The sequence below is a fragment of the Solea senegalensis genome, linkage group LG18 (genome assembly GCF_019176455.1).
Source record: "Solea senegalensis isolate Sse05_10M linkage group LG18, IFAPA_SoseM_1, whole genome shotgun sequence".
Taxonomy (NCBI): Eukaryota; Metazoa; Chordata; class Actinopteri; order Pleuronectiformes; family Soleidae; genus Solea; species Solea senegalensis.
This window is the reverse complement of record NC_058041.1, coordinates 19,653,209-19,718,725: the sequence shown is the minus strand read 5'-3', so window position 1 is coordinate 19,718,725 and position 65,517 is coordinate 19,653,209. Positions and strand designations below refer to the sequence as shown.

Here is a 65,517-nt window from a genome sequence, read left to right as displayed (position 1 = left end):
AAGACATAGAGAAGACAAAGAGAAGACAGATAGAAGAGAGAGAGAGAAGGCAGACAAGACAGAGAGAAGACATAGAAGACAGAGAAGACAGACAAGACAGACAAGACAGAGAGAAGACAGACAAGACAGAGAGAAGGCAGAGAAGACAGAGAAGAAGACAGACAAGACAGAGAAGACAGAGAGAAGACAGACAAGACAGAGAGAAAGAGAGAAGGCAGAGAAAACAGAGAGAAGACAGACAACAGAGAGAAGACAGACAAGACAGAGACAAGGCAGAGAAGACAGAGAAGAAGACAGACAAGACAGAGAAGACAGAGAGAAGACAGACAAGACATAGAAGACAGAGAAGACAGAGAGAAGACAGACAAGACATAGAAGACAGACAAGACACAGAGAAGGCAGAGAAAAGACAAGACAGAGAGAAGACAGAGAGAAGACAGAGAGAAGATATAGAAGACAGACAAGACAGAGAAGAAAGAGAGAAGACAGACAGAGAAGACAGACAAGAGAGAAGACAGACAAGACAGAGAGAAGACAGACAAGACAGAGAGAAGACAGACAAGACAGAGAGAAGACAGACAAGACAGGAGGAGGAAGGGCAGAGAGAAGACAGAGCAGACAGAGAAGACAGATAGAAGACAGAGAGCAGACAGAGAAGACAGATAGAGCAGAGTGACAGAGAAGACAGATAGAAGACAGAGAGAAGAAGAGAGAAGACAGAGAAGACAAACTCTGAGGGAAATAAACTCTCATCATCGTCTGTTTTTTTCAATTGTCATAAATTATTGGAAGTCGCTGTTTAATTAGGTCCATGTTACCCTGGAGACACACACACACACACACACACACACACACACACACACACACACACACAAGAGTTGTTTAATTGCTTCTGTGTAAAATTCTTTTTAACAAACTGCAGATTCAACACATTATTTAATAACAAACACACAGTTCTTCACTGACCCTCCCTCCCTCCCCTTCCTCCTCCTCCTCCTCCTCCTCCTGTTGAGGATCATTCTGCAGCAGAATTCCCTCAGAGGATTTTAATCTGAGGTGTTGGCTTCATCATCTGAACATGTAGATTAACTCCAGAGCCATGGACACACTGTGTGTGTGTGTGTGTGTGTGTGTGTGTGCGTGTGTGTGTGTGTGTGTGAGAGAGATAAACTCACTCTGGTTCAGTTCCAGTTCTCTTTGTTCTTTGTAGTCTGGTTCTGGATCTGGATCTGGATCAAGGACTCTGATCCTGGTCCCCAAGCTCTCGGCTCTTCCAGGAATCTCCAGGAAGATTCCAGGAAGATTCCAGACCCACTCTGATGTGAGTCCAGAGCCCAGACCTGAACCTGGAAGAGAAAATGGTTTAATTATCAACATCAACCTGTGAAATAAATGTTTTATCATTGTTATTATTATTATTATTATTATTATTATTATTATCATTATTATTATTGTTATTATTATTAGTATTGTTATTGTTATTATCATCATTATTATCATCATCATCATCATTATTATCATCATCATTATCATCATCATTATTATCATCATCATCATCATCATCATCATATCATCATCATCATCATCATCATTATTATCATCATCATTATCATCATCATCATCATCATTATTATCATCATCATCATCATCATCATTATTATCATCATCATCATCATTGGATTTCTGACGTATCGATTTATGACATATAGATTATGAAATATAGATTCATGAACCATCCGGGATCCATCACCTTATTGTGGTGGAGAGGTGTGTCACTTTAGATGACATCACCATGGCTTCCAGTTCCACTGTGAGGAACCTTGGAGTTACTTTTGACCAGGAAATGTCTTTTGATTCACACATAAAACTCATTTCCAGAACAGCCTTCTTCCACCTGCGGAACATTATGAAAATTAGAAACATTCTGTCTTTACAGGACGCTGAAAAACTAGTTCATGCTTTTGTTACATCTAGATTAGATTACTGTAACTCCTTATTATCAGGATGTTCTAACAAGTCTGTTAGAATCCTTCAGTTCATTCAAAATGCTGCAGCACGAGTTCTGACAGGAACTAGAAAGAGAGACCAATAACTCCAGTGTTAGCTTCTCTACACTGGCTCCACCCACAGTTTAGAATTCAATTTAAAATCCTCCTCCTCACGTACAAAGCACTTAATGGTCACGCCCCTTCATACCTGAAAGACCTAGTCTTACCTTATCACCCTAATAGACCACTTATATACTTACACTTACTTATACTCACGAGCCGCTGCGTTGGAATTTACCCCGGTGGATGAGAGGGTCGCCTCCCTGCGCCTTAGGGTTGCGGGGGGAAAGCCCTGACTGCGGTTTGTGCCTATGCGCCGAACAGCAACTCAGAGTATCCGGCATTCTTGGAGGCCCTAGACGGAGTCCTGCAAGGGGCTCCGTCGGGGGACTCCATAGTTATGCTGGGAGATTTGAACGTGCAAGTGGTCGTTTGTTGCTGGATTTCTGTGCAAGTCATGGACTATCCATAACAAACACCATGTTCTAACATAAGGACGCTCATAAGTGTACTTGGTACCAGAGTGTCCTTGTAACCGGACGGAGGAACACTTTGAGGAACGACATCTGCGCCCTTTGTGGTGGAGGCAGAGAGGGAAGCTGATGGGGGATCATCGTCAATCTCCCTGAGGTAGGTCACTGAGGTGGTTAAACAACTCCGCAGTGGAAAGGCCCCAGGGGTTGATGAGATCCACCCAGAAATGCTGAAGGCTCTGGGTGTGGAGGGGCTGTCTTCGATGACACGTCTCTTCAACATTGCGTGGAGGTCGGGGTCAGAACCGACAGAGTGGCAGAACTGGGGTGGTGGCCCCCCTTTTCAAAAAAGGTGTGGCCAAAAGGAGAAGCCTCCTACCAGGGAGGCTTCTCAGCCTCCCTGGTAAGGTTTACTCCAAGGTACTGGAAAGGACGGTTCGACTAGGAGTCGAACCTCAGATTCAAGGGGAAAAATGCGAATTCCATCCTGGTCGTGGAACAACGGACCAGCTCTTTACTCTTGCAGGGATCCTGGAGGGGGCCTGGGAGTACCCCATCCGGTCTACATGTGTTTTGTGGACCTGGAGAAGGCGTATAATTGTTTTCCTAGGGAGATACTGTGGGAGGTGCTGAGGGAGTATGGGGTGAGGGGGGCACTACTTAGGGCCATCCAATCCCTATAAGCCCAAAGTATGAGCTGTGTCCGGGTTCTGGACACAATCCTGTTTGTGACTTTCATGGACAGGATATCGAGGCATAGTCGTGGGGGAGAGGGGTTGTGGTTCAGCGGGCTTGAGATCTCGGTGCTGCTTTTTGCAGATGATGTGGTCCTCATGGCTTCGTCGGCCTGCGACCTTCAGCACTCACTGGATCGGTTTGTGGCCGAGTGTGAAGCGGTCAGGATGAAGATCAGCACCTCTAAGTCTGAGGCCATGGCTCTTAGCAGGAAACCAGTGGATTGCCTTCTCCGGGTAGGGAATGACTCCTTGCGCCAGGTGAAGGAGTTCAAGTATCTCGGGGTCTTGTTCACGAGTGAGGGGACGAGGGAGCCGGAGATGGGCCGGAGAATCGGAGCGGCTGATGCGGTACTGCATTCGCTTTACCGCACGGTTGTGACGAAAAGGGAGCTGAGCCGGAAGGCAAAGTTCTCTATCTACCGGTCAGTCTTCGTTCCTATCCTCACCTATGGTCATGAAGGTTGGGTCATGACCGAAAGAACAAGATTGCGGGTACAAGCGGCCGAAATGGGATTCATCAGGAGAGTGGCTGGCTTTTCCCTTAGAGATAGGGTGAGAAGCTCGGTCATCCGGGGGGAGCTCGGAGTAGAACCGCTGCTCCTTCACGTTGAAAGGAGCCAGTTGAGGTGGTTCGGGCATCTGGTGAGGATGCCTCCTGGGCGCCTCCCGAGGGAGGTATATCAGGCACGTCCAGCTGGGAGGAGGCCTCGGGGTAGACCTAGGACAAGGTGGAGAGATTACATCTCCACTCTGGCCTGGGAACGCCTCGGGATCCCTCAGTCGGAGCTGGTCAATGCGGCTCAGGAAAAGGAAGTTTGGGGTCCCTTGCTGAAACTGCTGCCCCCGCGACCCGGCCCCGGATAAGCGGAGGATGATGATGATGATGATGGTGATGATTTATGAAATATAGATTTATGTCATACAGACTTATTACATATAGATTTATGACGTATGGATTTATGACATATAGATTTATGACGTATGGATTTATGACGTATAGATTTATGACGTATAGATTTATGACGTATAGATTTATGAAATATAGATTTATGACGTATAGATTTATGACGTATAGATTTATGACGTATAGATTTATGAAATATAGATTTATGACGTATATATTTATGACATAGATATATGACGTATATATTTATGGCAGATTTATGAAATATCGATTTATGTCGTATAGATTTATGTCGTATAGATTTATGACATCATAGAAGTCATATAGAAATGTTTAAATACACATTTGAGTGAGTGTGTGTGGCCACAGCTCCTCCTGCAGGACGACAGGAGAACTGCAGCTACTGGAGCTCATTTATCACTATCATTTATTCATTCTTCCATTCATTCATTGTCTATCGCTGTGTCGTCCTTATGAAGGTGACAGATGATGTGATGGACTACATATCCCAGAATGCACCGCTGCTCTTCTTCACACTGCTGTGATTCAGTTTCAAACTTGTTTAAATCGAGATTTAAGTTTAAGCTGAAGTCTGTGATGTTAGCAGGGGGCGGAGCTTCAGGCCCAGTGGGCAAATTAATTCACTTTAATTAACTCTATTGAAATGTATTTAACTTCACTCTCCGTTGTTTCTTTGTCTACACACACACACACACACACACACACACACACACACACACACACACACACTCCTCTGGGATGTTATTTGAACATTTTGGCCAAACAGTTTTTCTTTTTTCTCTTGGCTTCAAACTGACAGAAAATCAATGAAAGTCTTCCTCCCTCCTCCTCCTCTTCTCTCCATCTTTCCTATGCCCCTCCTTCCCTTCTCTCCTCTCAGATTCACTCTGATTTCACTAACAAGCGTCACTTGGTTGTTATGACAACCACTGTCTGAGCCTGTAACTGGTCCGGTGCCTTGCTCAGGGGAACTAGGAATAGTTTGTGTGTGTGTGTGTGTGTGTGTGTGTGTGTGTGTGTGTGTGTGTGTGTGTGTATGTGTGTGTGTGTGTGTGTGTGTGTGTGTGTGTGTGTGTGTGTGTGTGTGTGTGTGGCTGGCTGGCAGGAGGTGTGGCCTCTGACCTCGCCCACAACTGCTGATCTCAGACTGTAATAGAGAGTTCACAGTCTGCTGACACACACACACACACACACACACACACTTGGTGGGGAGTAATCAATCACACATCTGTCAGACCTGTCAATCAAACACACACACCTGCCCAGTGAGGCCTCCTACTGGTTGATTAAAAGCTGATGTAGCACATGGAGTTCTGATAATCAATAATGATAATTATCACACACACACACACACACACACACACTTTGACTCCAGTGAAAATAAAAGAGAAACATTTGAATCTTTGTTTCATATTTTCACAACTTTTCTTCTTTTGCTTCATCAACATTTTAACATCACTGCTCAGCAAAATAAAAGCTTTCTTCTGACACTTTCAAAATAAAAGCTTTTATCCGACACTTTTACTTCCTACATGTTTGAATCTGTTACACAGCTTCCTGTCGCCAACGGCAACACACCAACAAGATAAGAGAAGACAGACACACACACACACACACACACACAGCTTCAGGCCCTGGTCCTGTAGTTTCTGGTCTCTAGGTTTGTGTCTCTGGTCCAAGTCTCTGGTCTCTGATCTTGTGGTCTTATGTGATCCAGATCAGAGCAAATGAAACAGTCTCAGAGTTTTGAGTCTTTTGGGACAAAAATTTCACGCTTTGATTCTTTAACATGAAGAGAACATGAGACAAGATGGAGGGATGAGAGAGAGAGACAGGGAGAGAGAAGAGGATGGAGGGGGAGGAGGAGGAGGAGGTGTAGAGCTGCTGCACCAGTGGGAACAGACTTCATCTGAAACAACACGTCGACCTTCACTTTCTCTCGTTTCTCGTTTTCTTTCTTGTTCTTTCGCATCGTTTGGTCGAAACAGTTTCCACTCGTTTAACAGAGTCTCAGGAGAGGAAGCCCCGCCCCCTCCTCCTCCTCCTCCTCCTCTCTGACCTCCACACATCTCAAACTGCAGCTGGGTTTATATACGTGAATAAAGGGTTAATATACAGTTAACAGTATATTATATATATTAGTATATCATATTATATATTTTTATATTATATTATAGTTTAGAACTTTATATACTTTTATTTTATATAATATTATATATTACATTACATTACATGTCATTTAGCAGACGCTTTAATCCAAAGCGACTTACAAGGGAATTGAGTACAATCAGCCAGGGATGGAGTTGAACTTGCAACCATGATGTCTTTTGCACGCAGGGTACCGGTCTTAACCACTGAGCCACATATTTTTTATATATATATGTTCATATATTTTGACATAATATTATATTATATTATATTTTATCACATTATATAATTTTTGTATTTTTGCATAATTGTATTTTATATTATATTATATTTTATCACATTATATAATTTTTGTATAATTGTATTTTATATTATATTATATTATCCCTCATCTACTGCTTTATCCTCCACCAGATGGTCGCAGGGGGCATCTGAGCTGACATAGGGCGATAGGCGGGGTCACACACACCGTGTGACTGTCACAGTGGTTTTACTCATAGACACATTTACGTTGACGTCAGCGCCTCCGCCATATTGGATGTGGCAGATCTGCCCCGTAAACTAATACAAGGAAATGGACTGAACTTCATAAAGCAACTTTCTACAAAGTGCTTTAAGTTAATGCCTCTTATTCACCCATTCACACACACACACACACACTAATATATCTGGGAAACAAGCAGGCACCAAAAACAACTATGTAACTTTTAAAGTGATGATTATAAATGTTTACTCCTTATGTTTAGGATATAAGTAAGCACCAAACCAACGTATGTATTTTTCTGATGCTGAGTGTTTACAGCTACTAATGTGTGTAACACTGTTACTGTGATGATAAATATTGAAATATTTATATTTAACATTTAATCTGTGTCTATAATAACCAGATCCTGAAATGTAGATGTGACATGAGGGTTTTCAGAATAAAGAGCACTAATGTTTACATTGAACTGATTTTGATTCATCGTTTTTATATTCACATTGATGTACATATATGTATATCTATCTATATATATAGATATATATATAGATATATATAGATATATATATATATATGTTCATCAATGTGAATATAAAAACGATGTACATATATACATACATATAAACATATGTATGTATATATGTTTTTGGTGCCTTTTTTCCCCCCAGATATATTAGTGTGTGTGTGTGTGTGTGTGTGTGTGAATGGGTGAATAAGAGGCATTAACTTCAAGCACTTTGTAGAAAGTTTGTTGATGAAGTTCAGTCCATTTCCTTGTGTTAGTTTCCAATATGGCGGCGACGTCGACATACGATTCAGCGCTCAAAGCGGCGTCTACGTCTGTGCTTTTACTAATGTGACTCTGCTGCCACCTGCTGTTCACACACACTTGCAGCCTGGCGGTGTTCTCGGTCTCCTCGCGAGACTTTGTGCCGGCTCTGATTAGCTCGCGGAGCCCTGACGTCACACCATTTGAAATGGAAACAAACGTGGGAAAAAGTGGGAACGTGACGATTCAAACGACGGGAAATGTGATTTCCGGCGAGGCGAGTGGACCTTCAAAGTAAAGGCAACATTATAGACGTTTTTTATGTGTTGAATTTTAAGCAAAAAAAGAAAGAAAACAAAAGCTGTAGAGTTTTTTAACAGTATATTATATATTAGTATATCATATTATATATTTTTTATTATATTATATTATAGTTTATAACTTTATATACTTTTATTTTATATATCATATATTACATTACATTACATGTCATTTAGCAGACACTTTTATCCAAAGCGACTTACAAGGGAATTGAGTACAATCAGCCAGGAATGGAGTTGAACTTGCAACCATGATGATGTCTGTCTCAGAGGAATTAAACTATCTTTAAAATCAAATATAATGTAGCACAGTGGTGCTAGATAATGAGCTAATCCACATGTTCATCATCATGTACCACTTTATCCTCCACCAGAGAGTCGCGGGGGGTGCTGTGCCAATCTCAGCTCCATGGGGCGATAGGCGGGGTACACCCTGGACAGTTCACCAGTCCATCGCAGGGCCACACACACAAAGATAGAGACAAATAACCACTCACTCTATTCACTCTCACACTCACTCCTATGGTCAATTTCGAGTGTCCAATTGACCTTATCCCCACACTGCATGTTTTTGGACTGTGGGAGGAAGCCGGAGAACCCGGAGAGAACCCATGCACACACGGGGGAACATGCAAACTCCATGCAGAAAAGCCCTTGTTCCAACCGGGGCTCGAACCCGGGTCTTGCATGTTCTTCTCGCTCCACCGTGGGTCCCTAATCCACATGTTACTAATGACTATATAATCAATAACTATCCAGGTTTTCATTATATAAGAGTCATAATTAAGCTCTAGTCTATGTGTGTGTGTGTAACGCGCTTGTGTCGTCTCACTGTCTGTCACATCTGTCATATTTGTTCTGTGTGATGTGTTTGAATTGTTTTATGTTGTTTAGGAGATTTTATCACTTGCAATATTTGGGAAATAAAATGTTTTAAAATATATATTGTTCTGGTTTCTGTGCTGCATAAAACAAAGAAATCATTCAAACTGAATCATTTCAGTTTGTGCACAAAAACAAGACATTTGAGCACATCGTCATTTACAGAGTTTGACAAACATTTGTACACATTTTATGAAGCTTTTTATCGTTAGTGATCAGTGTTCAAACATCATCAGTATTCATTAACCTAATAATTCTATGACTTATCAGCAAATACTCATTTGTTTACTTATTTCATGGTTACGCCTTATTTGTCGCTGGTGCCTTTATTGTGAAACGCCGCTCGTGTCTAACCGGAAGTGTCGCTGTGTTTGCTGTGAATTGAAGTCGCGGGTCAACAACAGAACAGAAGGTCGCGCGGCCGCAGCGAACGCAGTCACTGTTAGCTTAGCATCAGTCTGTGGATTCACTGAGCGGGAAATCGTGCGGACACGTTAGCTTCTCTCAGCTAACAGGCTAACCGCCGTGTGTGTGTGTGTGTGTGGTACCGCCGTTAGCATGCAGTGTGCTAACCAACTGAGGAAGAGGAGCGTGGAGGGAGGAGCGTGGAGCTGCAGAGCGGTGAGATCAGAGAGACGACGACGATGATGATGATGACGACGAAGGTGACGATGATGAAGATGTTTATGTTGTGATTGCAGAAGCGGATGTGTTTGGAGGCGGAGCTTCAGACAGTGGAATGTCCAATGGAAACAAATCATTCTTTGATTTTCACCACGAGTCAACAGCAGGTTAGTGACGTCATGACGACGGCTACATCAACAACTAGTTAAGAAAGTGTCACCTCTTATTAATGTGTGTGTCTGTGTGTGTGTGTAGGTGGGTGTGGTCAGACCCAGAGCCCCTCCTCCTCTTTGCTGTCAGCGCTGTCTGGGAGGAGAACCAGTGAGTACATTACATGTCATTTAGCAGACGCTTTTATCCAAAGCGACGTGCAATGGAATTGAGTACAATCAGCCGGGGTACCCGTCTTAACCACTGAGCCACTCCACCCAGTAACTGAGTAACTGTGTGTGTGTGATAAACAGGTCATAAAGTTTCAGGTTTATCACATGACCTTTGACCCCCATGAAAACACAGCAGCTGTAAACCGGGTTTCACAGTCCAGCACCAGATCACCCTGTACTGATACAGTAGAACCCTGAGTGTGATTTATTGTGGATGAACATAAACTGAGACTTTTAATTTGGAAACCACAGGGTTTACATACAGTATACTGGGGACTTTTACTTTGAGCGTGGTTTGAAAGAAAGTCAAGATTTTATTTTGAAAATGCAGGGTTAGATGAATAGAAACTTTGGCTTTTACTTTGAAAACTACTAGGTTGCATGTTGCGAATGAATAGTAATTTAGACTTTTACTTTGAAAACTTCCAGGTTTACTTTTAATATGAAAACTGTTCATTTCAGGGTCACATTAACCACATCCTGGGTCACTGAGCTCAACAACACTCCAACAGGAGGAGGCGTGGCTCTTCCTTGTGACTCCGCCCCAACACCTTCAGCGTCCTGAGACACTCACCATGGCCACGCCCACTTAAGGACCAATCACGTTTGTTTTGTTGTCAAGTCAATAATTGTCCCTTTAGCTCCTCCCCCTCACCACCATTGAACACACCTTCAGGAGTTTTGATTTCACTGAGCTGATGTCTGATTGGCTCACACATGTGGGCGGTGCTTTGTCCCACGCTCAGAGAACTCGGTGTGTTAATAACCGTATGTAGTTATTTTAACTAATGAAAACTAATCAATGATTCTAATTGGTTTATTGTGTTTACAGTAAAGGGCTATTCCACTGTTTTTTAACCCCACCCCCTTTGATCATGTGACTGTTATAAAAGCTGCTGCATTTACAAACTCCTCCACAATAAGATGAAAATGCAATATTGTGACTTGCGTTGTTTGAACGTTTACGTCATGTGTTTACTCTCAACCAATCAGAGCATTTCTATTTTGATGAAGCAGATTTTTTTATTTTTTAATGACTATAGATTCTATTTTTGGTGACATAATTTCCTGTTGGCTGTGACCAATCACTGGGCAGCGTTTGCACTGAAGACTAATTTCAAAATAAAAGTTTTGACTGAAAACGTCTGTTTCGTTTGACCTCAAACAGGAAGTGAGTTGTTGTTGTTGTTCTTAATGTTACAAAGTAAACAAAAATAACCTAATCAGGTAATTCAGAAAAACACATTTTTATCAGAACAGAAACATCAGATCAATAAAGACACAGAGATCCACAAGTCCCGCCCTCCTCAGCTGTCAATCACTCAGTCACAGAAGATTTTTGTTTCTTGGAAGGAGGAGCTTCACCTGTTCAGGGACAACAGAGAGAGCAGGTGAGAACAGGAACTCGCCTCCACTCACACTCCTGTAATCTCTCTGCTTTACGACTGGTTATTATTTGAACTGAACTATAATCAATGAGCTGAAAGAACCTACAGGTCTCAGACTGTGGTGGCGCCTCCTGCTGGTCACTGGCCTCACTGCAGCTCTTCACTGTGTAGATGATGCCACTGGCTGTCTTCCTGGTTTCTGAGAACAAACAAACAAACACAGGTCAACACACTGTAACTAAATAACCTCTGTGGTCATAATACTCATGTGAGTATGAAGTAGTAATAGTAGTAACTAGTTACCTCCGTGCAGTAGAACAGATCGACAGGTGGAGGAAACGGCTTCTTTACAATCTTTGTCTGATAATCCAAACAACAACGACCTGATGGGACAATCAAGGAGACAACAGAGAGAGAGTGTGTGTGTGTGTGTGTGCGCGCGTGCACGCATTAAGAGGATACAGGTTGGTGACATCATAGGGTCCTCTGAGCTCCAGCGCCTGAAACACATTCAGTCCTGATCAATATCTCTGATCAATCTTCACTGACTGACTGATTATTAATGACTGACCTTCTCAGCTGCACTGGACACCATGACACTCTGAAACAACACAGACGTCTGGATCAGACTCATGACATCATCACGACACTGATGACATCATCAGGTGACAGGACGTACCTTCCCTTTACAGCACTCGATCAGACTGATGGCGTTGGCGATGGTGTAGCGTCTCATGGTGGAGTCTCTGATGGCTGCAGAGTACGAGACCTCGAACACAACACCTCTGTCAATGGCCTGGACACACACACACACACACATTACTTCCTGACCATAATAACACAATGATGATGGAGGAGACGACAGCGGTGACCTCACCCCGTTCACTGGCGCTCTCTTAAAGAAGAAGGGAAGTCTCTCTGTGACGGAGACGCAGATGATGTCGATGTCGTAAACCATACACGCCGCCTGTGAACGCACCGGCACATCGACATTCAACACAGGTAAACAACACTCATGTGTACAGGAGTCAGTGAATGCAGCGGCGAGCGCAGCGTCAGTGAACACAACAGCGAAGTGTGTCAGTGTGTCAGTGAGCGTGACAGTGAAACGCAGCAGTGTGATGATGGAGTGTCAGTGAACGCAGCAGTAGTGTGAATGCGCGCCAGTGAGCCAAGCGTCTGAACACAACAGCGGTGTCAGTGAACACAACAGCGGCAGTGTCAGTGAAGCAAGCGGTGAGTGTCGGCTATGTCAAGCGCAGCAGAGAAAGCAGCGACAGCAGAGTCATGAGGCGCAGCAGCGAGTGTCAGTGAAGCAGCGGGCAGTGAAAGCCGCAGCGGTCGCAGTGGCGCGGCCGAAGTGAAACGCAGCGAAGTGTCAGTGAACGCAAGTGTCAGAGAAAGCCAGTGTCAGAGCGAGTGGCGCGGCGGCAGTGTGTCAGTGAACACAACAGCAGCAGTGTCAGTGGCGCGGCGTACAGTGAACACAACAGCAGGGTGTCAGTGTGTCAGTGGCGAGTGTCAAGTGTCAGTGAACAGCAGCGAAGTGTCAGCGCGAGTGTCAGTGAACGCAGAGGCGTCAGTGAACACAACAGCAGCGAGTGTCAGTGAGCGCAGCGGCGAGTGTCAGTGAACACAACAGCAGTGTCAGCGCAGCGGCGAGTGTCAGTGAACACAACAGCGGTGTCAGTGGCAGTGAACACACAGCAGCGGTGTCGGTGGCGCAGGCGAGTGTCAGTGAACACAACAGCAGCGAGTGTCAGTGTGTCAGTGAACACAACAGCAGCGAGTGTCAGTGAGCGCAGCGGCGAGTGTCAGTGAACACAACAGCAGCGAGTGTCAGTGAGCGCAGGCGTGTCAGTGAACACAACAGCGGTAGCGCGGTGTCAGTGAACACAAGCAGTGTCAGTAGCGGCAGCAGCCAGCGGCGGTGTCAGTGAACACAACAGCAGCAGTGTCAGTGGCGCGGTGTCAGTGAACACAACAGCAGCGAGTGTCAGTGGTGGCGGTGTCAGTGAACACAACAGCAGCGGTGTCAGTGGCGCGGCGGGCGGTGTCAGTGAACACAGCAGCAGCGGTGTCACAGGCGAAGTGTCAGTGAGCACAGCAGCAGCGCAGTGGCAGCGGCAGTGTCAGTGAACACAACAGCAGCGAGTGTCAGTAGTGTCAGTGCGGTGTCAGTGTCGGTGTCAGTGCAGTGTCAGTGAACACAGCAGCAGCAGAGTGTCAGTGAACACAACAGCAGCGGCAAGTGAACACAACAGCAGCGGTGTCGGTGTCAGTGAAGCAGCCGAGTGTGTCAGTGAACAGCAGCGAGTGTCAGTGTGTCAGTGAACACAACAGCGGTGTCAGCGCGTGTCAGTGGTGTGTCAGTGAACATCACTGTGGTTGTGGTGGGTAAGACATCAAAACATCTGTGTCAGTGTCACAGACGCCCAAAACACAACAGCACACTGTCAGTGATAAACACAACAGCATGTCAGTTGTCAGTTGTTTGAATTTTCATGCTCAGTCATCTGTCACACATGGAAGAGTTTCTCTGTGGTCGGCTGCACGGCCAAAAGATCAAAGCATCTGTACTCAGGAGCAGTCGACCTCTGAAGACACACACACACACACACACGTAAACAAACAGATACAGTGGTTTGAATGTTTATTTGAGGATCTAATTATTACAATTATCTGTAGATGATTCAATAATGATTAACAATCACTTGCTTTTATTTTGAAGGTATAAGTGTTTCCTGTTGAAAATAAATCAAAATAAAAGTCAACAATACTCACAAAGTGGAAGGAGTCTGACATCACCAACGTCAGTCTGTTCAGCACTCTGATTGGACGAGAGCGACCCTGTCACACAGTGGACAAGTCAAGGTTGTGTTTGAGTGGACACACACTTTAAATAAATTAGACTTTTAATTTGAAAAGTGCTGGGTTGTGTTTTAATATGGATGAATTCACACCCGCACGCGCGCACACACTGACTGTACCTGAACGACTGGTAGCTGATCCATCAGCTCGGTGATCGGGGTGGGGGCGGGGATTTGCTGCACACAGGAAATAAACACATGACATTCAAAAATAAAAGTTGCAATAAACTAGTCACATGTGGAACTGTTCTGGTCCGTGAACGCAGCACAGCAGTGACGCCACTCACCGGTTTCTTTTTAGCCTTTGGTTCAAACATGTAGTTAATGGCGACGGTGGAGAAACCGACTACACACACAGAAAACACACAAACTCAGCGGTTAATCACGACTTAACAGACGCTAATCGATCATTAATCAATAACAGCGTGGTGAGGCGTTCACTGACGCTGTTAGCATCTTTAACTCTGATAAACACGCAGAACAACAGACAGTAAAAGACAGTAAAACCGGATGCTAGCTCTGTTGTTAGCTGCGTTGCTAACGGTGCAGTTAACTCCAGACTCACGCTGAGCCGCGGTCTCTATCATCCTCTGCAGGACACTTTTGTCCTCCGTGAAAGTCAGGTTTAGGTCCATAAACACAGACATGCTGCTGCTGCTGCTGCTACTGCTGCTACTGCTACTGCTGGGAGACACACGTGCTGCCGCACAGCCTGCTGGGAAATGTAGTTTTTCCCCTTAACCCGCTGCCCGAGAAGACGTCCACATAAAATGTTAATATTTATTCAGTCTATGATTTCTACTTTAATGTGTTTACAACATACTGTTTAAGCCCCGCCCCTAACCAAACTAAAGCAAGGTCACTAACTACAACATTAGCCAAAATATAAAGTTATGACTGTCATACAATAGTTAATATTTGGCCCAAAGATAATGATATCATTATTGTTTTTATTATAATAATAACAATATCATGGGGTCACACGGTGGTGTATTGGTTAGCTACTACACCACCGCCTTGAAGACCCGGGTTCGAGCCCCGGTTGGAACAAGGGCCTTTCTGCATGGAGTTTGCATGTTCTCCCGTGTGTGCGTGGGTTCTCTCCAGGTTCTCCGGCTTCCTCCCACAGTCCAAAAACATGCAATGTGGGGATTAGGTGAATTGGACACTCTAAATTTGACCATAGGAGTGAGTGTGAGAGTGAATGGTTGTTTGTCTCTATGTGTGTGTGTGTGTGGCCCTGCGATGGACGGGTGAACTGTCCAGGGTGTACCCCGCCTATCACCCCATGTAGCTGAGATTGGCACAGCACGACCCTCTGGTCAATATCATGAATAATAGTGATATAAAACATTGTGCAATTTTTTTGCATTTTTTCATTTTATTGAAAATAAAATAAAATAAGTTTCATTGTGAAACTTTCATTACAGTTAGTTTGTACATGTGTCACAAAATAAAAGTGATCAGGACCAATCACAGATCAATTCTTACTCTGATCATTGATGATCCTTTTAAAAGAACTACAGTTCCCATGATGCTTAGTGTGTTAGCTCCGGTCTGAGCTCAGCTGCTCCGTGACCCTCAGGTTGATCTTTGACCTCTGATGTCACCCTCCGCTCTTGCGGTGTCGCTGCGTCTCCACCCACTCAGTGACGAGGCGGTTGGCGATGGCATGTTTCGGGGGGAGCCAGAAGACGGGTGGGTCACCTCTTCTGGGTGGAGACTTCACCTGGAGAGCACAGGTGATCTCCTCCAGACTGAACCAGCGAGCGTCCTCTAGCTCCGCGTGGTCCACGTCCACCTGGGCAGAGAACAGCACAGGTGTTCCTCAAGGTTCATTGCTGGGCCCTGGTCTGTTTCATCAGTGTGTATGTGTGTGTGAGAGCTCACCTGAGTGTGGGTGGGGTTAACAAAGGCGTGGCAGGCCAGCATGAACGAGCTGTGAGGAAAAGGCCAGTGTTGAGAGGAGCTGTAGGAGACGCTCTGAACTTCTAAACCCACCTCCTCTGCCACCTCCCTGTACAAAGTCTCCTCCAGGGACTCACCTGGGACAACCATGGACAGGTTAGTTACAGAGACCAGAATCCAGCTAATAAGGAGATGTCAGGTGAGTTAGTGACTGACCCATGTCACAGAAACCTGCCAGAGCGCTGTACATCCCCTGAGGGAAGGACGACTGTCGAGCCAACAAACACCGTTTCCCATCAGACACCAGGACAATGACCACTGGAGACATCTACAGAGGAGAAGAGGGGAGACCTGTGAGACCAGGAGAGCAGGTTTGGATTAGGTTTGGATCTGGATTACCGTGGGATAGTAGACGATGCCTCTGCTGCCGCCGACTCTGTGACTTCCTGCCTGGTTGCGTTGGGTTGGTTCACCTGTGGCACTGCAGAACCCACTGCTTTGATGCCAGCGCAGAAGAGCCTGACTCTGTAGGACACACCAGGACCTGGGTCAGAACAGATAGTCCAATGCTTTGACTCTGTGTTTCGTTGAAGTTCCTGACCTTGGTCACTAGAGGAACCTCTGCTCCGGTCAGCAAGAAGAAAGATTTCCTGAGGTCAAAAAAGTTTGCGTCACACTCTCCTTCTACTGCTGCCTGGTCCAGTTCTCCTAAAACACAGACCAGAACTTCAGCTCAGAACTTGCAGACCACTGGTCATTTGGATAAGCATGTTCTTACCGAGATCCAAACAGAACTGAGCCTGGTTCTGCTCAGAACAGCCAATCAGAACCGACTCCTTCAGCAAAGATCTGTCTGCACCGAGTCGCTCCACAATCAACTGCACATCTGGAACATGAGGCAGAGGTTCTCAACCTGAGGCTGTGTGTTTGTGAGGTTGTTGTGGTGGGTTCTGTACCTGAGCTGTTAAACGCTGCTGTTCTGAGGGTTCCTCTCTCTGTGCGCTGCAGCAGAGGACACAGACGGTGGAACAGGAGAACGCGACTTCTCTGCAGCGCTGCCAAACACGCCGCGTCGTCCTGCTTCAGTCTGTTCACAAACCTGAGAGGACAATCAATAAATGTCTGATCATCAATCAATAACGAGTCAGTGTGTGTGAGTCACTGCACCTCATCCTGGAGACGTAACTGGAGCAGCCGCGGCTCAATGGACCAATCACAGGGAGAAGAATCCTTAGAGGACTCAACATGACTGATCTGGACTGATCTGGACCAGTTAGAACTGGTTCTGCCACCTATATACAAGTTACAGGGAAAGAAACTGTTAGCTTAGCTTAGCACAAAGTCCAGAGGGGAGCGGAAAGTGTCAGTCCACCAGAATAAAGATATAGATTTCATTGAACTATGTGCAACTTAATGTCCATGTGGCTGCTGTGAAAAGTGTATGGATTAATCATCAATACATAAAATCAATAGATCCTGGAATCAGTGAGGAGAATACAATACTGAACCCTCTTTGAAAAAAATCAACTTTGGCAACTTTGCATAAAGTAAACTGACACAGCAATGGTTACTTTTTATTCATGCTATTGACTTGTAAGATGTTACTGCTTCATTCAGCCCGCGTTTAATTAAGCAGCGTCTCATATTTGAACATAAACAAGCACAAAATCCGGCTGTTACAGAAGGAACACCTGACGCTGGCTAACAGGCGGCACCTACAGATGTGACACGGTAATTACAGAATAAAACCGTTCGACTGTGACGTCGCTGTGACGTGGATCACGTGGACACTTGCTCCAGTTTCAGGGCTGACGAAAAAAAAAGCAAAGCGAGTAGAAATGAGCAGATTCTGACAGAGGTTTGGTGAGAACCAGTCTCTTCACTGTTACATTACTTTACTTTACTGTAAAATGTTTTAAATCACGTGTTTTAAACAAACCTGGCAGCAGCAAAGTCTCTCGCCTCCGACCGCGTCTCCTTCGTTCGCTGTCGGCTTCCGTAGAAAGTGTTTCCGGTCAGTCCCGGAAGTAAAATGAACGCTATCCCCCTGTGTGCAGCGCAGGCTCGGGCTCGTTTCTTCTTTTCATCGTGTTTTTTTTAAAGTCCCGGGGTTCGGCAGATGCTTCCCGCGGCTCTGGAGACGCTTCCCCGGGGTGAGCGGAGGTTCAGCGGCAGCAGCGGCGGCTGTCAGCGGGCGGAATGACCTCCGTGTCCGTGTCCCTGCACACGCAGCTCTCCTCCGTCATGGAGTCTCTGGTCCACGCCGCCGTGGCTCAGCTGAAGAAGCTGGTGGAGGACGGAGCGGACTTCTTACTCAGCCTGGAGGTCCGGGCCGGAGAGGAGCCGCCTCTGCCGGCCAGAGTGACGGCGGAGAGCCGGGAGAAGATGGTGAGGAGCCGGGGTGAAAACTACGAGTTAAAGTGAAGAAATCACCGCGAACATGTTTAAAAAACACATCTGTGCTCTTTAATTTACTTTACTTTAATTTAATTTTAATTTCATTTATTCTTTGTTTACCTGTGCGGACTCATGACACTTCTCTGTGTTACAGACTCCACTTAGGATCAAACAGCTCTTTAATTTACAGATTACTTCAAAAAAACAAATGCGTCTGAATAAAAACACGCTTAAAGGGAAAAAAAACTTTATTTATTAAAACAAGATTCTGAGAAGTTGAAATGAAAGTTTAAAATATCACACAAGTAAAAAGTATTGTAACATTTTACAGATCAAACATTTAAAGATGTGTTTTTATTACATTCATGGTTAATGAATTCTGAATAACTGTGATTGTAATTCATTATTATTTTCACTAAAGACTTTGACTTTTGTTCACCACCTCTGACCTGTGACCTGTGACCTCAGGTGCTGTTTGCCTCCATCATGGAGACGTTGGGGAACGAAGCTCTGGGGAAGATCATGAACATCGTGGATGAAGTCCAGCAGCAGGGGGCGCTGCATTTAACCAGGAGCGGCAGGAGACCTCAGACCAGCATCCTCAACGTCCTCAACAAGGCACAAGTTGGTAAGTACAGAGGCTCCGCCCCCTGACAGTGATGCGGGCTGATGATGTCATGCTAACGTTAAACCTGATCTGTCCATCACACAGAGATGGAACACTCGTACGGTCTCCGCCCACAAAACACCAACGCTGACAACGGAACTGTTCAGGTACGACTCAGCTGTTCACCTGTGCTGACTCATGACTCAACTGTTTACCTGTGCTGACTCAGCTGTTTACCTGTGCTGACTCGGCTGTTCACCTGTGCTGACTCATGACTCTGCTGTTCCCCTGTGCTGACTCATGACTCAGCTGTTCCCCTGTGCTGACTCATGACTCAGCTGTTTACCTGTGCTGACTCATGACTCAGCTGTTTACTTGTGCTGACTCATGACTCAGCTGTACACCTGTGCTGACTCAGCTGTTCACCTGTGCTGACTCATGACTCAGTTGTTCTGTGTGTTACAGACTCCACTGAGGATCAAACAGGAGAAAGAGAGGGCGGAGCCTCCATTTGTGCCGGCGCTCACCGTCAAAGACGAGCATGGAAACATCGACCTGCGAGCCATCGCTGAACGTGAGCAATGCTGCGATTCTTACTGTGGTTTTCCTGTTATTCAATGAGACGATGATGATGATGATGATGTTTCCTCTGCAGGAGCTCGTGTTGAAGCTGATCCTCCTCTGGATCTTCAGCAGCAGGAAGTTTCCACTTCACCTGAGTTGGTTGTTCAGAGCGTCACCTGGAAGTCCTTCACACCTCACGGTGACTCCAAAGCTCAACGCCGTGTCCACACGGGTGAGAAGCCATTCACGTGCAGCTCCTGCGGCCGCGCCTTCCGCCTGAGGCGGAGCCTGCAGAACCACATGCGCCTGCATTCTGGCGAGCGCCTGCATTCTGGCGAGCGCCTGCATTCTGGCGAGCGCCTGCATTCTGGCGAGCGCCCACACGAGTGCGCCGAGTGCGGCAAGTGTTTCGCCAAACAGGCGCAGCTGAAGACGCACGCCATCGTCCACACAGGTGAGAAGCCATACAGCTGCGAGCTCTGTGGCCGCCGCTTCAACCTGGTGCAGAACCTGCACCGCCACGCCCACACACACACCGGCGCCAAGTTGTTTGTGTGCAGCGTCTGCGGCAAAGGCTTCACCCGCGCCGTCACACTCAAGAGCCACGAGCTCATCCACACCGGGCAGAAGCCCTTCAAGTGTGAGGAGTGTCCCAAGACGTTCCGACACGCCGTCAACCTCAAGAACCACCAGCGGATCCACAGTGGCGCGCGACCTTTCACCTGCGACCTCTGCGGGAAGAGCTTCCGCCAGTCGATGAACCTGAAGATCCACCGCCGTGTTCACACCGGCGAGCGGCCGTTCAGCTGCCGTGAGTGCGGCAAGACTTTCAGCCAGCAGAGCAGCCTGATGGCACACGGACGCACGCACTCCGCCGACAGACCCTTCTGCTGCGGCTTCTGTGACAAGACGTTCAACAACGCTAACAGCCTGAAGCTGCACCAGCGTGTGCACACGGGCGAGAAGCCGTACGCCTGCGACGTCTGCGGCAAGACCTTCAGTCAGGGCAGTCACCTGCGCACGCACACGCGCCACGTCCACGCCGGCGGCAAGCAGTACATCTGCGACAAGTGCGGGAAGAGATACTCGGACCAACGCAACCTGAAGCTGCACAAGTGCAGCTACGCCTGAACGCGGCAGGAAAGTGTGTCCGCTGCTCGTCACGTGCGTCTGAAACTTCAGGAAAAAAACAGTTTCAGGAGTTCAGAATTTTTTTTTAGAGAGAAAATGTATTTTTTCAGCTTGGGGGCGGAGCAGTAAGTGCACTTGTGTTGCCAGTGTGGGTGGGGCTGCTTTTTTCAGTGATGAACTTCAGCCGTTGCCGTGGACACGTCTCTGTCACTGTCTTAACGTGAATGAACACAGTGAACACAGTGAACATGAACACAGTGAGTTTTCACATGAAAACACTGTTGCTAGGTAACGGCAGCACCAGCTCACGCATGCATATAAAAACAAAAACAATTTTGCAATAAAAAAATTACAAAATATTTGTGTAAAATTATTTCCACTTACGATGTCACAAGAACAAAGTTCGGAACTGGGAGTGACGTCAACTCTGGGTGAGCACTTTCAATGTATTTTGGGCTAGTGAATGTTTGTGATACCTAACAAACAAACATCGTAGCAAACGTGTAAACAAATAAAAATAAAAGACTGATTTACCCTGAGATTCTGAGGAAGAAATGGGACTTTTCCGATTTCTGAGAACAACTGAACCCACCATTACTCTCTGACCACACCCACACACCTATAAGCCCTGCCCACTGTAATGTTGACCCCTCTGAATGGTTGAAATTTGTCACATGACGACACACGTTACTGAATAGAGATTATATTATTTAAATTAATTAAAGAGAAACAAATTAAATAATTTCTGTGAGAATTTATTTTTCCGTTATTAAAAACATTATTGTTTTTTTTGATGAATATGAAACTGTTCATGTTTAAAATATTAAAAAGGTGGCAGTAACGGTGTAGAACCACAGGGGGCAGCAAAGCACTGTTGCACAAAGGTTCGTGTTTTTTTCAAAACTTTATTCAGGCTTTAAAAAAACAAACATGGTACAAAAGTGTTTCCAGAAATGTACTGTCATTTAAATTTAAAGGATCAGTAAAGAAAAGTAGATACAACAACAAAATGAACCGGAACAATAACGGTATGTAATATTATACATTAGTTTTTTCAGGATTTATCTTTTTAAAGAGATTTCTTTCATAATCGTCAGAACTTAAAAGGAAACACTTTAAATTCAACTGATGGATTTTCCTTATTTTATTTCTGTCGATTAAAATAAACAAACCGTAATAAAACGACATTAAAACGGAGTTGATCGTTGTTTTTGAAGGAGTCTCTGCGGTCCTCCCGCCGCTGGTGGCGCTGTTCTGTTGTGGACTGACTGTTTCCGGGTCTCGCTGTGACCCCGCGCTCCTCACATCAACACGCGTGGAGCAAACAAACCGTAACCGTAACTAAACAGAACTCCGCGGTGTTCGGTTCTTCACACTCACCGGAGACAGACGGCGAGTTTCGGCCTGAGCTGAGGGAGTTTGCGCCGCCATGGCTCCGGTGAGTTTTACACGAGGAGACGCGGGAAAGAGCCGCGTTCGTGTGAACATGTGAAACTGCGCCAAACCCCGCAGAGAAAACGCCGGATTTAACTCATCGTTGTTTAAACGTTGTTACTGTAAACTGAGCCACAGGCTGAAAAGCATGTTACCAAACCTCATTGAGAAATGTGTGAATTTAGCGTTTCCATGGTTACAGATGAAGATAAACGCTCTGGTCAACATGATCATTGTCACTTTCTGAAATGCGAATGTGCAAAGATGAATCCGGCTCTAACCGCTTATTGATCATATTATAGTGATAATAATAATAATAATATGTATGTTATTATGGCAACATGAGTATAACATGATTATGGTCTCTGATCTGTTATGTTGTTGTTGCTTTGGTTTCCTCTTATTAATGAAGCTCCTCCCTCTGTCCTCATTTGCCCCTCCCTCCCCACAGCCGCGGTCGAAGAAGCGGCGCCCGACGTTCCGCCGTCTGCTGAAGACGAGCAACGTGAAGCTGGAGAACAAACTGAAGAACCGTCAGCTGAAGCAGCAGAACGCGGCCAAGAAGCAGCGCAAGGAGCAGAAGAGGCTGAGGCAGGCGGTGAAGGGCGCCATCATCAGGACTCCCCGCCCACTGGAGACGTACAAGAAGAGACCGGGTGAGTTTGACAGGGATGTCCCGATACAACTTTATCACATCCGATACAATACCGATATTGCAGCCTTGAGTATTGGCCGATACCGATATTGATCCAATACCATATCAGCAGCAATCATAGATACTTTAATGACTTATTTTGTAGTGTGGAATGTTATAGTCTTGATCATGTGACATTACTTACACAGATAAACTGACCCATTTATTATTAACCAATGGTTACGTCAACTTTAACCTTCAACATAAGAATATTGTTCATTTCATACAGTCTATGGTTCATTTCATCAGGAGGAAAGTACCAAGTGCTCATGGGGGTGTTTTCAGAGCCGCTTACAGGTAACGGCGTGTCTTCAGACAACACCCCCCCTGTTTTCACAACTTTGGATTAGCCCAACCCACACAGGGTTGAGCGACTCATCCCGCAAGTGAACCTGGAGCCCGGGGCCCGGCCCTGCAGACGTACTTAGGTCTGTGTGTGGAGCTTCAGTGGAGTGTGTGGAGCTTCAGGACACATTTAAAACACACAAAGCTCTTTTTTATATATATATATGTATATATATATATATATATAAATATAAAATAACTATAATTAATTCTAATTGACAAACGGAGGCTGTTGAAAGTCGACAGGTGATATCCAATATCAATATCGGGACATCCCTAGAGTTTGATCAGGACGACTGTCCCTGATGGACTTAACCCACGACCTTTCCCATCATGCACTTCTGCGTCTGTCTCTGACAGAGGAGGAGCACGATGAGGAGGAGGAGTTTCTGGAGACTCTTCCCACGGACATGATGGACGAGGACGACATGCAGCAAATGACCGCCATGGCTCGTCAGGCGTCCTTCATCACCAGAGACCTGTCGTCATGGTAACTGCAGCCACCACACACACACACACCCATGCACAGAAACACAAACAGCGAGTGAGGGTGCGTTTGTTTCGCAGCGAGCCGGTGCACAGTGGGAAAAAGAGGAGCGCAGAGGTCGTACGGAGTTACGAGAAGATTCCGAGAAAGATGGTGAAGACGGAGGAGAAGGAGGTGATACACCTGCTGCCAATCAAAGACAAGACGGGCGTCATCCCACAGAGCGTGGAGCGAGGTATCGATCCACTCACCGATCACTGATCACTGATCCACTCACCAGTCACTATTCCTCTGTTCTTTATTCAAAGTCACAAACTTGTGTTTCGTTTGTGTGAAGTTGTCACGAAGCAGCAGGACGAAGAAGAGGAGGAGGAGGAAGCTGCTGTGGAGCCAGAGGAAGATGATAATGGTACGACAGTGTCTCTCTCACACACACACACACACACAGTCGTGACATGGTTGTAATGTGTCCTCCTGTCCAGAGGGGGCGCTGCAGACAGTGGCAGCGCTGACAGCAGAGCAGAGAGAGCGACTCAGAGTGGAGACGTTAAAGCAGAAGAAGCTGCAGATCGCTGGTCTGGCATCAGCGCTCATTTCTGACCCCACCAGCAATGTGAGTGTGACCTCTGACCCCGGGGGCGGCTGCTTTAAAGGGCCAGTGCGTGTAATCTGTGTGTGTGTGTGTGTGTGTGGTCAGATAAAGCGGCTGAAGGAGCTGCGGGGGATGTTGGTGGAGGTGGAGCCCAGCGTGGCGGTGACCGTCAGGAAGCTGGTGATGGTTTCACTGATGGAGATCTTCAAAGATGTCGCCCCCTCCTACAGGATCCGCCCCCGGACCGACGAGGAGAAGACCACCAAGGTACACACACACACACACACACACACACACGTTCTGATGATGATGAAGATGAAGATGACTTGTCTTCGTCCTCAGGTGAAGAAGGACACTCAGCGTCTCAGAGAGTTCGAGGAGGGTTTAGTGAGTCAGTACAAGTTTTACCTGGAGGAGCTGGAGCAGACTGTCAAAGGTACACAACTACTACACACAACTACTACACAACAACTACACACAACTACTACACAACAACTACTACACACACAACTACTACACAACTACTACACACAACTACTACACAACACACTACTACTACTACACACAACTACTACACAACAACACAACTACACAACAACTACTACACACAACTACTACACACAACTACTACACAACTACTACACACAACTACTACACAACAACTACTACACAACAACTACTACACAACAACTACTACACACAACTACTACACAACAACTACTACACAACAACTACTACACACAACTACTACACAACAACGACTACACAACAACTACTACACAACAACTACTACACAACAACTACTATACAACTACTACTACTACACAACTGTGAAGGGGCTGTGAGGTATGTTTGTTTGAATAAATAAAAACAGGGTATTAAAACCTACTGGGGGGTATGTAATCAGGCAAGAGAATAACTGTTAAATCCAAGCAGACTAATAGAGTTGAGCAGGGAGACTAATATTTATTATAAATAAATAAATACCATTAGGTTATGAACACACAAAAGTGTGACTTCTGGCTGTCCGAGAGCAAGACGGCAGTCACTGCACACTGGCAATCGTGGGTCGCTACTCGCACACAGACGTCTGTATGGGTCGTGTAACAGTTAGTCCTGGTTCTTTCGTCAAGCGACCGCTCCAGCATTGTCACTGCGATCGATTCTTCTGCTTCTGCTTCTGCTTCCATTTCCCATTTCGGCCTCCTGTCTTTTCCGCTAGGACTGTTTTTCTGTCTCGCCGTCTTCCTCCGGAAACTTTTAAGGTCCGTTAATTGTACGCTCCACCGGTGCAGGCGATTACGCCGTGTGGTGACATCCCCATGGGCATTTCACAATCAAAGCACAATACATTCCCAGTGTATACATTTGTGGCCAAAAGTTTTGAGAATGACACAAATATTACATTTTCACAGGGGCTGCTGCTTCAGGGTTTTTGGGTGTTCTTGTTAGATGTTTCTATGGTATACTGAAATATAATTACAAGCATTTCATAAGTATCAAAAGCTTTTATTGAAAATTACACTGAGTTCATGCAACAAGTCAATATTTGCAGTGTTGACCCTTCTTTTTCAAGACCTCTGTCAGTCAACTTCCTGACTGATGGCAGTCCATTCTTGCATAATCAATGCTTGGAGTTTGTCAGAATTTGTGGGTTTTTGTTTGTCCACCCGCCTCTTGAGGATTGACCACAAGTAGTCAATGGGATTAAGATGTGGGGAGTTTCCTGGCCAAAGTCTTTATGTTTTGTTCCCCGAGCCATTTAGTTATTACTTTAGCTTTATGGCAAGGTGCTCCATCATGCTGGAAAAGGCATTGTTCATCAACTAACTGCTCTTGGATGGTTGGGAGAAGTCGCTCTCGGAGGACATTCTGGTACCATTCTTTATTCATGGCTGTATTTTTAGGCAAGATTGTGAGAGAGCCCACTCCCTTGACTGAGAAGCAACCCCACACATGAATGGTCTCAGGATGCTTTACTGTTGGCATGAGACAGGACTGATGGTAGCGCTCACCTCGTCTTCTCCAAACAAGCTTTTTTCCAGATGCCCCAAACAATCAGAACGGGGATTCATCAGAGAAAATGACTTTAGCCCAGTCCTCAGCCGTCCAATCCCTGTACCTTTTGCAGAATATCAGTCTGTCCCTGATGTTTTTTCTGGAGAGAAGTGGCTTCTTTGCTTCATGACACCAGGCCTTCCTCCAAAAGTCCTCGCCTCACTGTGCGTGCAGATGCACTCACACCTGCCTGCTGCCATTCCTGAGCAAGCTCTGCACTGGTGGTGGTACTACACAACTACTACTACTACTACTACACACAACTACACACAACTACTACTACACAACTACTACTACACTACTACTACTACTACTACTACTACTACACACACTAGCACTGCAACTACTACACAACTACTACTACTACTTACTACACACTGCACACAACAACTACTACACAACACAACTACTACACAGCAACTACACACAACTACTACTAAACAACAACTACACACAATTACTACACAACTACTACTACACACAGCAGCAACTATTACTACACAATAACAACTACTACTACACAGTGACACACAACTACAACTACTGCACACGTCTATACAACTACTACACAACAACAACAACTCACAACTTCAACCATGCACATCCACACAACTACACACAACTATATCTACACACAATGACACAGCAGAAGCCTTGTCTGGTGTCTCTCACCCTTGTCTCTGTGTCCTTGTCCCTGTGTCCCTCAGATTGGAAGCAGAAGAAGAAGAAGCGCAGTCAAGTTGTTGGTTTCCAGTCGTATCGAGGTTTGGCAGAAGTGGCCGTGCGCTGCCTGTGTGAGCTGCTGCTCGCTCTCCCTCACTTTAACTTCCACAACAACATCGTCGTTGCCCTCGTGCCCCTGATGAACGACCCCTACAAGAAGGTCAGACTGTGTTTCTATCAGGTGTCAGACTTGTGTCGTGATGCGTTCGGGTGTCAGACTTGTGTTGTGATGCATTTGGGTTTGTGTGTGTTTTTCAGGTGTCAGACATGTGCTGTGATGCGTTCAGGACCCTCTTCCAGCAGGACAAAGTGGGCGGAGCCTCTTTAGCCACAGTGCGCGTCATCTCGGGCGTCGTTAAGAGCCTGAGCTACAACATCAGACCTGAGGTAAACGAATCAAACGCACCCTCTCGCTCACACAGACGCAGACTAACAGGCTCCGCCCACAGGTGCTGAGGTCACTGCTCAGTCTGAGGATCAAAGAAGTGGAGGTGAAGAAAGACATTGAGTCGACGGCACCGAAGAAGAAGTTTATGAACAACAAGGAGAAGAAGAAGAGTCTGTCGAGGATGCAGAGGAAGGTTTGTTTGTTTGTTTGTGTGTTTGTTGCTGTTGTTGTCGTTGTTGTTATTGTTGACGTTCATAAACGTGTGCTCTCAGTGGAAGAAGGAGGAGGAGAAGCTGGAGAAGGAGCTGCTCGAGGCTGAAGCTTCAGAGAACAAAGACAAGAAACTAAAGCTGGTCAGTGTTTCAGACGTGGTTTATTGTCCAGTGAACGTTGTAACGATGTAATGATGCGTCTCGCTCGCTCTCGTCTTCCTCAGCACACTGAGACTCTGAACATCGTCTTCCTCATCTACTTCAGGATCCTGAAGAAAGCTCAGAAATCTGTCCTTCTGCCCGCTGTCCTGGAGGGACTGGCCAAGTATACCCACATACAGTCTTGTTTAACAGTCTTAGTGAGGACACGTAGTCCTGAAACCTAAAACCAGGTCTTAAGCCATAAACTGAGAAACTGTCCTCACGTCCTCACAAAGATGCATGTACCAGCTCACACACACACACTTTTGTGACACTGATTGTGATGTCACTTCCTGTCAGCTTTGCCCACCTGATCAACCTGGAGTTCTTTGACGACCTCCTCAGTGTGCTGCAGAACATCATCCAATCAGGAGTGAGTATGCACCATGACACACACACACCCACTTTGGTTGGTTGGTTGGTTGGTTGGTTGATGATGTCATGTGTGCAGGACCGGACCATCCGCGAGAGTCTCCACTGTATTAAGACCGTCTTTACCATCCTGTCAGGACAAGGTCAGAGAGAGGTCACATGATGCTGTTGTCATTGAGGTCAAATGTCATGACTCACCTGCGTGTGTGTGTGTGTGTAACAGGTGACGTCCTGAACATTGACCCTTTGACCTTCTACTCAGAGCTCTACAGGCTGCTGCTGAGACTGCACGCAGGTCAGTCACTGTGTGTGTGTCGTTGTCAGGACCAGTAGTCCTCATGAGACCAAGACCTGGTCCTAATGAGGCAGAACCTCGGTCCGGAGGAAGTGATGTCACATGACACTCTTATGTCTCATGACCCAGGGGCGCCCAATGATGACATCATCATCCTGCTGCAGTGCCTGGATCACATGCTGATGCGGCGCAGGAAGCACGTGACCCTGCAGAGGGCGATGGCGTTCATGAAGAGACTGAGCACGCTCAGTCTGCACGTACTGCCCAACGCCAGCGTGGGGATCCTCGCCGCCAACAGAGCTGTGCTGCACGTAAGTGTGTGTGTGAGACTTTTAATGAAGAAGTCATTTGATTCATGTCATAGAGAGATGATGTGTGTGTGTGTGTGTGTGTGTGTGTGTGTGTCTGGTGTGTGTGTCAGTCTTTCCCTAAGTGTGACTTCCTCCTGGATAACGAGGTTCAGGGCAGCGGCTTCTTTCTGCCTGAACTAGATGAACCAGAACACTGTAACGCACAAAACACAGCTCTGTGGGAACTACACACTCTACAGGTACACACACACACACTCTACAGGTACACACACACATACAGGTACACACACACACTCTACAGGTACACACACACACACTTTACAGGTACACACACACACTCTACAGGTACACACACACACACTCTACATACACACACACACACACTTTACAGGTACACACACACACACTTTACAGGTACACACACACACACTACAGGTACACACACACACTCTACAGGCACACACACACTTTACAGGTACACACACACACTCTGGGCACACACACACACTCTACAGGTACACACACACACACACACACACACACACACTTTACAGGTACACACACACACTCTACAGGTACAGGTACACACACACACTCTACAGGTACACACACACACACACTTTACAGGTACACACACACACTCTACAGGTACACACACACACTCTACAGGTACACACACTTACAGGTACACACACACTCTTACAGGTACACACACACACTCTACAGGTACACACACACACACTCTACACACACACACACACACACACACACACACACACACACACTTTACAGGTACACACACACACTTTACAGGTACACACACACACTCTACAGGTACACACACACACACTCACACACACTCTACAGGTACACACACACATACTACACACTTACAGGTACACACACACACACACTTTACAGGTACACACACACACTCTACAGGTACACACACACACACACACACTACAGGTACACACACACACTACAGGTACACACACACACTACACACACACACACTTACAGGTACACACACACACACACACACTCTACAGGTACACACACGCACTTACAGGTACACACACATATGTACTGTATCATCATGTCTCTGTAATGTGTGTGCGTGCGTGCGTGTGTGTGTGTGTGTGTGTACAGAAACATTACCACCCGGTGGTTCGTCACTTTGCCGTCCACCTGTCTCGTTCAGCTCCCAGTGAAGGGTCAGCGTCTCTCCGTGTGGACCTGAGCCGCAGGTCAGTACTTCCTGTCGCATGACCTGTGTGACCTGAATCTGCTGAGTCATGCTAAGAACATGTTGTACGTGTCACTTCCTGTCCAGGTCACCTGTGGACCTGTTTAATGACTACAGCATCAAAGGCATGACCTTTAACCCCACCATAGCTCCACCCACCACCAAGAAGAAGGTAGAGAATCTAAACACACACACACACACAGTGATCAATGACACATTTACTAATAAAGTTTCCTGATTGAATGTTTGATCAGGATCGATTCAACAACGGATCAAAGCTGCTGGACCAAGACCTGCAGAGACAAGTGGACACACTGATGAGGGACGAGGACATGGAGGACACACAGCTGGACTTCACTGCAGCACACACACACACACACTGAAGCTTCTTTTGTAACAAAGATGGATCTGTCCCTTCAAAATAAAAGCATGAACAGTGATATTTTTATGTTTAAAATTTGACACAAATGTTTTTATTAATTAAACAGAGATGAGACGTCCTCACCAGTGTCCTCTTTGTCCCTCGCACACACACACACACACACTCCTGTTGCCTGTTCATGTATGAGCTCACGTCTCCGTTGATCATTACGTGGCGTTCACTGACCCTAGTAAATAACGGTGAACAAACACTGTTTTTGTATGTGAATATATGAAGTGCAGGAAAGTCACCGGGCAACACAAGGTCTAAACACGTCGTCTGAGAAACAGACTTTATTTACACATTTATGGTTTAAATGTAACAGACATTTGTTTATATATAGAAGTTACACAGACTTTTCCAACAGGAAACTGAACTCACAAAACCACTCACTCTCCCACACCAACGTCCACTGAGAAAATCAGTGATTTTAGCTGCAGGCACACGGTCTCTGTTGGACACACGTCCTCAGCAGGAAGTGAAGTTGAAGAGTTCACGTGTGAAGAAATCACGTCAGTGACTCAAACTCTCCTTTTTTTCCCGGATGTCATAAAAACCAGGTCTGAACTCGCCTGCGTAGGTGAAGTGGAAATGTTATCAAAGACAGTTTGGGGCGGGGCTGAGCTCCTCAAAGACACTTGCTCAGGACTTTCCCTCACAAACATGATGCTCCTTCAGCCCGTGTGGACGTCCCTGCTGGGACACTCGTCTGTCCTACACTCACCTGTCTTCCCAGTGCTCTTCTCCCTCGGTGTCTACCTGTCCCTGTGTCTTCCCTTCCTGCTGTTGGACCTGTTGTCCTCCAGGTGGGCTCTGGTGCGCAGGTACAAGCTGCAGCCTCTCAGCTCTTTCAGCTGGTCCTCGGCGTGGATCTGCCTGAGCCGGACACTCTTCAACCACCTGGTCTTCATCTTCCCCATCACTGTAATCAACTGGTACCTGAGGCCCGTGTACCTGCCCCAGGAAGCCCCGCCCCTGCTGCGGCTGCTGGCTCAGGTGTTTGTGTGTCTGCTGCTCTTTGACTTTCAGAGCTTCACCTGGCACCTGCTCCACCACAGGATCTCCTGGCTCTACCGCAGCTTCCACAAGGTCAGCGCTCTCTTTAAGTGATTATACTTTAAGTTAAGTCAAAGTTACATCCACTTAAATCATATTAAGTCCAGGTTAAATTAAATGACATTAATATTGATTTAAGTGAAATGAACCTGAATTTAAATCAAGTTAGATTTAATCACAAAGTATTTTGATTTGGTTTATTTTATTTCAGCTGAGTTACATTACATTTAAATTTAAGTTGCTAAAATAAAATGTAAACACACAGAAATGCATTGATGTTTGTTGTATGAAATATTGTTTAAGTTACTTCAAGTTTTACAGAATTGGAGTTTAATTTTGTAATAAATGAGTAAATTGTGATGAATCAAATGAAAAGTTCAATTAAATTAAAGAGTTTTATTATGATGTCATGAGTTGAGTTAAATTAACTGCCTGTCACTCTTCTCTGGCTCCTCCCCCTCCAGGTTCACCACACCTTCACCTCCACACACGCTCTCACTGCCGAGTACTCGGGGGTGTGGGAGACTCTGAGTCTGGGCGTGTTTGCGGCTGCTAACCCCGCCTTACTTGGCCTTCACCCTCTCACGGAGCTGGTATTCTTCGTGGTGAACATGTGGCTGTCAGTGGAGGATCACTGCGGGTACGAGCTGCCGTGGGCGACTCATCGACTGGTGCCGCTCGGTCTGTACGGCGGCGCCCGGCACCACCACCTCCACCACCTCAGGTCCAACTGCAACTACGCCCCCTACTTTACACACTGGGACAGACTCGCAGGGACACTGCACACGGGAGACTGACCAAGAGACACTGGACTCACCTGAAGTCTCACCTGAACTCTCACCTGAAGACTCACCTGAAGACTCACCTGAAGTCTCATGTGAAGACTCACCTGAAGTCTCACCTGAAGTCTCATGTGAAGTCTCACCTGAAGTCTCACCTGAAGACTCACCTGAAGACTCACCTGAAGTCTCACCTGAAGTCTCATGTGAAGTCTCACGTGAAGTCTCACCTGAAGACTCACCTGAAGACTCACCTGAAGTCTCACCTGAAGTCTCATGTGAAGTCTCACGTGAACTCTGTGCTGCTGTAAAAACACATCATATATGTAAAAATCATGTGTTTATTTGTAAAACATAATAGTTTTTGCTCTGTGAGCAGCTTCAACGTCACTGTGAAAAATGCTCATGTTCAATTTATTTATTTAAATATTTATTGTGTTCATTTCCTTTGGAGTCAGTTTTTCAGTCATGTGATCTGGAAATAAAAAAAACCTGAAAATATTAAACTTCTGTTTCTTTCAGAGAAATGAAAGTGAATGAAAGTGAATATTAACACTTTTCACTCCCGATGTAGCTGAGATTGGCACAGCAGCCCCCGCGACCCTCTGGTGGAGGATAAAGCGGTTAGATGATGACGGACTGACTGACTTTACATAAATCATCAAGAAACTTTCCTGGAATTTCCCACTCACTCACTCACTAACCCACCCACTCACTCACTCACTCACTCACTCACTCACTCAGTTTTTTTCACATGCTGTTGCAACAACTAGTAACATGAGAAAAGCTACAAAAGCTACAACAGTCTGCAGTGTTACCAACCAAGCTGGCAAACCCCTGAACCGCGGTAAGGAGACCACCGAAGACCGCTAGCTCCTTTAGCTCGGATTAGCTCGTTACGGCAACAACACATTAAACCATGGGACTGTGTCAACGTTGCAGGTGACACAGATAAATTCTCAATAAAGCAAGCTGATCCACTTTTCTGTGTTGAGAAAAAATTAAAGAAAATTAAAGTGAGATAAAAATGTGCCATTAATCGTGAGTTAATTATGACATTAACGCGATTAATCGCAATTAAATAATTCTTTGACAGCACTAATATAGATATATGTTTTTTATAACTTACTGGTCCACATTGATCAAACCGGATCAGAACCAGGTTTTACTGATGCAGTAAAATCATGTTTGTAACATGAAGACTTTTATTTTGTAACTCATGATATCAGTGTAGATGTGAACGTGTGAAAATGTGAGCACATGTTGAGACATGAGGGAACAAGAAGTGATGACGCACTTCACACGTTCATTCTCTGGAACTTTTTCTCCTTCAGGGTGTAAACAAAGGAATGAAGCAACTTTCTCCCATCAGCCACTGCTGCTAATGATGACTCATCACTTACCTTTTACATTGAAGACAATGGCAGGGACTTCCCCCCCCACCACACACACACACACACACACACACACACACACACACACACACACACACACACACACACACACACACACACACACACACACACACACACACACACTGTGTTTTCCAGTGATTTCTGGGGTTGTTTTTCAGTGATTTCTGGGGTCACTGTGTTTTGTTCAGTGGTTTATGGGGTCACTGTGTTTTTTCAGTGATTTCTGGGGTCTGTGTTTTTCAGTGATTTCTGGGGTCACTGTGTTTTTTCAGAGATTTCTGGGGTCACTGTGTTTTTTTCCGTGGTTTATGGGGTCACTGTGTTTTCAGTGATTTCTGGGGTCACTGTGTTTTTCAGAGATTTCTGGGGTTGCTGTGTTTTCAGTGGTTTATGGGGTCACTGTGTTTTCAGTGGTTTATGGGGTCACTGTGTTTTCAGTGGTTTATGGGGTCACTGTGTTTTCAGTCATTTCTGGGGTCACTGTGTTTTTCAGTGGTTAATGGGGTCACTGTGTTTTTCAGTGATTTCTGGATTTCTGGGGTCACTGTGTTTTTCAGAGATTTCTGGGGTCACTGTGTTTTCAGGTTTATGGGGTCACTGTGTTTTTCTGATTTCTGGGGTCACTGTGTTTTTCGGTTTATGGGGTCACTGTGTTTTTCCGTGGTTTATGGGGTCACTGTGTTTTTCCGTGATTTCTGGGGTCACTGTTTTTTCTGTGTGATTTCTGGGGTCACTGTGTTTTCACTGTGTTTTTCTCACTGTGTTTTTCAGTGGTTAATGGGGTCACTGTGTTTTTATTCAGTGATTTCTGGGGGTCACTGTGTTTTTCAGTGATTTCTGGGGTCACTGTTTTTTTCAGAGATTTCTGGGGTTGCTGTGTTTTCAGTGACTGTGTTTTTTCAGTGATTTCTGGGGTCACTGTGTTTTTTCAGTGGTTTATGGGGTCACTGTGTTTTCATTGGTTTTATGGGGTCACTGTGTTTTTTCAGTGATTTCTGGGCTCACTGTGTTTTTTCAGTGGTTAATGGGGTCACTGTGTTTTTATTCAGTGATTTCTGGGGTCACTGGTGTTTTCTGTGAGATTTCTGGGTTGCTGTGTTTTTTGGGTTTATGGGGTCACTGTTTTCAGTGATTTCACTGTGTTTTTCAGTGATTTCTGGGGTCACTGTGTTTTTCAGTGGTTTATGGGGTCACTGTGTTTTCTTCAGTGATTTCTGGGTCACTGTTTTTTTGGGGTCACAGTTTTTTTATGTTTTTTCAGGGTTTATGGGGTCACAGTTTTTTCAGTGATTTCTGGGGTCACTGTGTTTTTTCAGAGATTTCTGGGGTTGCTGTGTTTTTTCAGTGGTTTATGGGGTGATTTCTGAAAGTCATGTCAAAAATATTCATATGAGCCCCAGAAGACAAATGCAAAATTTAAAAAATAATTTCACTCAGAACATCAAAATGTGACATAATACTGACTTATGGGGTCAATCGCAAATTATGACCTATGGGACTACCTGGGCCACACACACAGACACATGCACACACACACACACACACACACACACATACACACACACAGACACACACACATTCCTGAGCCTCTTTCTCTCTGTGTTGATGTCCGTCGACCAATCAGAAACAGTTTCAGAAGAGTCCAGCTGTTTTCCCATTTTCGGTCAAAGTCCAGGCTTTGTGTCTGACTGTGTGTGTGCGTCTGTGTGTATGTATCTGACTCTGTGTGTGAGTGTATGTGTGTGACTGTGTGTGTGTGAGAGAGAGATACAGACTTAGTCAAAAAGAGAAACTAACTAAATAAATGAATGAATGAATGATAAAAGAACAAAAGTAAGAAGGAGCCAAGGGATGGAATAGTCAATGGATGAAGGGAGGGGACGCAAAAGAGGAGGTGATGAAGACAGTACAACTAAACATGGACATGTGATGGACACCAGCTGACCACACCCACTATGTTTACTCTGCTGACAGGAGGAAGAGGAGGAGGAGGAAGACTGTGATGCCAATTCTCCTTGTATTTACTGTCTTCCTTTTTTGGACTGAAGGACAGAGACACAGACAATGTCTCTTCAACTGAGTCACATGACGTCAGGGAGTCACATACAACTGACCACTCACTCTCCCACACCAAACCTCATAGAGGCTGCTGGTCCTCTGCTGCCTCATGTGGTCACTTTGTGTCACTGAGTTAAATCTAAATGAAATATTTCAAATGCCGAATTCATTAAAATCAGACATTAGAACTTAGTGATGGAGGCAGCAGTGGATCAACAACTGCTGTGTGTGTGTGTGGGAGAGTGAGTGGTTTACAAACTTCAGTTTCCTGTTGGAAAAGTCTGTCTCACAGTGAGATAAAGACGTGATCATGTGACGTAGAGATCAGAGACAGTCCCTTTAATGTGTGGACTGTCCCTTTAATGTGTGGACACATGTCCCTTTAATGTGTGGACTGTCCCTTTAATGTGTGGACTGTCCTTTAATGTGCAGACTGTTCCTTTAATGTGTGGACACATGTCCCTTTAATGTGTGGACTGTCCCTTTAATGTGTGGACACATGTCCCTTTAATGTGTGGACACATGTCCCTTTAATGTGCGGACTGTCCCTTTAATGTGCGGACTGTCCCTTTAATGTGGACTGTCCCTTTAATGTGTTGACACATGTCCCTTTAACTGATCGGAGGTCAGGACTTATGGTGTTACAGCTGATGAAGATGTGTGACCTGATGGTGGCGCTAGACACACACACACATATGAAGGGTCAGTTTGTTTTAAACCATCAAAGAATAAGAATTCAGTCTGACGCCATTTTGTTTCTCGTGTTTCCCAGAATCCACTGCTCTGACTCCTTACAAGGGTCTGCTTCAGACTCACACATGGACACGCCCCCAAACCTTCAGACAGGAAACATTCTTCTTCTTCTTCAGCAGCAGCGTGTCGGCCCCTCCCTCCTGCTGTGTTTGTCTTTTAAGAGAAGATGCCCCAGGTTAAGGTTAATGTGTGTGTGTGAAAACAGAATTAAAATGAACACAAACAAAAATTTAGTAAAACAGTTAACAATTAAAATAATATCAATATTATAAATAATATTGATATTATTTTAATAAAAACAGTGAAAGAGAGAAAATGATAACGTGTGAATTGCAAAAATATTTTCACCATCTTAAAGGTTTTCTGTGTATTTTCCATGCTAAGTCTGTCTGTGGTCACGTGGGACACAGGTGAGACGTCGTCTCTGATTGGCTGCTCGTCCTCCATCCGTTGATGAGGCGCTATACCGTGATAGGACAGAGTCAGCTGACCACTGTGTGTGTGGGGGCGGGGCTAAACATCTTGTTAGCTTATAGATAATAGCTGTTTTACATGTTCGTAATTTAGCATTAGCAGCAGCTAAATGTCATTCATTCATTCACAGCTTCCTGTTTGAGATGTTAAAAGAGTGACTTTCAGAATAAAAGAGTAAAGTTAGAGTTTGAGCCGTGACCTTTGACCTTCATGTCAACTTTAGTGGCTTTGACTTCACAACGACAACATTTTTGTAATTATGATCTTAAATATTAAAATAAAAACATTATAGTGAAATAACTTTAATGTAAAAATATTACAGATCCTCTTTATGTCATACACATATGATTTCATCATCATTTAATAAGTGATTAAATCAATAATGTCTCTGTCTGTCTGTCTGTCTCTGTCTGTCTGTCTGTCTGCCTCTCTCTCTCTGTCTCTATCTCTCTGTCTGTCTCTCTCTGTCCGCCTGTCTGTCTCTCTGTCCCTCTATGTCTCTGTCTTCTGTCTGTCTACCTCTCTGTCTTCTGTCTACCTCTCTCTCTGTCTCTCTCTCTCTGTCCCTCTCTCTGTCTCTCTGTCCCTGTCTATGTCTCTCTCTGTCTGTCTGTCTCTCTCTCTGTCTCTGTTTCTCTCGCTTGAAAGAATGCAGTGAATGATGGAGAAAGTTTGGCGGCACAGGAGTCGTCTGATTGGCTGCTTCCCTCAGGGCCGGCCCTATAAGGAATCGAGCTGAGGAGAGAGAGAGGAGGAGGAGGAGGAGGAGGAGTGGTGAAGGCCCCGGCCATGTTTGGGATGGAGAGAGTGATGGAAGAGGAGGAGAGTTGATAAACTCAGTAGCAGCAGTCCAGACCATCACTTCTGTCCTGTCCCCAGGTCCCAGCAGGTCTTTCACTGTCCAGGTAAGACCAGTGCCTCCTTCAGGAGCTGTCACCTCCTGCTTCATCTCCTGCTTCACCTCTTTCCATCTCCTCCTCAGGTGTACTGTAGTAATGGTACCACCTCACCTCTCCTCTCCTCCTCCTCTTCTTCCTCTGTATGTGAAGATTCTCTCCATCCTGTTACACCTGTTGAACTTTGACCTGCAGGTCAATCCATCGTGAACCAAATGCAGATGTTCTGTGAAATGACTATGTGCTTAAATTCAGATTTTTTGAATGGGGTTTGGTTTATGTGTTAATTTGCACCTGGTGTTAAATTCAACGTTTTTTGAATGGGGTTTGGTTTATGTGTTAATTTGCACCTGGTGTTAAATTCAGCGTTTTTTGAATGGGGTTTGGTTTATGTGTTAATTTGCACCTGGTGTTAAATTCAACGTTTTTTGAATGGGGTTTTGGTTTATGTGTTAATTTGCACCTTGTTAAATTCAACGTTTTTGAATGGGGTTTGGTTTATGTGTTAATTTGCACCTGGTGTTAAATTCAGCTTTTTTGAATGGGGTTTGGTTTATGTGTTAATTTGCACCTGGTGTTAAATTCAACGTTTTTGAATGGGGTTTGGTTTATGTGTGTTAATTTGCACCTGGTGTTAAATTCCGTTTTTTGAATGGGGTTTGGTTTATGTGTTAATTTGCACCTGGTGTTAAATTCAGCGTTTTTTGAATGGTGTTTGGTTTATGTGTTAATTTGCACCTGGTGTTAAATTCAGCGTTTTTTGAAAACTACAGAGGCCTCAGAGGGACACTGTGTTTGTGTTTTTTTATCATGGACTTTTATAAATGTCTTATGATCAGGGTGTATTGATCATATTGATCTCTGTCTATTATTGATAGAACCAACACTAACACTTAACTACACATTATTATTTCACAGTTATGTTTGTGTTTGAGGCTGAAACAGCCAAACACAAACTGACTTCATGACTAAATATGGAGCAAAGTCCTCGTCTGTGTCTCAGAGAGAGAGACAGTGAGAGAAAGAGTGAGAGAGAGAGTGAGAGAGAGACAGAGAGAGAGAGACAGCGAGAGAGAGAGACAGAGATAGAAAGAGAGAGAGAGAGAGGGAGACAGACAGAGAGAGAGGGAGAGCATAAAAGGAGAAAAGAGGTGGGCGTCCGAGGTAGGATGAACTCAGGGAGAGAGAGAACATGCCAAACAAAGTCAGAACTCTGCTTCATGTCCTAATTAGGAAGTTTTCCCAGAGTGCTTTGTACCTTCAGTAAAGGGCAGTGACAGTTTTGGGGAGGAGGGGTGAGGAGTGTGTGTGTGTGTGTGTGTGGGGGGGGCGGAGTCACCGCTCCATGTTTGGTGATGTTGATGCTGCTTTTTTCTTCTGCTGTTGTGTTTTTTTCAGAAGAGTTAAACTTTAAACTTTCATCTTATTTTATTTTTGTGTTTCCTTGACAACAATGATGTCACTTCCTGACACAAACAGTCACATGACCTGTCTTATTTCCTCTCCACAGTGAGTCGGTGTTGTAGTGTTGTCGTCGTTGGTCCACAGCGCCCCCTGCAGTCATGTGTGATGATGAGGAAAGCACCGCTCTGGTCTGTGATAATGGATCTGGTCTCTGCAAGGCCGGGTTCGCCGGGGACGACGCCCCCAGGGCCGTCTTCCCCTCCATCGTGGGCCGACCCAGGCACCAGGTGACCACACACACACACACACACACACACAGTGCAGGTGTAGCGTGAGACACTAACTGTCTGTCTGTCTTTGTGTAGGGAGTGATGGTGGGTATGGGACAGAAGGACAGTTACGTAGGTGACGAGGCTCAGAGTAAGAGAGGAATCCTCACCCTGAAATATCCCATCGAACACGGAATCATCACCAACTGGGACGACATGGAGAAGGTCAGACACCTGTGTGTCCTCAGTGTGTCCTCAGGTTCTTCACGTCCTGTGCCGTAATAACCCTGTAATAACTCTGAACCCTGTAATAACCCTGTTATAAACCTGTTATAACCCTGTAATAACCCTGAACCCTGTAATAACCCTGTCATAACTCTGTAATAACCCTGTGCTCTGTGATTGGTCAGATCTGGCATCACTCGTTCTATAACGAGCTGAGAGTTGCTCCAGAAGAACATCCGACTCTGCTCACTGAAGCTCCACTCAACCCTAAAGCCAACAGAGAGAAGATGACACAGGTACGCACAACACTACACTTCACTACACAACACTAAATGTGTTAAAACATGTTATTATCTCTTTATAATGTCGTTATAATGACGGTAAAACATGTTATTATCTCTTTATAATGTCGTTATCATGACGGTAAAACATGTTATTATCTCTTTATAATGTGTTAAAACATGTTATTATGTCGTTATAATTTTTTAAACATGTTATTATCTCTTTATAATGTCGTTATAATCACGGTAAAACATGTTATTATCTCTTTATAATGTCGTTATAATGACGTTAAACATGTTATTATGTCGTTATAATGTGTTAAAAATTTTATTATGTCGTTATGTTAAACCATGTTATAATGTCGTTATAATGTGTTAAAACATGTTATTATATCATTATAATGTGTTAAAACATGTTATTATGTCGTTATAATGATGTTAAAACATGTTATTATGTCATTATAAAGTGTTAAAACATGTTATTATGTCGTTATAATGTGTTAAAACATGTTATTATGTCGTTATAATGATGTTAAAACATGTTATTATGTAGTTATAATGTGTTAAAACATGTTTTTATGTCATTATAATGACATTAAAACATGTTATTATGTCGTTATAATGACGTTACAACATGTTATTATGTCATTATAAAGTGTTAAAACATGTTATTATGTCGTCATAATGACGTTAAAACATGTTATTATGTCGTCATAATGACGTTAAAACATGTTATCTCGTTATAATGAGGTTAAAACATGTTATTATGTCGTTATAATAACGTTACAACATGTTATTATGTCGTTATAATGACGTTAAAACATGTTATTATGTCATTATAAAGTGTTAAAACATGTTATGTTGTTATAATGACGTTAAAACATGATATTATGTCATTATAAAGTGTTAAAACATGTTATTATGTCGTCATAATGATGTTAAAACATGTTATTATGTCATTATAAAGTGTTAAAACATGTTATTATGTCATTATAATGTGTTAAAACATGTTATTATGTTGTTATAATGACGTTAAAACATGTTATTATGTCGTGTGTGTCTGTCTGTGTGTGTGTGTGTGTGTATGTGTCTGTGTGTGTCTGTCTGTGTGTGTTACCAGTTCGTTGCGTTCTTCAGACAACAGAGCGTTTCGATCCTCCAGTTTCCTGACGACAGAGCTGAGCTCAGCGATTTTTAACTGAAACCTGCGAGTGTCACGATCCTCCTGAGACTACACACACACAGACAGACAGACACACACACACACACAGACAGACAGACACACACACACACACAGAAACACACACATTAGTCTCCTCCACTGCAGCAGCAGAGGCTCATGGGTAATGTGGTGTTTAAAATCTGACACCTTGTGGTGATGACTCCGCACACACACACACACACACAGGGTCACATGCTCTAAGGGTGTGGTCATGTGTTTGATGATGTCATGCAGCATGGCCACGAGGAGGCGGGGCTTACAATGTGAGGAGTAGTGTTAGGGGTGGAGTTAGGGGTGTGGTTAGTGCCCGCCCTCTGGGCGTCTCTCAGCACTGCGATTTGCTGCTCGGCCGCCTGAGTCTGCAGCTGGAGGCGGTGGGCGTGGCCAGCCTGCAGCCCCAGAGCTTTGTCCAAAACACTGACCGCTCTGTCCTTCAACTTAATCTCATCCATCTGTGAGAGACAGACAGGTGAGCAGACAGACAGACAGGTGAGAGACAAACAGACAGACAGGTGAGAGACAAACAGACAGACAGGTGAGTGGACAGACAGACAAACAGGTGAGTGGACAGACAGACAGGTGAGAGATGACAGACAGACAGGTGAGTGGACAGAAAGACAGGTGAGACAAAGACAGACGGGTGAGTGTGCAGACAGACGAGGACACACAGACAGTAGACAGGTGAGTGACACAGACAGGCGAGTGGACAGACAGACAGACGGACAGACAGTGGTGACACACAGACGGTGAGAGGACACACAGACAGGTGGTGACACACAGACAGGTGAGGACACAGACAGGGAGTGGACAGGTGACAGCATGACAGGCATGACAGACAGGTGAGTAGACAGACAGACAGACGGGTGAGAGAAACACAGACAGACAGACAGGTGACAGACACACACAGACAGACAGACAGGTGAGAGACAGACAATGGGTGAGTAGACAGACAGACAGGTGAGAGAAACACAGACAGACAGACAGGTGAGAGACACAGACAGCACACACAGGTGAGAGACACACAGACAGACACACAGGTGAGAGATACAGACAGGTGAGGACACACAGACAGGTGAGAGACACACAGACAGGTGAGAGGACAGACAGACAGGTGAGACAGACAGGCAGGTGAGACACACAGACAGACAGGTGAGTCACACAGACAGACAGACAGATGACACACAGACTGACAGGTGAGACACACTGACATACAGGTGAGACACACAGACAGACAGGTTGCATACCAGGCGGCGGACCTCCTTCTCACAGTCTCTCTTAGTGCGGTTTAGCTCCTCCTGGTGGTGATGATGAGCGGAGCGGAGCTCGGCTGCTCGGGCCTGACCCGCCTGCTGTGATGATGTCAGAGCGTCTTCCAGCGAGCGCTTGGACTTACGCAGCTCCAGGACTTCCTGCTGGAGGCGACAACGCTCCACCTCCCAGCCCCGCCTCGCTTCCTCCGCCTCTGCCAGCAGAGCGCTCCTCACCTGAGACACACACACACACAATAATCTCATTACTACAGTCGCATGTAATCCCATTAGACGAGTGATCAGATTACTGTGATGATTGACAGATGGACAGGCCACCTTGTCAGTGGACGCGTCCCTCAGCGTCAGGACGAGTCCGTTGAGACGCTGAATCTCTCCGTCTTTGATCTTAATCACCCGCATCAGCTCCATCTCGTGTTGCCGTAGTAACGTCTCCCTGGTAACGGCCAGCTCCTTCTGCTTCTCCTCGTGGAGTTTAGTCTTCAGCTCCGTCAGAGCCACCGTCGCCCGGTGATGCTCCGCCTTCAGCTCCTGACTCTTCTCCCGCTCCAGACGACTCACCTGAGGACATGGTAATCTGATTAATCTAGAGGCGGTAATCCCACAGCAATGACACCACAGTAATCTGATTAACACAGAGGCGGTAATCCAGAAGTAATCTAATTAACAGAGCTGCAGTAATCCACAGTAATAATCCTGCTGTTATCGGATTAGTAAAATTGCAGTAATCCCATATGGTTAATCCTTCAGTAATCCAACCGTGATAATCCCACAGTAATCTGTTACCTTGTTCTTCTCGTGTTGCAGTTCAATCTGAATGTCTGTCAATTTGGCTCTCAGCTCCTCATTGGCTGCTTGAAGGGTTGCCATGGCGTCTGGTCGCTCCCCCTTTCCCCGCCCCCCTCCTCGCTTTGACATCACCGCCTCAACCTGCAGGCTCCGCCCAGCCCAGTGAGCTGTCTATCAAAGGTCTAAGTCCATCTGAAACAGCACACACACACACACACACGTCACATGTACTAGACACAAATTATGAGCTTCTCATAATTACAGATAAACTACGACTAACCCTAGTTAATCTAGTTAATCTAATATAACATCGTACTGCTTTTAATCGTACACACGTTGATACAATGTTTACGCCTTTTTACCACTTAGCGGTCACGTGACATCACTCCCACTTCCGATGTAAATGGAACGCAGCGCCACAACGGACAATCGTCGTAAACAGTGAAAAAAAAGTGCATTACGTTAAACATGCAAGGATCGTCGCCATAGAAACGGCAGCTGTTGTTTGTGTGGGCGGAGTCAAAGTGAGCTCCACCTTCAAGAAGCTTAAACAAACTTAACGATAAATACAATTTTGAATTTCTGCGAAAAACAAACCGTCCGACGTGTTAGTGAAGATAATCTGTTTAACTAGCTAACTAGTTAGTGTACTAGCTGTGTGTGTGTGACATGCATCCTAACACACTGCACAACATGAATACATGACTGTTTCCATGGCAACATCATCAACCCAGCTGTCATCCTCACTATATACATGTCATATGATCACACACACACACACACACACTAATCACTCACCGTCCAATAGGAAGCCCCCGACACTGCATTGCTGTGTGTGTGTGTGTGTGTGTGTGTGTATGTTAGGCTTGTTTCTTCAGCATGCTAACAGCAGTTAGCTTCACTGTAGCTAAGTGTGTGTGTGTGTGCGTGCGTGTGTGTGTTAGCAGCATCAGCCTCCCTCTGTCCATCTGTGTGTGTGTGTGTGTGTTAGCAGTTAGCCTCTGTCAGTATGTGTGTGTGTGTGTGTCGGTGCTGTTAGCATCTCTGCAGCCTCTGCTGGCGTCACCTCCTCCTCCTCTTCCTCCTCCTCTTCCTCCCAGCATCCCTCAGTGTGCCGTGATGTTGGCGGACCTCTGCCTCCCCCTGGCGGACGTTCAGCGTCACCATCATCATGTCACATGACTGTGGATGATTTCAGGTAGTTGTCAGCACATAATCTGACATGACGTTTAATCCACGAGCACAGAGTCACGTGTGAATGTGCAGTGACGCTTCTGTCCACCAGGGGCCGTCGTTTTATTAACACATTCAAATAAAGTGAACACATGAACAGCAGCAGTGTTTGATGAACACTTTAATTCAACAACAAACATCATTTCATCACACGGATACGTCCAATCAGAGGACAGGACACTGAGACACATCCAACCACAGCAGGGGGCGGGGTTTAACCTCAGGAAACCATAGCAACCACCAGGATAAAACTCATTGAGGTCACAAAATCCCAGTGACAGTGAACGCACCACAAGTAAACATGAAGATCATAAACAACAATAACAACAACAACAACAACAACAGAGAGACAGACAGTTTATTTTGAAACCAGTTCTTCTAAAATCTCTTGTAGACTTTAATCCAGAACCAGGTCCTGCACTGGGAGATTATTAAAACCACTCAGATCTGGTTTTGGTTTCTTGAGTCCAGGATCTGTGGTGAGGATGTGGTTTAGTTCAGTCCAGATCCCAGAGCAGGTCTCATCTCATCTTCCTCAGTCTGGCTCGGTTCTCTTTGTCTCGTTTCTTTAAGGACGTGATGTAATGACTGAAGAGCACTTCCTGTTCCTTCTTCCTGTTGACCACGTTGAACCTCTGGTCGCCACGGTAACGAGCACAGAACTCCTTAAAAGTAGATCTGTGATGGAACATAAAGAAGGGCGTGAAACAGTGTTCCCCGCCTGATTATTGATTGATTATTGATTATTGATTGATGACCTGCTGGTGATCTTTGCCTCCTCCAGCAGTCGTCTGAACTCTTCTCGAGCTTTCTGCTGTTTACTCTTCTTCTCTCTGTGCTCGTCCTTCATCCTGCTCTTCACAAACTCATCAAACACCTGCACACGCACGCACGCACGCACGCACACACACACACGCACACATGCACAGAGGTCAGCAGCGGCGTTTAAACAAAGTTCACACGAGGTTTCCGGTTTGGTAAGATGAAGTAGACGCGCGTGTGAGTCCCGCTCCCGCAACTTTTCTCAATTCCAACCTTTTGTTGGGCGTGGTACTCTGATCTCTCGTACCTCTCCTGGTTGAATGCGATGTTGTATCTCTTAGATGAATTAATGACATCACCATTTTGACACTCGAAGCAAAACTCGACCATGTTCACGCCACGGTGTCAACCCGTGCTCAGAAAATAACCTCGCTTGAGGAAAACGCCAACTTGCAAGATGAACGTTTGTTAGCATTGGAGACAACAGATTTTTGCGACCGCATCAATCCTGGTGGAAATTTATGTGTGAAAGTCATTTGGCGAAAAAGCATTGATAATTGGATGTGGGAGGGGCTTACAAAACGCAAATCAGCTTTTACCAGGTGACTTTTTTTCGTGTTTCACGTACATGAACGAAACTTGGTACACATGTTAATCATGTCAGGACGATCCTACAGTAAGTCCGCCATCTTGGGTTGATCTGCCATTTTTGGGCGATTTTGCCGACTTTGCAGCAATGGTATTTGAACGAACTCGTCCTAGAGTTTTCGTGCGATCACCTTCAAACTTGGTGAGGTCCCTGTGGACCAGTTGAGGAGCTTACGGTATCAACATTTTTTCAAATGTCGCACGGCGCACGAGATAGGGGGCGCCAAAGTTTGTGATGATTCTGATGTTTCGCGTCAGAAAAACAAAACTCTTATAACTTTGCGATGGAAGGTCCGATCCAAACCAAACTTGCTACCATTGATGATGGGCCATGGCTGAAGACGTCTATGAAAAAACGGTGAAGTTTGAAAACAGCGCCTCCTTGTGGTGAAAGAAAATACACAAGAAAATTGTTTATTTACGATTTTGGGAATAACTTTGACACAGATTATCGTATCAAACTCAAAATTGGTGAAAAAACTCAAAACACAAGGTCGATGATGTGTGATGAATATGACAATAATGGCAACAATGCAAAGTCGGATTTTTGCGACAAAAAAACAAACTTTTTTTGAGAAGAACCAAACTTGCTAGGATTGATGATAGTCCAGCCCTAATATATGGGGTCTATATGAAAATATTAAATTTCGAAAACAGCGCCCCCTGGTGACAGCAGACAATATGACAGCCGGTATTTCGATGAACTCGTCCGAGAGCTTTTGTGCGATCACCTTCAAACTTGGTGAGATGACTGTGGACAAGTTGAGCAACTCAAGCTATCAAAGGTTTTTTTAAATGTTGTATGGCGTAGGAGATAGGGGGCGCCAAAGATGGAGATAATTGCGAAAGTGTTATAACTTTGCGATGGAAGGTCTGATCCCAACAGTACATTTTGAAAACAGCAACTCCTGGTGGTGGCAGAAAATATTAAAAACCAAATTGTTGTAACTTTGCCAATCCTGGTCCGATCTGTACCAAACTTGCTAAGATTGATGATAGTCCGGCCCTATATGAAAATATTTAATTTTCGAAAAAGCGCCCCCTGGTGATGGCAGACAGAATTACATTTACAGTTTTTGATGCTGCTCTAACAGAGATTGTTGTATTGAACTAAAATTTTGCCTCGTGCTCAAACCCGTACATTCACCGCGCGGTACAAGTTATCTACAAGTTCCACTTGTATTTAAAGAGAGATGTTTAGAGTGTCCTCATTTCCTGATGTTCATTTATCCACCAACGTTTGGTCTCTCCCATGTGACTTGTTTATCAGTGTAATTAAGTGTTATTCAGTCAGTTACACCTCAATACGGGTGCTAATATGCCGTACATGGATAGTGCTTTTCTAGATAATACTTATAATACACTGAAGGAGGTTATTGAGGTACATTTGCCTTTCGAATAATATTGTTTGTCTTTGTTTAATTTTGTTAACATTTCCAACTGGATTCAAGGTCTACATATTGTTTATATGTATACCTATGTATTTTATTTTGTTGCTCTCTTAAGACCTACAGTATGGGGCCCCGGAAGTTAGGTCAGCTACAAGCTGTGAGCCAGAGAGCTCAGATAGGGTTCTGGTTATGGAAGTAGCCCGAGGTTTGGTCAGGGGTTGGCGCTTCAGGAATATGTGCCTTGCATTGCTTTGTGTGTGGTAATGCCGTCGCTGAGGCACGTTTAAATAAAGTTTACACACCTGTTTCCTCTGGTGTGAGGTCAGCAGCAGGTAACGAGGGTCAAACACCATCTTGTGAAGTTCTTTGTCCCAGCTGGAAAACGCTGACACCTGAGGACAAAACACTGGTGTCAATCAATAACCTGATCACTGATCAATAACACACACACACACACACACACACTACCCCTCTCTCCAGCATCATTTCTCTGAAGTGGGAGGTCCTTAGCTCCAGTGGGAGGAGCTGAATCTTTCCTGGACGAGGGACAAGAGACATCGGCTCCTCTAATCTACAGAGAGAGAGAAGTTGGAGCCGGTCACATGACTCAGCCATGACGTCATTGCTAAGTCATGTGACCTCACCTGCTCCTCTTTGAGTCACATTCATCTTCAGCTTCTTTGTCACCATGGAGACCAGGTGATTGACAGCTGGAGCTCCTGTCTGTCACAAAGATTTTATCATTGTTATGAAGACACAGACAGACAAACGGAGATAGAGACAGGTAGACAGACAGACAGACAGAGATAGAGACAGGTAGACAGACAGACAGACAGAGATAGAGACAGACAGACAGGTAGAGACCAGGTGTCTTCTTCCTCTTGTGGGGCGGGTCCTCGATGATGCGGCTGATGTCTCTTCCTGTTAGGTCACCTGGTGTCTCCCAGACGGACAGGTGCATGGTGGGATTGAAGAAGAAGACACGGTCGTCTGCGGTCCACACCACACACCTGAACGCACACACACACATTTAAACATCCATGGTTGTCATGGTAACAGCAAACCATCAGAAAGAAGGCACTTCTGTCATCATAACAACAGCAGCAGTTACCATGGTGACCCTGGGACAGGAGTGGAGGCGACAGGACGTTTGTCTTTCCCTCCTTTTTCACCTCCGTCCTCCTCGTCCTCCTTTTCTTCACCTGTTCTGTCCCTCTGCAACACACACACACACTCCTTAGCCCCGCCTCCTGACCGTCACCTTCACAGATCAACACCTGAGGACTGAGGACGTACCTGAAGACTGAGGACGCAACCTGAAGACTCACCTGAGGACGCACCTGAGGACGCACCTGAAGACTGAGGCGACCTGATGACTCACCTGAGGACTGAGGACGCACCTGAAGACTGAGGACGCAACCTGATGACACACCTAAGGACTGAGGACGCACCTGAGGACTGAGGAACGCACCTGAGGACTCACCTGAGGACTAAGGACTCACCTGGGCGCTGTCGTCTGTCCTAGTCTTCTCTCTGAACAGTAACGCTTGTCCATATGTAACTCCGCCCACAGTTGTCCTTCGCTTCTCTGACGGAAGAGAAAACCTTTATTCTAACAGTTAAGACAGATGGACGGACAGATAGATGGACGGACAGATGTCTTACTGCGTCTGTAGTTGGTCAGCAGAGTGAATTTGGTTGAAAGACGTGAGGACAAACCAGGATGAAGATCTTTGATCAACTGGAAGACAGAACACTCTGATTAAAGACAGAGAGGACAGAGAGACAAAGAGACAGAGAGATGGAGAAGACAGAGAGGGCAGAGACGACAGAGAGACAGACTCACCTGGACAGGTGAGACAGGACACATGTCAAAGCAGAGCTGAGCAGGACAGACAGGTCCAAAGACATGCTGCTGAGACAGACAGACAGTAGGGGGCGTCACTCAAACACCAAATATCGTTCTCATTTGTCGTCCAAACAACGTCAAACCCGTCCCCGCTCACACTGGTGTCCTCGGTAAGTCACCTGACAGGTGTGAGGACAGTCAGGTGACCGGTTGGACAGACATAGGACAAACTAACTAAATTTGAACTGAAGGTTAACTGCTGGCCCCTGGTGGTCACAGATTAATCTGTAATCCAATGAGAAACCAACGCACCTGTACAGGTGTCGTCTCACGTCTCTCCCGGTTGATGGCGGGTCGTAGCCACGCCCCTCTGTGCCGCTGGTGTGGCAGAAGAGCAGGCCACACACCCTTCTGTCTCTGCACGTGTGGCCCCGCCCATTCCACATAGGTCACACCTACACAATGACACAGTGATTTCAGAGCAGCGATCAAGACTTTCTCTCAGGTCTCATCATCGCCCTCTGGTGACAGGGCATGGAACTGATCAGACACACGACACAGGACAGACACAGGTGATTGACAGGAAGGTTGTTACTATGACAACCAAAGATGAGAAGAAGGAAGATCCTTTCATCTTCTCTCTCACTCATTGTGCGTGTATGTGTGTGTGTGCGTGCGTGTGTGTGTGTGTGCATGTGAGTGTGTGTGTGAATGTGTGTGTTCCCTTTGAAGTCTTAATCTAATTTTCTTCCCTTCATCCTTCATCTCCTAATACATTTTATTTCATCATTATTTATTTTCCACCTTTTTTCATCTCTCACACACACACACACACACACACACACACACACACACACACACACCAGTCGACCGTCACCATGGTGACCTGACAGTGTCTGATCCTTCTGCTCATAGGTTTTGTGTTAATCCCAAATTTAATCCTGAGTTAATTTAATTCCATCTGCAGGTTAATCCACTTCAGGTTCTGGTTCTGGTTCTGATAATGTAACACGTTGATTCAAGGCAAATGAGAAGGTGCAAAGACTCATGGGAAGATTTTTGAAGATCTTCTGTCTGCACACACACACAAAGCTGATGAAGCATGAAAACTACAAAAAAACATAACTGAGAAGGAGGGGGAGGAGCTTATTACATCATCAGAATCATGTTCACGTCTTTATCTCACTGTTACACACACGACTGTAAACCACTCACTCTCCCACACCAAACCTCACAGAGGAAACCAGGAGATGCTGGTCCTCTGCTGCCTCGTGTGGTCACTTTGTGTCATTGAGTTAAGTAAGTTAACTAAACGAAATATTTCAAATGCTGAATTCATTAAAATCAGTCATTAGAACTTAGTGATGAAGGCAGCAGTGTGTGAGTGTGTGTGTGTGTGTGAGATAAACAGTGAGATAAAGACGCGATCATGTGACGAATCATGTGCGCGAGATCATGTGACGAGATAAAGACGCCATCATGTGATAAAGACGCATGATCATGACGAATAAAGCGCATCATGTGACGCAGATAAAGACGCCGATCATGGACGCAGATAAAGACGATCATGGACGTAGATAAAGACGCATCATATAAAGCGATATAAAGACATGATCATGTGACGAGAAAAGACGCGATCAGATAAAGACGCCATCATGTGTAAAGCCGATCATGTCATGACGATCAGAAAGCGGATCATGTGACGAGATAAAGAGCGATCATCAGAGAAAGATGCATCATGTGATAAAGACGCCATCATGTCACGCAGATAAAGCGCATCATGCAGATAAAGCGCATCATGTGCACGACGATAAAGAGGCGCATCATGTGACGCGAGAGAAAGACGCGCCATGTGCGCGGATAAAGACGCGATCATGTGACGAGATAAAGACACGATCATGCCGCAGATAAAGACGCGATCATGTGACGTAGGTAAAGACGCCGATCATGTGATGTAGATAAAGACGCGCATCATGTCACACGTCATGTATGTAGATAAAGACGATCATGTGATGTAGATAAAGACGCCATCATGTGACGCAGATAAAGACGCCATCATGTGACGAGATAAAGATCATCATGTCATGAAAGACGATCATGTGACGAATAAAGACGGATAAAAGATGACGTAAAGACGTGATGTATAAAGACGCCATCATGTGACGCAGATAAAGACGCGATCATGTGATGGATAAAGACGCATCATTTCACGAGATAAAGATGCGCATCATGTGACGCATATAAAGACGGATGATGTGACGAGATAAAGAGGCATCATGTGAATAAAGATGCGATCATGTGACGAGATAAAGACGGATGATGTGACGCAGATAAAGAGGCATCATGTGATAAAGACGCGATCATGTGCGTAGATCATGCGAGATAAAGACGGATCAAGAAGACGTGATCATGTGATGCAGATAAAGACGGTGATAGATAAAGAGGCATCATGTGAGATAAAGACGCCATCATGGACGAGATAAAGACGCAATCGTGTCACGCAGATAAAGACGTGATCATGTGAGACGTGATCATGTGGTTGAAGACGTGATCATGTGATGCAGATAAAGACGTAGATAAAGACGTGTGACGAGATCAGCGTAGATAAACGCCGATCGCGTCACGCAGGATAAAGACGGATCATGTGAAGATCATGTGAGTTGAAGACGTGATCATGTGATGCAGATAAAGACATGATCATGTGACGTAGATAAAGACGATCATGTGATGTAGATAAAGACATGATCATGTGACGTAGATAAAGACGCGATCATGTGACATAGATAAAGACGCGATCATGTGACTTAGATAAAGACATAATCATGTATATATATATATATATATATATATATATGTATATATATATATATATATATATGTATATATATATATATATATATATATATATATATACACACATATGTGTGTGTGCGCGTGGAAGGAGAGGATGAATGTCAGTCCAGTCATTCCTCTGAACACACACTCACACACACAGTCACTGTGTAATGGTCTGTATTGATAAGTGTTGATTGATTGAAAGGTCAAATTGAGGTAATTGGCCACAGGAGCCATTTACAGTGTGTGTGTGTGAGTGTGTGTGTGTGTGTGTGCGTGTGTGTGTGTGTGTGTGAGTGTGGTGGGTGGTTTACACAAGTCTGATTCTCTCTCTGTGGTGTTTATGCTCATCACACACACACACAGACACACACTGATGTGCCACGCTCACCTGAGGGAGGCGGAGTCAGGAGCGGTGGGTGGAGAGGAGACACAGAGAGGAGGTGGAGGAGGGCGGAGTCTTCAGGTTCTGTGCGTCTGCTCTTTGTGACGTCACTCCGGACACGCCCTGAGGAGGAGGAGTCCATCACTGACTCGGTCATGACTGTGTGTGTGTGAGATAATGAATCTATTCTCTGTCATCTGCTGTGTGTGATTTTTTGTTGACTGCAGCACAATTTAATTTAACTTCAATTTCAGTGAAACAACGAGACTACGTAACCGTGACAACGACAACATCAAAACACAGAGGTGTGTTTGGGCGCTCACAAAATTGTTGCCATGGCAACATGTCACACATGACCTACAGCAGAGCCAAACACACTTGATTGGCCACAGACAGGAAGTGATGCCTCCATTTACTCTGTAAACACAACTGGCTCCTCCCACATGAGTCAGGTGATATTTTACCTGTGAAGTGAGACGGAGAGAGAAGGAGGGACCTGGGGGCGTGGTCACGAGGTCTGTGGATGATCTGATTGGTGAGCAGCAGACGTTTGTCTCTCCTGTGGAACACACCCACTTCCTCCGGAGAGATCCAGCCTTCTGCTGCCTGCTAACACGTTAGCATGTTAGCATTGTGCTTGAATGTAAATGTGTGTGTGTGTGTGTGTACCTTGTGCAGACGATGATGAAGGTGATGGCGAGGTGAAGAGTGATAGAGTGGAGGAAGAACAGGAACAACGTCAACAGTCGGACACTCCCACTGAAACAACAACACAACAACAGGTGTGTTACCTGAACCATCTGTGTGTGAGTGTTACCTGTACCATATGTGTGTGTGTTACCTGTACCATATGTGTGTGTGTTACCTGTACCATCTGTGTGTGTGTGTTACCTGTACCATGTGTGTGTGTGTGTTACCTGTACCATCTGTGTGTGTTACCTGTACCATTTGTGTGTGTGTGTTACCTGTACCATCTGTGTGTGTGTGTGTGTGTGTTACCTGTACCATTTGTGTGTGTGTGTTACCTGTACCTGTGTGTGTATACCATCTGTGTGTTACCTGTACCATTTGTGTGTGTGTGTTACCTGTACCATCTGTGTGTGTTACCTGTACCATTTGAGTGTGTGTGTGTGTGTGTTACTTGTACCATCTGTGTGTGTGTGTTACCTGAACCATCTGTGTGTGTGTGTTACCTTACCTGTGTGTACCTGTACCATCTGTGTGTGTGTGTTACCTGTACCGTGTGTGTGTGTGTGTGTGTTACCTGTACCATCTGTGTGTGTTACCTGTACCATCTGTGTGTATGTGTTACCTGTACCATCTGTGTGTGTGTGTTACCTGTACCATCTGTGTGTGTGTGTTACTTGTACCATCTGTGTGTGTGTGTTACCTGTACCATCTCTGTGTATGTATGTTACCTGTACCATCTGTGTGTGTGTGTTACCTGTGCCATCTGTGTGTGTGTTACCTGTACCATCTGTGTGTGTGTGTGTGTGTGTGTTACCTGTACCATCTGTGTGTGTGTTACCTGTACCATCTGTGTGTGTGTATGTGTGTGTTACCTGTACCAGCTGTGTGTGTGTGTGTGTTTGTTACCTGTACCAGGTGTGTGTGTTCAGGTATCCACACAGTGGGCGGACAGTAGACCAGAGGGGGCGTGGCCTGATATGTTGCAGCTGACCAGCTAGTCAACCACAACCACTGAGCGGCGAGGTCACTACTGACGGACAGCCATGGCGTGGCGGCGGAGGCGACTGTTACCATGCCAATGGGCTGACCTTTGAACCTGGAGACTGGTGACATCATGGTGACATCACAACCTGAAAGTCACCAATCAACAGTGATCAGAGTTTGTTATAAATACTTTCTTTTAAAAAGACTTAAATCAGACAAAGACACTTAACTTAAAGGGGACATATTATGCAAAATCAACTTTTTAATCATTTTAATACTTATATTTGGGACTCTGGAGGCCCTACCAGTCGCCAAAGTGTGGAAAAACAATACTCAGTCATGTTTTCGTGGTCCCCCTTAGTGTAAGTATAGGTGATAAAACACTCCATGTTGAATTCCCTGCACTTATGACGGCAGCATGCGCATTTCACCGCGAATGTTACCGCCCCACCAGTAAGTTTACTTGGAGAGCTCCACCTTAGCTCCACCTTGTCCCTGCGAGAGTGCAGGCGAGGGAGGAAGAGCGGTATTATGTCAACGCGGAGGGACAAGTGTGCTGTTGGTGGCTGCACAGTGGAGCACAGTGTTTTACAGAGGATTTTATATATGAAGCTAATGTGCTGGATAAAGTCAGCAAACGTGTGTTCGTGTGTTCGCACCACTTCACATCAGACTGCGGCCAGCGGTCGCCGTATTTAGTCAGCGACGTACAAACACACACATTGTTAAGAAAAGGTCACATAGAGGTCATAACTGACCATTCTGACACGTCCTAATTAAACATATTTGTTCAGTACGTCCTCCATGACCGGAGCACAGACTCAGTCTGATACAGTCACATACAGCAGCAGTTTATGCAGCGATCAGCGGTGGATCAGTGGTGCTGTCCCTAAGTGTTTTTAACTGATTTACAGTTGGACAGTGTTCGGCTCCATCCTTATGTAGGACGTCTCTTCCTGTGACGACACTCTCGCTGTTTTCTGCTCACGCTGCCATGTTGATATTGTCAGAGAACTAGTGGAGGGAGGGGGAGAGGAATGAGGGGAGGGAACAGGAGCTGAGCGAGTGAGCGCTGTAAAGAGGACAAATCAGAAACCCCCTGGAAGAAGTGGGCGTGTGTTTGCCTGTGTCTCATTTGCATATAAAGGGACCATGCACAAAACCAAGTGTTCTGAAAGGGACGGGTTTAGCAGGGTTATTGAACTACTATGATTCTTCATCCTTATGGTATTTTGACCAAAGCATGTCACTGACATGTTCATTAGGACACCAGGGAACTAGTTTAACTTGGGGAAATAGGGTATAATATGTCTCCTTTAAGACTTGTCTCATAAAATCTACGTCACATGATCTCGTCTTTATCTCCCTGTTACACAGACATCTGTAAACCACTCACACACACACACCAAACCTCATAGAGAAAACCAGTGATTTTAGCTACTGGTCCTCTGCTGCCTTGTGTGGTCACTTTGTGTCACTGAGTTAAGTCTAAATGAAATATTTCATTAAAATCAGACATTAGCAGCAGTGGATCAACAACTCCTGTGTGTGTTGAAATCACTGATTTTAACCTCTATGAGGTTTTTAAACTGATTTTAAACCTCTGAGGTTTGGTGTGGGAGAGTGAGTGTGTGTGTGTGCGTGGGTGGTTTACAGACGTCTGTGTAACAGTGAGATAAAGACGTGATCATGTGACGTAGAGATGGTAGGGGGCGCTCACAGTGAACCTCATTCTTCCTCTCTAAACGGCTGGTTACCGGTGACAGACACTGAACTCGTCCCTTTAACTCTGAGATCATCGTCTCGTCATCCCCTATCTGAACAAGGTGAACGATTAACGGCGGGAGCGGCGCGTGCACAGAGAGCGACGTCCCAAATACACACACACACACACACACACACACACACACAGAGAGAGAGGGCGAGAGAGAGAGAGAGAGGAGACAGAGTCACGGAGGAGAGCGAGGCGCCGCCTGCACGTGGACAACTGAAAGCGTCAGAGTGACAGTTGTTGTTGTTTCATCTTCAACATCTTTCTTCAATGTTTATTTCAAACTAATCAATGAAACAAACAAACAACAAACAATCAATCAATCAATCGATGGACACCTGGACACAGGTGAGATGAGAGAGAGAGACAGACAGACAGACAGGATGATGTCATCTGTAATTTGAATGATGATTATTGACGGGACTGTTTATATAAAAACATCACATTCATTTGTCTTTGTGCTGCACACGCACACACACACACACACACACTCACTCACTCACTCACACACTCACTCACTCACACACACACACAATGTTAGTGAGGGGTGAAATTGTTTCTGAGAGTAAAGAATAACAGAGAGACTATTAAAGTGAAGTATTTCTATTTACCTCCATTAAACTGTCTGCGGGTGTGTGTGTGTGTGTGTGTGTCTGTCGTCCTTCTGTCCTGATAAAAGCTGCTTAATCACCTGTCGTTGTCATGACAATATAAAACACAGTCATTATCCTGGTCCTGTCAGCTGAGATTCTCAAAGTGTTTCCCAAAACACAATTATCCTCCTCCCTCTGTCACCATGGCAACACTTCAATCAGCTCAGCCAGACAGACAGACAGAGAGAGCGGGTGAGACAGGTGGACTGAGGTTGTAACCAGTGACAGTGCCATAGTAACCATGGTAACCAGTGACAGCACCATGGTAACCAGTGACACTGCCATGGTAACCGTGGTAACTAGTGACAGCACCGTGGTAACCATGGTGACAGATGTTACTGGTTAACTGGTCTGATTGTGAACACCTAATCAAAATTTTGTTGGCGGGGCTTTGGCTCGTTAACTGCCTTAAAGATCCCGGAAATGCCATTTAACGCTGTGTTTGTGTGTATCTGCATCATGACCTCGTTTATGAAGCTCGAAAAGTCCAGAACAATCCGTTCAGACACTGCTGAGAGCGCAGGGTTTCATTGTTTTCCTGAACTCTACGAAGCGGAACAGCACTTCTGTATGATGACACTGACTCACAACAGCAGTGCCTCCTAGTCCGGACACTAGAGTCCGGACACTAGAGTCCGGCTACTAGAGTCTGGCCACTAGAGTCCGGGCACTATAACTGTCTTTGTGTGTTTGTTTTGTCATTTAGCATTAGCTGGCTACATGCTAAGCTACACGCTAAGCTACACGCGTGTTTCATTTATATGTGTGTTTATCATTTCGGTAACCACAATGTTATCCAAGCTCCAGGTGTCCTGCAGCAGTCTTTCACTGTCACAGTGTCACTGACTCTGGGTCAGACTTAGGGTCAAATGTGTAAGGGATTACGACATTACTCAATGTTTTGATCATTGCTCGCAGTGCATCTGCCTTCCCAGAGGGGGAGCTGCGGGTCTGAGAGCTGACGTGCCAATTCAATTCAATTCAGTTTTATTTGTATAGCGCCAAATCATAACATACATGATCTCAGGTCTGTACATAGACAACATCAAGGAGAGCAGAGAAACACAACAGTTCACACAATGAGCAAACACTAGGCATCAGTGGAGAGAAAAAACTCCCTCTTAACAGAAGAAGAAATCTCTGACAGAACCAGACTCAGAGATGTGCGGTCATCTGCCTCGACCGGTTGGGGTGAAAGGAAAAATGGGGGACAGTGGAGAGGTGGGGGAGAGAAAGGACAAGAGGGAGATGAGGTAGAGACAGAAGAGAGAGAGGGACCAGGAGCAGATACACAACAACTGTATCAAGTTTATACAGTTACTGATATCGACTTTTTAATTATAGCACAATAATAATGGTGATGATATGTATGATATGGATAGCCTCGAAAACTGGATCTGGATCCTGCAACCTGCAAGATGAGAATACAGAGAGAGAGAGAGGGAAGGAAGGAAAGACACAAACTAGGGAGAGAAAGAGACAAGGTTAATGACATATAAAAAGTCATAATCATATCCTGAGTGTGAGAGAGTGAATGTGCGTGTACCACAGGAAAATCCCCCAGCAGTTTAGTTCTATAGCAGCATAACTAAGAGCTGGTCCAGGTTTCCCTGAACCAGCTCTAACTATAAGCTTTATCAAAAAGGAAAGTTTTAAGTTTAACTTTAAATACAGACAGAGGCTCCGCCTCCCGAACTGTTATTGGAAGCTGGTTCCACAGGAGAGGAGGAGCCTGGTAACTGAAGGCTCTGCCTCCCATTCTACTCTTACAGACTCTGGGAACCACAAGTAAACCTGTATTTTGTGACCTAAGTGATCTGTTAGGGTGATAAGGTAAGACTAGGTCTTTCAGGTATGAAGGGGCGTGACCATTAAGTGCTTTGTACGTGAGGAGGAGGATTTTAAATTGAATTCTAAACTGTGGGTGGAGCCAGTGTAGAGAAGCTAACACTGGAGTTATATGGTCTCTCTTTCTAGTTCCTGTCAGAACTCGTGCTGCAGCATTTTGAATGAACTGAAGGATTCTAACAGACTTGTTGGAACATCCTGATAATAAGGAGTTACAGTAATCTAATCTAGATTAACAAAAGCATGAACTAGTTTTTCAGCATCCTGTAAAGACAGAATGTTTCTAATTTTCATAATGTTCCGCAGGTGGAAGAAGGCTGTTCTGGAAATGAGTTTTATGTGTGAATCAAATGACATTTCCTGGTCAAAAGTAACTCCAAGGTTCCTCACAGTGGAACTGGAAGACAGGGTGATGTCATCTAAAGTGACAATGTGATCAGAAAGTTTTTCTCTGAGGTGTTTAGGGCCGAGTATAAAAGTTTAAAAGTAGAAAGTTACAGGTCATCCAGGACTTAATGTCTCTGAGACATTCCTGGAGTTGAACAACCTGATTTATTTCATCCGGCCTCATCGATAAATATAGCTGTGTGTCATCTGCATAACAATGAAAGTGTATGTTGTGCTTCCTAATAATGTTCCCTAGAGGAAGCATATATAAGGTAAAAAGTATAGGCCCAAGCACTGAGCCTTGTGGAACTCCACAATTAACTTGTGTTTGTAGTGAGGCTTTATCATTAACGTGAACAAACTGGAATCTATCAGATAAGTATGATTTAAACCAGCAGAGGGCAGCACCTGTGATACCAAGAGTCTGCTCCAATCTCTGCAGTAGAATATCATGATCAATGGTGTCAAATGCAGCACTAAGATCTAACAGGACAAGTAAAGAAACTAGACCATTATCTGAGTTACTAACTTTAACTAGTGCTGTTTCTGTGCTATGGTTTAATCTAAAACCTGACTGAAAATCTTCAAACAGGCCATTAACGCGCAAATATTCACATCATTGATTAGCAACTGACCAATCACAAGACAGTCCGTGTTCTGTGGGTGTGGTTTTGGTCTGAAACAGCGGGCTGACGAGAGCGTCAGTGATGAGACATTTACAACGACTCGTTTGCAGCAACGAGGACATTTTGACCATAAAAAGACTTCATGTTTTTAAGTACACCTCCATATCTCACATAGAAGTGAAACAGTATCATGCTATGGCCGCGTTAATCCAAAAAAACAGACATCCGCATTACTGTGGCAACTCCCTGGTTACCATGGTTACACCACATCCATCCCTTCAGAAAACAAAAAACTACTGAGTGTGTTTGTGTGAGTGTGTGTGTGGTCTCTAAGGAGGAAGTGACATCATCAGTGTCAAAACAGAGGAGTCTGAGCTGTGCTGAGTCTCTGTGTAATACCACATGTGTCCTGAGGGGGCAGCACACACGCACACACACACACTCACAGGCCTTCTCGCAATATCCATACTTGTCCGTACTTGTGCGTACTTGTGCGTACTTGTGCGTACTTGTGCGTATTTGTGAAACGTCATCAGTCTCAGTCCAAGTTCTGTTCCAGTTCTCAAGTCCGTGAGCAGCGAGTGTTCTCGCTGCGCCCATTTTCCCCAGTATGCATCGGGTGGTGACTTGAACATATTTGAGAAAGCCATGTATCCCAGAATGCATTTGGGCGGAACATAGCAACAGAGAATACAAATATAAACCTGAGGTAAATATTTCTCTGTCCTGAACAGTTTTCAGATCGTTTGAGTCATTTAGAATTCAAACATGTGGTTTGTTTATGAAGATCTGACGGATTAGTAGTTCTAGTGTTTATTGTGTGATAAGCTCCGCCTCTGCGTACACTCGCTGCTCACTGTGTCCAGCAGAGGGCAGCGTGACCTCGGCCTGTCCTGATGAAATCATGACGTCGCTGTCATTAGACGCTTGGTATGATCCATAGATTTGTTGTTGACGTCTTATTTTGTTTTTAATGGAAATGTTTGCAAGTTTGTATTTTATTAATGTTTGATTTATTTTAGATTTACACACTGGACACACACACACACACACACACTGTAGGCAACACTTCGTGATTCAGAGGGGCGGTAACGTATTGTGTCACTTCCTGTGCTTCCACTGGTGTTCCGCTGTGTGTCTCCTGCGCTCTCTGGAGTTTTATATCTACTGGAACTATCGTTTCACTGAACAAACACTCGTTTTATTACTAATACTAGTACTAAGACTAATACTTTCACCCGCTACTTTTTCGTAAACTCTATCGTTTACGTAGATCACATACGGTGTTTCTTTCTAGCTAACTTTGCTAGCGTAAAGTTAGCTTAGCAGCGATGGCTTCTCTCTCTCCCTCTCCTTCTCCTGCTCTGTCCTGTGTTGTGTGCCACATGTTTAGTTACTCCTCTGCCTCCTTTAGTGATAAAAGTACTTGTAAAAAATGTAGCTTGCTGGCTAGGGTGGAGGCGAGGCTTAGTGAAGTAGAAACCCGGCTCCGCACCATAGAAGCTAAATCAGTTAGCCAGTCCCCTCTAGTCGGTGCGGACCACATAGCATTAGCTCCCCCAGCAGCTCCCGTGCAGCCGGGAGACAAACAGGGCAGCTGGGTGACTGTCCGCAGTAAGAGGCGTAGTGTTAAGCCTAAGAGTCCTGTCCACCACCAACCTGTTCACACCTCAAACAAGTTTTCCCCTCTCAGCACCACACAGACTGAGAAACCAACTCTGGTAATTGGTGACTCCATCCTGAGGAACGTGAAAATAGCGACGCCAGCGACCACAGTCAGGTGTTTTCCCGGGGCCAGAGCGGGCGACATAGAGTCTTATCTGAAACTGCTGGCTACAGATAATCGTAAATTCAGTAAAGTTATTATTCACGTCGGCAGTAATGACACCCGATTACGCCAATCGGAGGTCACCAAAGTTAATGTTAAATCTGTGTGTAGGTATGCACAATCTATGTCTGACAGCGTAATCTTCTCTGGTCCTTTGCCCAATGTAACCAGTGATGACATGTATAGCCGCATGTCGTCATTCAATCGCTGGCTGTCGAGGTGGTGTCCAGAAAACAACATTGGGTTTTTAGATAACTGGCAAAACTTCTGGGGGAAACCTGGTCTCATGAGGAGAGACGGCGTCCATCCCACTTTGGATGGAGCAGCTCTCTTATCTAGCAGCTTAGGGCATTTTATTAGAAACCCATGACAATCCAGAGTTGAGACCAGGACACAGAGTTGCAGTCTTTCATGCTTCTCTGTGCTTCTTTTCGAGCAGTCACCTATTAAAAACCCCATAGAGACTGTGTCTGTCCCTCGACCTACTAAAGTAAAAACTAAAGTAAATAAAGTAAATAAACCAATAACAAACAGAAGAGGAGTTAGACATTCTAACTTAATAAAGATTAATACCAACAATAAAATAGAGTCAAATAATACCACTTTCAAATGTGGACTATTAAATATAAGGTCTCTCTCCTCAAAATCTGTTTTAATAAATGATCTTATCTCCGACAATTGTATTGATTTATTCTGTGTAACTGAAACTTGGTTACATGAAGACGATTACGTCAGTCTAAATGAATCAACTCCACCCACTCATGCTAATACCCATATTCCTAGAAGCTCAGGCCGAGGAGGAGGAGTAGCAGCCATTTTTAATACTAGATTATTAATCAATCCCAAGCCCAAACCAGGATATTCATCGTTCGAAAGCCTTATTCTTAATCTATCTTATCCTAGTTGTAAATCACAGAAACCAATTATGATAGTCACAGTTTATCGTCCACCTGCACCTTATTCAGAGTTTCTATCAGAGTTCTCTGAGTTCTTATCTGAGTTGGTGCTTAAAACAGATCAAATCATAATTGTAGGGGATTTCAACATCCATGTAGATGTTGACCGTGATAGTCTTAGCTGCGCATTTAACTCGCTGTTGGAATCAATAGGTTTTATTCAACACGTTAATAAACCAACTCACTGCCTTAATCACACCCTCGACCTTGTTTTAACTTATGGTATTGATATTGATAACTTAAACATAGTTCCTCAAAACCCTCTCCTTACTGATCATTATTTACTCACATTTAACTGTTCAATAATGAACTACAATAACATAAATAAGAAATACAGCTACAGCCAGTGCCTGTCTGATAATAATATTAATACATTCAAAGAGACAGTGCAACCTTTATTTAACTCGGTGCCATATGTCAGTACATCTGAAGGTACCTTTTGTGATTTTACCCCCGCCCTCATAGATAACCTTGTTGATAGTACAGCAGCCTCACTGCGTACTACATTAGATTGTGTTGCCCCTCTGAAAAAGAAAGTGGTGAATCAGATGAGACGAGCACCATGGTTTAACTCCAATACTCGTGCTCTTAAACAGACGTTACGTAGATTAGAAAGAAAATGGCGTTCCAGTAACCTAGAGGAACTTCATATAGCCTGGAAAGATGGTTTTGTAGCTTACAAAAAAGCCCTACACAAAGCTAGAGTTGCCTATTATTCTTCTCTAATTGAAGAAAATAAGAATAATCATAGATTTCTTTTCAGCACTGTAGCCAGGCTGACACAGAGCCACAGCTCCACTGAACCATCTATTCCTTTAACACTGAGCAGTGATGACTTTATGAACTTTTTTGTGAATAAAATAACATCAATTAGAGAAAAAATTGATCATCTCCTCCCTCATATTGGGACTGACTCATCTTCTAGCACAAGAGCTTTAGAAGCACCAGGTGCACAGTTAGACAGTTTCTCCCCTATAGATCTCCCTGAGTTAACATCATTAGTTTCATCATCTAAGCCATCAACCTGTCAGTTAGATCCAATCCCCACCAAACTGTTTAAAGATGTGTTTCCTTTAATAACAGCTCTATATTAACTCAAATTAATCTATCCTTATTAACTGGATATGTGCCCCAAACGTTTAAAATAGCAGTTATTAAACCCCTTCTCAAAAAAGCGACCCTTGACCCAGATAGTTTAGCTAATTACCGACCTATATCTAATCTTCCCTTTGTCTCTAAAATCTTAGAAAAGGCTGTTGCCAATCAATTATGTGAATATCTGCGCATTAATGGCCTGTTTGAAGATTTTCAGTCAGGTTTTAGATTAAACCATAGCACAGAAACAGCACTAGTTAAAGTTAGTAATGATCTTCTTTTCAGTCAGGTTTTAGATTAAACCATAGCACAGAAACAGCACTAGTTAAAGTTAGTAATGATCTTCTCTTGGCGTCAGATAATGGTCTAGTTTCTTTACTTGTCCTGTTAGATCTTAGTGCTGCATTTGACACCATTGATCATAGTATTCTACTGCAGCGATTGGAGCAGACTCTTGGTATCACAGGTGCTGCCCTCTGCTGGTTTAAATCATACTTATCTGATAGATTCCAGTTTGTTCACGTTAATGATAAAGCCTCATTACAAACACAAGTTAATTGTGGAGTTCAACAAGGCTCAGTGCTTGGGCCTATACTTTTTACCTTATATATGCTTCCTCTAGGGAACATTATTAGAAAGCATAACATACACTTTCATTGTTATGAAGATGACACACAGCTATATCTATCGATGAGGCCGGATGAAATAAATCAGGTTGTTCAACTCCAGGAATGTCTCAGAGACATTAAGTCCTGGATGACCTGTAACTTTCTACTTTTAAACTTTTATACTCGGCCCTAAACACCTCAGAGAAAAACTTTCTGATCACATTGTCACTTTAGATGACGTCACCATGCCTTCCAGTTCCACTGTGAGGAACCTTGAAGTTACTTTTGACCAGGAAATGTCATTTGATTCACACATAAAACTAATTTCCAGAACAGCCTTCTTCCACCTGTGGAACATTGAATATTTGGAATGCAACCTTGAATATATGTAATGAATCCCTGAATATATGGAATGAAACCTTGAATATATGGAATGAAACTCTGGATATATGGAATGAAATCTTGAATATATGGAATGAAACCTTGAATATATGGAATGAAAACCTGAATATATGGAATGAAAATTTGAATATATGGAATTAAACCTTGAATATATGGAATGAAACCTTGAATATATGGAATGAAACCCTGAATATATGGAATGAAACCTTGAGTATATGGAATGAAACCCTGAATATATGGAATGAAACCTTGAGTATATGGAATGAAACCTTGAATATATGGAATGAAACTTTACATTATTGTAATCTGTTACATTACTGGGAGAAAATGTGTCATTTAATCACAGTTTTGCTTTTTGAAATTTCGATGATTACAATATTAGTTACATTTTAAATAAATCGTTTGCCGGCAGTGAAGGTGTCGATGTGGAACCTGAGGACACGTCTAAAGCTGTGCAGCCTACTAGCCTTCAGCTAACTGCAAGCACTCACACACACATGGGGAAGAAGCGCTAACCTTCCATGTGTCTTTTCATGTCCCGCAGATTAAATGACGACAAAGCTTAAGTTTCTGATAATTTCTGATGAGTCAGATGAAGCCTCACCATGAGTCTCAAACATGAGATCGTTTTTCCAAATATGACCTCGAAGCGCCACCTTGTGGTGCAATCTTTATTATTTTAAGACTCATAATGTATGTTTCCACTTTTGAACAGTTTCATCTTTATAATATATTTAAAGTATAGAACATTAATCACTTATCTGGGTTGTCATATGAAGCACTGTTGTCTAAATTGTGCACATTTGTCATTAGGTCAACATGGTGTCAAGTTTTGTTATCAGTTTATTATTTGTGTAAAGAAAATATGTGAGATTCATTCCAAAATAATGATCTATGGTTTTAAACCGCTTTAAAATGAAGAAAAGTCATTAAAATGGAATCAAATGTAATTCAATTCAATTCTATTCAATTTTATTTGTATAGCACCAAATCATAACATACATTATCTCAGGTCTGTACATAGACAACATCAAGGAGAGAAGAGAAACACAACAGTTCACACAATGAGCAAACACTAGGCATCAGTGGACTGAAAAAACTCTCTCTTAACAGAAGAAGAAATCTCTGATAGAACCAGGCCAACCAACCAATAGGGGACAGAGGAGAGGTGGGGGACAGAAAGGGGGGAGAGAAAGGACAAGAGGGAGATGAGGTCGAGACAGAAGAGAGAGAGAGACCA

The 65,517-nt window shown here is 44.6% G+C and overlaps 8 protein-coding genes across 12 annotated transcripts; 4 read left to right on the top strand and 4 right to left on the bottom strand.

Annotated features, from left to right (window-relative positions):
* Nucleotides 1-11,021: 11,021 nt before the first annotated feature.
* Nucleotides 11,022-14,750, bottom strand: rpp30 (ribonuclease P/MRP 30 subunit). The gene is made up of 12 exons (XM_044013136.1): nt 14,614-14,750; nt 14,336-14,394; nt 14,169-14,225; nt 13,963-14,028; nt 13,704-13,775; nt 12,056-12,145; nt 11,858-11,974; nt 11,750-11,779; nt 11,641-11,678; nt 11,482-11,561; nt 11,285-11,377; nt 11,022-11,155 (listed from the first exon to the last, which is right to left on the bottom strand). The coding sequence occupies exons 1-12, from the start codon at nt 14,693-14,695 to the stop codon at nt 11,109-11,111; spliced, it is 831 nt and encodes a 276-aa protein (XP_043869071.1). The 5' UTR covers nt 14,696-14,750; the 3' UTR covers nt 11,022-11,108.
* Nucleotides 14,751-15,415: 665 nt separating this feature from the next.
* On the bottom strand, nt 15,416-17,952 carry nudt13 (nudix (nucleoside diphosphate linked moiety X)-type motif 13). 2 transcript variants are annotated; one of them, XM_044013884.1, is made up of 9 exons: nt 17,896-17,952; nt 17,124-17,248; nt 16,913-17,055; nt 16,735-16,842; nt 16,558-16,664; nt 16,356-16,481; nt 16,173-16,284; nt 15,939-16,093; nt 15,416-15,849 (listed from the first exon to the last, which is right to left on the bottom strand). In XM_044013884.1, the coding sequence occupies exons 2-9, from the start codon at nt 17,201-17,203 to the stop codon at nt 15,655-15,657; spliced, it is 1,026 nt and encodes a 341-aa protein (XP_043869819.1). In that variant the 5' UTR covers nt 17,204-17,248; nt 17,896-17,952; the 3' UTR covers nt 15,416-15,654. The 2 variants fall into 2 exon arrangements, with proteins under 2 accessions (XP_043869819.1, XP_043869820.1); XM_044013885.1 differs by having other exon boundaries at nt 16,913-17,043.
* Nucleotides 17,738-21,014, top strand: si:ch211-207i20.2 (uncharacterized protein LOC568537 homolog). 2 transcript variants are annotated; one of them, XM_044013883.1, is made up of 6 exons: nt 17,738-18,344; nt 18,822-18,981; nt 19,066-19,127; nt 19,426-19,534; nt 19,616-19,826; nt 19,881-21,014. In XM_044013883.1, the coding sequence occupies exons 1-6, from the start codon at nt 18,156-18,158 to the stop codon at nt 20,653-20,655; spliced, it is 1,506 nt and encodes a 501-aa protein (XP_043869818.1). In that variant the 5' UTR covers nt 17,738-18,155; the 3' UTR covers nt 20,656-21,014. The 2 variants fall into 2 exon arrangements, with proteins under 2 accessions (XP_043869818.1, XP_043869817.1); XM_044013882.1 differs by having other exon boundaries at nt 19,616-21,014.
* A 911-nt stretch (nt 21,015-21,925) lies between these two features.
* noc3l (NOC3-like DNA replication regulator) lies at nt 21,926-30,480 on the top strand. Its single transcript, XM_044013880.1, has 21 exons — nt 21,926-22,093; nt 22,541-22,745; nt 23,489-23,618; nt 23,696-23,850; nt 23,953-24,024; nt 24,098-24,228; nt 24,313-24,474; nt 24,550-24,643; nt 26,973-27,148; nt 27,247-27,375; nt 27,438-27,569; nt 27,649-27,729; nt 27,813-27,913; nt 28,090-28,162; nt 28,241-28,304; nt 28,385-28,456; nt 28,586-28,767; nt 28,878-29,006; nt 29,920-30,017; nt 30,104-30,188; nt 30,271-30,480. The coding sequence occupies exons 1-21, from the start codon at nt 22,085-22,087 to the stop codon at nt 30,397-30,399; spliced, it is 2,409 nt and encodes an 802-aa protein (XP_043869815.1). The 5' UTR covers nt 21,926-22,084; the 3' UTR covers nt 30,400-30,480.
* A 370-nt stretch (nt 30,481-30,850) lies between these two features.
* On the top strand, nt 30,851-32,762 carry ch25h (cholesterol 25-hydroxylase). Its single transcript, XM_044014340.1, has 2 exons — nt 30,851-31,526; nt 31,958-32,762. The coding sequence occupies exons 1-2, from the start codon at nt 31,029-31,031 to the stop codon at nt 32,288-32,290; spliced, it is 831 nt and encodes a 276-aa protein (XP_043870275.1). The 5' UTR covers nt 30,851-31,028; the 3' UTR covers nt 32,291-32,762.
* A 4,987-nt stretch (nt 32,763-37,749) lies between these two features.
* On the top strand, nt 37,750-40,098 carry LOC122759579 (actin, aortic smooth muscle-like). Its single transcript, XM_044014510.1, has 4 exons — nt 37,750-37,877; nt 39,379-39,559; nt 39,638-39,766; nt 39,952-40,098. Exons 2-4 carry the CDS (start codon nt 39,431-39,433, stop codon nt 40,096-40,098), a joined length of 405 nt encoding a protein of 134 aa, XP_043870445.1. The 5' UTR covers nt 37,750-37,877; nt 39,379-39,430.
* Nucleotides 40,099-41,116: 1,018 nt separating this feature from the next.
* LOC122759446 (janus kinase and microtubule-interacting protein 3-like) lies at nt 41,117-44,283 on the bottom strand (the record flags this gene model as incomplete). The annotated part of the gene is made up of 6 exons (XM_044014333.1): nt 44,125-44,283; nt 43,324-43,518; nt 42,856-43,098; nt 42,514-42,753; nt 41,530-41,721; nt 41,117-41,278 (listed from the first exon to the last, which is right to left on the bottom strand). Coding segments are annotated over exons 2-6 (969 nt in total), but the record flags the coding sequence as incomplete, so codon positions are not given.
* A 382-nt stretch (nt 44,284-44,665) lies between these two features.
* On the bottom strand, nt 44,666-54,244 carry LOC122758906. Of its 3 annotated transcripts, none has more exons than XM_044013298.1 (15): nt 54,026-54,244; nt 53,099-53,188; nt 52,894-53,038; nt 52,436-52,552; nt 49,522-49,664; nt 49,207-49,275; nt 49,026-49,101; nt 48,863-48,948; nt 48,472-48,575; nt 48,225-48,370; nt 48,005-48,083; nt 47,829-47,931; nt 47,663-47,752; nt 45,318-45,436; nt 44,666-45,237 (listed from the first exon to the last, which is right to left on the bottom strand). In XM_044013298.1, the coding sequence occupies exons 1-15, from the start codon at nt 54,233-54,235 to the stop codon at nt 45,081-45,083; spliced, it is 1,734 nt and encodes a 577-aa protein (XP_043869233.1). In that variant the 5' UTR covers nt 54,236-54,244; the 3' UTR covers nt 44,666-45,080. The 3 variants fall into 3 exon arrangements, with proteins under 3 accessions (XP_043869233.1, XP_043869235.1, XP_043869236.1); XM_044013300.1 differs by having other exon boundaries at nt 49,207-49,272; XM_044013301.1 differs by having other exon boundaries at nt 52,894-53,035.
* Nucleotides 54,245-65,517: the final 11,273 nt, after the last annotated feature.

Excerpts from the sequence above, each read along its gene's own strand:
- rpp30 (XM_044013136.1), bottom strand. The coding sequence starts at position 14,695 with ATGTCTGTGTTTATGGACCTAAACCTGACTTTCACGGAGGACAAAAGT. Across the intron at positions 14,395-14,613 it reads GATAGAGACCGCGGCTCAGC|TCGGTTTCTCCACCGTCGCC; the intron begins GTGAGTCTGGAG and ends CTGTGTGTGTAG. Across the intron at positions 14,226-14,335 it reads CAAAGGCTAAAAAGAAACCG|CAAATCCCCGCCCCCACCCC; the intron begins GTGAGTGGCGTC and ends TCCTGTGTGCAG.
- nudt13 (XM_044013884.1), bottom strand. The coding sequence starts at position 17,203 with ATGTTGAGTCCTCTAAGGATTCTTCTCCCTGTGATTGGTCCATTGAGC. Across the intron at positions 16,843-16,912 it reads AGCAGCGTTTAACAGCTCAG|ATGTGCAGTTGATTGTGGAG; the intron begins GTACAGAACCCA and ends CTCATGTTCCAG. Across the intron at positions 16,665-16,734 it reads TCAGTTCTGTTTGGATCTCG|GAGAACTGGACCAGGCAGCA; the intron begins GTAAGAACATGC and ends TCTGTGTTTTAG.
- si:ch211-207i20.2 (XM_044013882.1), top strand. The coding sequence starts at position 18,156 with ATGACCTCCGTGTCCGTGTCCCTGCACACGCAGCTCTCCTCCGTCATG. Across the intron at positions 18,345-18,821 it reads CGGAGAGCCGGGAGAAGATG|GTGCTGTTTGCCTCCATCAT; the intron begins GTGAGGAGCCGG and ends CTGTGACCTCAG. Across the intron at positions 18,982-19,065 it reads CCTCAACAAGGCACAAGTTG|AGATGGAACACTCGTACGGT; the intron begins GTAAGTACAGAG and ends TCCATCACACAG.
- noc3l (XM_044013880.1), top strand. Across the intron at positions 24,025-24,097 it reads GCCAGAGGAAGATGATAATG|AGGGGGCGCTGCAGACAGTG; the intron begins GTACGACAGTGT and ends CCTCCTGTCCAG. Across the intron at positions 28,305-28,384 it reads TACCATCCTGTCAGGACAAG|GTGACGTCCTGAACATTGAC; the intron begins GTCAGAGAGAGG and ends TGTGTGTAACAG.
- ch25h (XM_044014340.1), top strand. The coding sequence starts at position 31,029 with ATGTTATCAAAGACAGTTTGGGGCGGGGCTGAGCTCCTCAAAGACACT. Across the intron at positions 31,527-31,957 it reads TCTACCGCAGCTTCCACAAG|GTTCACCACACCTTCACCTC; the intron begins GTCAGCGCTCTC and ends CTCCCCCTCCAG.
- LOC122759579 (XM_044014510.1), top strand. The coding sequence starts at position 39,431 with ATGTGTGATGATGAGGAAAGCACCGCTCTGGTCTGTGATAATGGATCT. Across the intron at positions 39,560-39,637 it reads TGGGCCGACCCAGGCACCAG|GGAGTGATGGTGGGTATGGG; the intron begins GTGACCACACAC and ends GTCTTTGTGTAG. Across the intron at positions 39,767-39,951 it reads ACTGGGACGACATGGAGAAG|ATCTGGCATCACTCGTTCTA; the intron begins GTCAGACACCTG and ends GTGATTGGTCAG.
- LOC122758906 (XM_044013298.1), bottom strand. The coding sequence starts at position 54,235 with ATGATGTCACCAGTCTCCAGGTTCAAAGGTCAGCCCATTGGCATGGTA. Across the intron at positions 48,949-49,025 it reads GCTGACCAACTACAGACGCA|AGAAGCGAAGGACAACTGTG; the intron begins GTAAGACATCTG and ends CTCTTCCGTCAG. Across the intron at positions 48,371-48,471 it reads CCTGTCCCAGGGTCACCATG|GTGTGTGGTGTGGACCGCAG; the intron begins GTAACTGCTGCT and ends GTGTGCGTTCAG.